This window comes from Hesperophylax consimilis, chromosome 21 (genome assembly GCF_061612785.1).
Source record: "Hesperophylax consimilis isolate HC1 chromosome 21, BYU_Hcon_1.0, whole genome shotgun sequence".
NCBI classification, from domain to species: Eukaryota; Metazoa; Arthropoda; class Insecta; order Trichoptera; family Limnephilidae; genus Hesperophylax; species Hesperophylax consimilis.
The window spans coordinates 31,548,670-31,610,693 of record NC_142856.1 but is presented as its reverse complement, the minus strand read 5'-3'; the positions used below and the strand labels follow the sequence as shown (position 1 = coordinate 31,610,693).

The 62,024-nt window shown below is 36.6% G+C and overlaps 1 protein-coding gene across 1 annotated transcript; it reads right to left on the bottom strand.

The window, feature by feature from the left end:
- Nucleotides 1-31,339: 31,339 nt before the first annotated feature.
- On the bottom strand, nucleotides 31,340-42,273 carry LOC149413843 (uncharacterized). Its single transcript, XM_089644663.1, has 4 exons — nucleotides 42,039-42,273; nucleotides 39,408-39,583; nucleotides 33,441-33,659; nucleotides 31,340-32,572 (listed from the first exon to the last, which is right to left on the bottom strand). Exons 2-4 carry the CDS (start codon nucleotides 39,580-39,582, stop codon nucleotides 32,112-32,114), a joined length of 855 nt encoding a protein of 284 aa, XP_089500789.1. The 5' UTR covers nucleotide 39,583; nucleotides 42,039-42,273; the 3' UTR covers nucleotides 31,340-32,111.
- Between the last annotated feature and the right edge of the window lie 19,751 nt (nucleotides 42,274-62,024).

The following is a 62,024-nucleotide window of genomic DNA, read 5'->3' as shown; positions in this document are numbered from 1 at the left end:
CGAAACCAAAAACGAAAATGTGTACGACATTCTCTCCAAAATTAGTGCTACCGCTGGTTGCAATATCACCCGACAAGAAGTGGATTTCGCCAGCAGAATTGCTCCCAGAAAAAATCATGATGCAAATAATGGTAAACCAAGGAACATTGTCGTCAAATTAACACGCAGGTACCTCAAGGATGAACTTATAGCTGCAATAAGGAAGAGGAAAGGGATGCTAGCTTCTGAATTACAGCTCCCTGGTGCCGGTAAAATATACATCAACGACCATCTAACCCCAAAAAACCAACATCTGCTGAAACAATGTCGCGACATAAAAATAGCCGGTAAAATTCGCTATTGTTGGGTAAGAAACTGCAAAATATTTACTCGTATAAGCGATTCAACCCCCATAATCCTAATTGCTGACCAATAGGATGTCAACAGGCTATCAACATTGAAGTCAACACAAGATGCACAGATCTCTACCAGATCAACCGGGCCTTTTGGAAATATATAAATCTAAGATTATTTAATTACTGTACAAAGTCACTAAAAAACACGATTCACACGATCTGTCACTACTCTCATGAATTATTACAACCTGCTAAGTACAAAAAACTATTACACACCATTGCAAGTAATTGTGTTATTACTACACAAATGTTATGTTTACAATCAATTAACCTAATCATAAATGAACTTCTTAACCTAGTTCTGTCAAAATCTGATACCATAGACAAAATCATTTACCAAAAACAAACAAAAAATTCTCATGTTCAAAATTGCCCCTTTTCAAAGCATAATAACACATAAATTAATTTCACAAAGACATATTTAATAATGCTTAATATATACTTTCAAAATGCATTCTAGCAAAACGGCAATAACATTTTACTATCAAAATGTTCGTGGTTTGAAAAGAAAACTAAATGATTTGCACTGCGAAGTGCTCAGTTGCAATTATGATTTAATTTGTCTTACATAAACATGGTTAGACTCCTCAATCTATGACCATGAAATAGTGGATGATCGATATAATATTTACAGACGAGATAGGGACACATCGAGTTCGTTTAAAAAATCAGGTGGTGAAGTTCTAATAGCCATAAAGAAAGAAATGACATCTATCACAGTCCCAACACACAGCTCAAAATTTACATAAGATTTATGGATTAAATTTAAATTGCATGAAACATCTAGGCAAACCATCAACTTATGTTTGACGTATTTGCCTCCAGATATATCAATCGAAAATCTCACAGATTTTTTCGAAAAGGTTCAAACAACATATAATAATTTATCATCAGAGGATGTAACAATAATAATGGGTGATTTTAATGTACCATCCATTCAATGCCCACTAAATGTCAACGAAATTCACACCAGACCAGTCATATATAATAGCCAAAAATCAAAATCCCTACTAGACTTTCAAAATTTGACTGGACTTAATCAGTTCAATCACGTCTCTAATAATATAGATCGAATTTTAGATTTAGTGTTTTCCAACCATCACCTTGAAATTCAAATTGCTTCACATGTGCTATCTAAAGTTGACTCCTATCATCCTCCCATTGAATTCGATTTTCTAATGTCTAAATACAGACCCCTACCCACCAACCCAGATCACATCAAATATAACTTCAAAAAAACGGACTACACTAAATGCAAGGAAATGCTATCACTAAATAACTGGAACGATCTTAATACTCTGAATTGTAATGACTCCCTGCTACATTTTTATAACTTATTATGTCTATCAATTGAAAAACACACCCCGCGCTTAAGAAACAGCAACAAAAGGTTTCCAATTTGGTTCAGCAGTGCTTTGATCCACCAACTTAGAGAAAAAGAAAAGTTTAGAAAGAAGTGGAAAAAATACAAAAATCAATGTGACTATGACAGTTTTTCCATCTTGAGGGCTAGAGTAAAATTATCCATACGTACCTGCCTTAAAGCCTATGTAGATTCAATAGAAAATTCTCTCCCTAACAGTATCAAAAATCTGTCAACCCTCATTGAATCGAAAAGAGTTTCTAATTCTCTCCCAAAAATCATGCATCTCCACGAAAAATCAGCAACAAATGGCAAAGAAACATGCGAACTCTTTTCTACTTACTTCTCTTCTGTATTTAGCTCACCATCTAATTCTATAAGTGACTCTAAACTTTCTTTCCCACTCTATAATTATCCACTATCTCATATCAAAATAACCCTAGACGAGGTCAAGGTGAAGTTGAACACTCTCGATATCAATAAGGGCCCGTTCCCACTTCCGTTTTCAAATCGGAGGCGGGTCCCGTTTTAAAAACGGGTGGCCAATGGCCCTGTTCACACCACCGTTTTAAAAACGGATCCGTTTTAAAAACGGACCATACTCTACGAAAAAAAATAATTGTCGATTCAACAAAAACATGTTATTTGCTCATTCTTCAGTAATGGTGCGCAATGGACGACGATGAAGCTCTTGTTGTCATGTTGTACTTATTAAAAAAAAAGGAAAAAAGTGAAAAGAAAATTTTGGGTACACCCAATCATAGCCAAATGATTTTCTGTAGGAATTTTCCAAGTGTTCATTGGTGAGTTGAGAAGTGATGAACTAAAGTTCTTTTAGAATAATAATGATTGGATTATTTATATAGCGCCGTTTTCACCATGAAAAATCACCTCAAGGGCGCTTAATGGCTTAAGAGAATGTCTATCACTTCCTTTAACCATCTACTGGAATGAGTTTCAGAGAGCTTAACATATCAAAATACAAAATTGAGAAAGTGCATTTGTCCTGAAGAAAGGCTATCGATATTTTAAAGTAAGAAAACAATAACAACTCAAATATTTTTTATTATGTGTTTATTAAACTAATACGCTCTTCCGTGCATCTCATTAAAGCTTTAAAATTTAAAAAAAGTAAACTTAAAAAAATAAAAATAAAAATTTTGATGTACAAAAGTTGTGTACACCAAGTGTTTTGTTTTTATTTAGTTAAAGATAAAATATTACCATACTCTTTCTTCGACCAGTGGTATTAAATTTTCGGGATTTATTTCCTTATCCATTATTGTAGTTTTGATTTATTTACTTAACAAAATAACCAAATACAAGCACGCAGCGTGCCTGCTTTTTGCGACAGGGAGCGGGCGGGGAGGGGTCGGGGTGTGGCGGGGACTCTGCCGGAACGACTGGGCGACAAGTGTGAACAGCTCCATACAACACTATGAGCGAGCGTGTTCCGACACGATTTGAAAACGGACGCGCTGCGTAGGCGAGCCATCCGACAAAAAATGTCGGATCCGTTTTCAAATCGTGTCGGACAAGTGTGAACAGCTCCATACATCCACTACAGCCACTAGGGCATCCGTTTTTAAAACGGGACCCGCCTCCGATTTGAAAACGGAAGTGGGAACGGGCCCTAAGGGCCCGTTCCCACTTCCGTTTTCAAATCGGAGGCGGGTCCCGTTTTAAAAACGGACGGCCAATGGCCCTGTTCACACTACCGTTTTAAAAACGGATCCGTTTTAAAAACGGACCATACTCTACGAAAAAAAATAATTGTCGATTCAACAAAAACATGTTATTTGCTCATTATTCAGTAATGGTGCGCAATGGACGACGATGAAGCTCTTGTTGTCATGTGGTACTTATTAAATAGAAGGAAAAAAGTGAAAAGAAAATTTTGAGTACACCCAATCATAGCCGAATGATTTTCTGTAGGAATTTTCCAAGTGTTAATTGGTGAGTTAAGAAGTGATGAACTAAAGTTCTTTAATTATTTTAGAATAATAATGAATGGATTATTTATATAGCGCCGTTTTCACCATGAAAAATCACCTCAAGGGCGCTTAATGGCTTAAGAGAATGTCTATCACTTCCTTTAACCATCTACTGGAATGAGTTTCAGAGAGCTTAACATATCAAAATACAAAAGTGCATTTGTCCTGAAGAAAGGCTATCGATATTTTAAAGTAAGAAAACAATAAACACTCAAATATTTTTTATTATGTGTTTATTTAACTAATACGCTCTTCCGTGCATCTCATTAAAGCTTTAAAATTTAAAAAAAAGTAAACTTAAATAAAATAAAATAAAAATTTTGATGTACAAAAGTTGTGTACACCAAGTGTTTTGTTTTTATTTAGTTAAAGATAAAATATTACCATACTCTTTCTTCGACCAGTGGTATTAAATTTTCGGGATTTATTTCCTTATCCATTATTGTAGTTTTGATTTATTTACTTAACAAAATAACCAAATACAAGCACGCAACGTGCCTGCTTCCTTGCGACAGGGAGCGGGCGGGGAGGGGTCGGGGTTTGGCGGGGACTCTGCCGGAACGACTGGACGACAAGTGTGAACAGCTCCATACAACACTATGAGCGAGCGTGTGCCGACACGATTTGAAAACGGACGCGCTGCGTAGGCGAGCCATCCGACAAAAAATGTCGGATCCGTTTTCAAATCGTGTCGGACAAGTGTGAACAGCTCCATACATCCACTACAGCCACTAGGGCATCCGATTTTAAAACGGGACCCGCCCCCGATTTGAAAACGGAAGTGGGAACGGGCCCTAAGGGCCCGTTCCCACTTCCGTTTTCAAATCGGAGGCGGGTCCCGTTTTAAAAACGGATGGCCAATGGCCCTGTTCACACTACCGTTTTAAAAACGGACCATACTCTACAAAAAAAAATGTCGATTCAACAAAAACATGTTATTTGCTCATTCTTCAGTAATGGTGCGCAATGGACGACGATGAAGCTCTTGTTGTCATGTTGTACTTATTAAAAAGAAGGAAAAAAGTGAAAAGAAAATTTTGGGTACACCCAATCATAGCCGAATGATTTTCTGTAGGAATTTTCCAAGTGTTAATTGGTGAGTTGAGAAGTGATGAACTAAAGTTCTTTAATTATTTTAGAATAATAATGATTGGATTATTTATATAGCGCCGTTTTCACCATGAAAAATCACCTCAAGGGCGCTTAATGGCTTAAGAGAATGTCTATCGCTTCCTTTAACCATCTACTGGAATGAGTTTCAGAGAACTTAACATATCAAAATACAAAATTGAGAAAGTGCATTTGTCCTGAAGAAAGGCTATCGATATTTTAAAGTAAGAAAACAATAACAACTCAAATATTTTTTATTATGTGTTTATTAAAATAATAAGCTCTTCCGTGCATCTCATTAAAGCTTTAAAATTTAAAAAAAGTAAACTTAAAAAAATAAAAATAAAAATTTTGATGTACAAAAGTTGTGTACACCAAGTGTTTTGTTTTTATTTGGTTAAAGATAAAATATTACCATACTCTTTCTTCGACCAGTGGTATTAAATTTTCGGGATTTATTTCCTTATCCATTATTGTAGTTTTGATTTATTTACTTAACAAAATAACCAAATACAAGCACGCAGCGTGCCTGCTTCCTTGCGACAGGGAGCGGGCGGGGAGGGGTCGGGGTTTGGCGGGGACTCTGCCGGAACGACTGGACGACAAGTGTGAACAGCTCCATACAACACTATGAGCGAGCGTGTTCCGACACGATTTGAAAACGGACGCGCTGCGTAGGCGAGCCATCCGACAAAAAATGTCGGATCCGTTTTCAAATCGTGTCGGACAAGTGTGAACAGCTCCATACATCCACTACAGCCACTAGGGCATCCGTTTTGAAAACGGGACCCGCCCCCGATTTGAAAACGGAAGTGGGAACGGGCCCTTAGTGTTCCGGTCCAGATGGTATTCCTCCACTATTCATTCGAAATTGTGCAGATCAACTTGCAGCACCTTTACACAAATTATTCGTCAAAAGTCTGAACGAAGGGGTATTTCCAGATCTGTGGAAAGTTGCCCACGTCATTCCGATCCATAAGTCTGGCAGTAAAAACGATGTAAAGAACTACCGTCCTATCAGCCTTTTATCTTGTTTCGGAAAAAATATTTGGTCCATTGTATATAAAGACATATTTAATCACGTAACACACATACTTAGCCCTTTCCAACATGGCTTTGTAGCTAAACGATCCACAAACACTAACTTAATCGAGTATATGGACTTTCTGTGTAAATCAATGAATAAAAAAACACAAGCAGATGCCGTATGCACCGATTTCAGTAAGGCTTTCGACAAAGTTAGTCATCTTATCTTAATGAATAAACTGGATAAAATCGGCATACACGGAAATCTGCTTTGTTGGTTAGAATCATATTTATCAAATAGAAGTCAATTAGTTACTGTTAACGGTTTTAACTCTTCCCCAATATTGGTTGCGTCGGGCGTTCCACAAGGATCACACATTGGACCCTTGCTTTTCTTAATCTTCATCAACGACCTTACATGTAAACTCCACTGTAATTTTTCTCTATACGCTGACGACCTCAAAATATATAAAGCAATTAAATCTATGGAAGATCGTGAACTCTTACAACAAGACCTTAACACATTATCTGCCTGGTGTATTGACAATGAAATGGAATTGAATATAGCTAAGTGCAAAGTTATAAATTTCACCAAGAACACCAACAAAACTCTATACTCATATAGCATATGTGGTCACAATCTGGAAACAGTTGAATCGATCAAAGATTTAGGAATTATATTCGACAACAAACTAACGTTCAACCAACACATAGAATACATTGTAAATAAATCAAATAAAGTACTAGGTTTTATTGTAAGATCAACTAAACTGTTAAAGAACTCTAATAGCCTAATAATTCTATTCAATTCTTTAATCCGTAGTGTTATTGAGTACGGGTCAACAGTCTGGAATCCACATTACATTACACAAGTATCCAGACTTGAATCTGTCCAAAGAAAATTTACACGGATTTTGTCTTATCGATCAGGTGTCTACCATCTTCTAAATGGGTATGAACAAAGACTTACATATTTCAAATTAGAGAGTTTAGTTAAAAGACGAAATATAAATGACCTCTTAATGCTTTACAAAATTGTGAATAATCGTGTTAATAGTAACTTCAGTAACGCCAGGCCCAAATATACTAGAAATATGAACATATTTTGGACCGAAATTTTTGCCAATAACACTGGATATTTTAATCCTATGTCTAGAATGTCTCGATCATACAATGATCTTGCTAAAATACACACTGTCATAGATATTTTTGCAAATAATATAACGTGTTTCAAGAAATATCTCCACGATTTCTGTACTTAAAAAAAGAAAAATAAATAATTAAAAAAATTGTTTAGTGGTTTAGAATTTTTTTTAATATGTACTCTTTAAATTTTTCTACTTATTATGTGCCTCAATCTTTGTAATTAAGTTTTAAGTTTTGTATAAAAATACTGTCATTGTTTTACATGTTTGCTTATGTGAATGTGCAAATGTGATTGCTGCAGACACATTAGTCTAGGGATATTTATAATTGTACTTTTTTTATTTTGTAATCCATAATTAATGTTTTTATAAATATCCTGTTTGTGTCTCGAATAAATAAATAAAATAAAAAATTACGCTTGCTCGCTTGGACTTTCAAAATACTCTAGCCACAACATATGGCAGTCAGGTTTTTTGTGTTTGGTCTTTTCATTCATGTTTTTTGAGAATAATTTACAAAAACAATAATAAATGGATATAGGACCGCTGACCTTCTGTCTCTTGATATGGCCCATAAATAAACCAATCACTAGATTGATAACTCCGAGCTTTTGTAGGGGGAAATTTTGTCCACTATTTTTTAACCGATGACGTCAGGCTGAAAATCAAAGGCTGTAAAGCCTTTGATTTCAAAGACAAGGTAGCCGAAACAATAAAAAAAAGGCGCGGCCATAGACAATATGATATTTCCTAGGTAGGCACCTCCTAGGAAAGATCATATTGTGCCATTCATCAGCCTAAAATATTATTTTAAAAATAAATGTTAGAAATTCTAACAAATTCTCTCAGGACGACAAGGTTCCAACTCACAAAGTGCGGTCCTGCGAAAATGAGCTATAAGGTATCTTTCCTGATGTCAGCAGCGCACGTTCTAGGTTAGACTGGAACACCTTAATTGGAAATGAAAACCACTTACCAAGCTCCTACCCGCTAAATAGCAAACATCCAGGTGGGATCTACACAACCGTTGCCCTTGGGTGGAGCGCCCGCATAACCACTAGATCAATTTTTGTATAGCTTCAATCTTATTTCCCTAATTTTGATTGTGTTACCCTCGCTATTCGCCGTTATGAATGTAATTCGATCTTCCCTCCCTAACCTAGTAATTATTGAAAATTTTTTCGTTGTAACACGGCTTCGATCGAGCCTAACACTCGCGATATCAAGACACTTAGGTATATAGATTTTCAATTATAAATTTAATTTTAGTCCGAGACTTCATCAAAATCCCAACGAGAGATCTTAACACTTGCGTTTTATTTTATTCGAGATAGAATTTTTGAGTTTATTATTATTTTTTTGATTACAATTTTTTGTTTATAATCCGTGACTTTATTTAAATCCATAACAATCGCGTTTAATTTTATTCGAAAAGGAATTTCAGGGTTTATTACTTTTTTGATTACAATTTTTGTTTAAAATCCGCGACTTTGTTTAAATCCATAACAATCGCGTTTAATTTTATTCGAGAAGGAATTTCAGGGTTTATTATTTCTTCAAACACTGAATTTAACTGTATGTTTTTGACCAGAAAAATTTCAAGAGAGTAAAGTACCACGTGATTAGGTCGTAGCGTGACGCGTATATTTTCTTTGAACGGTTCCCGGCGTTTTGTGACGAACTCCCTCAAAATTCACGAAAAGACTCTCCAAGTCTGAATTAAATTACCGCGACGTAATTACCCTGCAAGTAACTCCCCAAAATTCACGAAAAGACTGTCCCGTTTTTTCTAAGTTCAGCCTATTTATAATCGTGTTTCCTCATTAATCACGTTAAATATATGCTATTCTAACCTTTATCGACTCGTATGTTCTTTTCTATTTAGGTCATAGTTGCATCATGCTAATAAGGCCATTCTGATTATTTCAAAAAGGTTAACACCCTGGCGTTCGTTTCATGTGACCAAATGATCAGACGTGGACTGGGGAGCGGTTCCGGATTCCCATACGGCGTCTTTTATATAATGCTCTAGTGAAAGCTGTCTTTTTGATGTGTGAATTCCGGACCTTTTATTTTAAAATGCTATTGTGTCCGCAAAATTGCTTTAATGACTGTCGTTTGCTTCCCTGATAGACGAATATCTTTTTATACTAACCAGTCTAAAGCCGAAAAATGCCCAGTGCAATCTCCCTTGACTGAGGTCACAACCTAACGTACACTTGCAGCAGTATCCCCTACCGTCTACAGTTGTTTATGATGTGGTACGCTTTGTTTTTAACGCTTTCACGAGCTTAGCTTTGATCATCTTCACTTTGCCTCTGACAATTAAATGGTGTACACGTCCGTTCCCCCCTCTACCTTCAGAACCAATTACTTCCGACAATCATTCCCATTCTACCGTATGCTAAATCCCTTGCGTAAGGTCGTCTCCTACATTGCACATTTAGTTTCCTTTTTCCTTGGTTTAGTATAACTATTTCATTTTTCACCGATTATTTCAATCTCCTAAGGTTCCCTTGGTACTTGTTCTAGTTGAAATGTCCCAGTACTCATTATGTCACCTATTTTTTTGTCCTCCGCCCGAGACCGCTTCGATTTGATATTCTGTTTATTCCTCCGGCCAGTTTTATTTCAAGAATTATTACTGAATTTTCACGATTCCTCTCTGCAATTACGGGTGTTAACCCTAAGGATACTGCCACACGCCCATTTTTTGTCTTTGTCTCTCATCTCATTTCACATTAATCAGAGGCCTCAAGCCCCCGTCACAACAAAACCGAACGTACTTGCTCATAATTCCACTGTTAATGGTTAACCCATTAATTTTAATGTATTTTCTTCTTCCATAAGCCCTGTGTTAATTTTATTACTTTCGTGAATGATTATTAGTGTCTAAATGGTGCAAAACCATGTTCGAATTTTTTCCAAAATTAACCCGTTCGAGTGCCAGAAATCGCCAACCTTTCTCCTTCTTTTAACCTCGAGTAACAGATCTGTTGCCACCACATCTCGCTCCGCCCCAGTGATGCTACGCCTCTAAAAAGGGTTTTGAACCCCTAAAAATGTCAAGTTGTTCAGCCTTGAATCCAGCTAGTGCGTTCACCTAATCATTTGGTGGGAATATTTCCAAGGTCGATGCCATATAAATCAAAGCTTAAACACACCCCCTCTCTTAAATATTCTTTGTCCTGTCAGAAAGTCGCGCCCCCTTTTTTCTGTAATCATGATTGGGCAATCCAGTCCTCCCGTTGCGACCCTTTTTTTTATTTTTTTTATTTTTTATATTTACTCCACACAGGAGGCCCTGAAGAAAATAATTTCCCTCAGGGCCTATGTCATCTTTGGGGATGCTGTGTGGAGGGTCTTTTTGTGGAGAGGAAGGAGTGAACATGGGTCTTGAAGAGTCCCATGTTGTAGGAGGGAGGAAACACAGAGGCCGGCAGATCGTTCCACAGCCGAGCTGTTGAACTTAAGAACGAATCGTAGAAGCGACCCGTTCTCATGTGACAAGTGTCAACTGTGTACAAATGTTGGGCGCGCGTTTGGCGTGTATCCCGACTACGCACCGGTGCCGAAGGGATCAATGACGCTAGTTCCTCAGAGCATCTTCCATTGTAATACCGATAGAACGAGGACAGCATACCTACCTGACGCCTGTGCTCTAAAGATTGCAGTCCGTTTGTTAAGATTGGGGAATCTATCAAACGGACCGCCCGTTTCTGCACAGAGTCAAGGGTTTTTTTCAGGTATTTTGGGGCTCCAGACCAGAGATGGCTGCCAAATTCGACAGTAGGGCGCACTTGCGATTTGTACAGGGTGAGCAGTTGTGTACTATTAAAGTATCTGCGGGCCCTGTACAGTACGCCCAGCTTCTGAGAGGCCAACTTTACTCTGGCTTCGATGGAGCCCCCGTACCTGAGCTGGTCATTTATAGTTAACTAACTAACTAACTAACTAACCATCACGCCGTTTCCCCGCAGGGGTAGGCAGAGAGGACGGACCGCCAAACAACTCTGTCTTGGCACACACTCCTTGCCTCATTCACATTCATACATCGTCTCATACATACTCTTCTATTGTTCTGACTCTTGACATGGCCCGACTCAAGTATCTGATTCACTTGGTCGTGCCATGTCTTCCTCGGGCGCCCCCGACTTCTGCTACCATTCACATTTGCATCGTATATTCTCCTTACACTCCTTTCTTCGCTCATTCGCTCTACATGCCCAAACCATCTAAGCGTCCCTTTCTTGATCTTACTCATTACGCTTACATCAGCCTTGCACTCTTTGCGGATATCCACATTCCTCACACGATCATACATGGTTTTACCACACATACGCCTCAGGGATCTCATTTCAACAGCATTCAATCTACTTTCATCCTTTCTTTGCCAGTTCCATGCCTCACTTCCATACATCAGGGTAGGTACCAGCACTCCATTGTGGACTGCTAACTTCGCTTCTTTGGACAATTTTTTGTTAGCGCCAACTGCGTTCAGTCCTCCATTAATGGAGTTACCTGCATTTACTCTTCTTTCAATATCTCTGTCAGCCTTCCCATCACTCGTAAACATGCTTCCTAAATACACAAATTCATCCACCTGCTCCAAGTATTCCTCATTCACAGCTATATTACACACTGTTTTCGTACTTTCTCTTTCAAACACCATTACTTTAGACTTACTTACATTCATCATTAACTCATTCTTCACGCATACTTCGTTCATCCTAGACACGAGAGACTGCAGATCATCCATACTATTAGCAATCAGCACCGCATCATCAGCATACAACAGGCAACATACTTTCAGATTACTCAAATTCGCGCCCAATCCCACATCTTTCAATTCTTGCATACAATTATCCATGTATAGATTGAATAACCACGGTGACATTACGCAGCCTTGTTTAACACCTTTTGTGATATCAAACCACTCCGTAAAACCACCGTTCACCCTAACACATGCAACGCTTCCCTCATATAGAGACGCAATTGCCTGAGTCAGATTCGCATTCACTCCATACTTGGACAACACCTTCCATAGCTTTTTCCTGTCGACTCGGTCGTATGCTTTTTGTAGATCTACAAAGGCACAGAAAAGTTTCTGGTTTTTTGCCAGAAACTTCTCGGTGAGCATACGCAATGAGAAGATCTGGTCCATGCACCCCCTTCCACTCATAAAAGCACCTTGCACATCCCATATTTTATCCTTTGTTTCCTTTCTTACCCTTTCAATCAAAATTCTACCATACAGCTTGCCAACTGAACTTAGCAGGCTAATAGCCCTATGATTCCCACATTCCATACGTGACCCTTTACCTTTGTATAATGGCATGATCACTGCTCTTCTCCAATCTAAAGGCGTGTAACCTTCCTTTAAACATTGGTTAAAAAGATTGCACAACCATGTGAGAATTATACGGCTACCTCCTTTAAAATATTCAGCAGCAATTTATAGTTACACCAAGCATATCAATGGAAGGCCTGTTCGGAAGATTGCTTCCGTTGAAGGAGACTAGATTATCATTTGGATCCCTTTTAGACGTAATCAGACAGGATTGGGTCTTTGAAACATTAAATTCGACGAGATTATTTTTACCCCAGGAGGAAATACTCTCGAGATAACCGTCCATTCTCTGCTTCAAAGCCCTCCGAGCCGTTGGAGTTTGTGTGCCCTTTGGGGGCTTGTCAAACAAAAAGCTATCATGAACTGTACTGTCATCCGCGTAACAATGAATCGGTGCACATGTCAAAAGGTCATTGATGTGCAACAAAAACAAAGTCGGAGACAGAACCGATCCCTGTGGGACGCCAGCATTTATGGAGTGCATTTATGGAGTGAAACCGTCAGCAACCGCCTGAATCGACCTATCCCTTAAAAAGTCAGCAATCCACGTACACAGGGATGCGGGAAGTCCGTAAGAATGCAATTTGTTGACAAGTCCTCGGTGCCAGACCCGGTCAAAGGCCTTGGATATGTCTAGTGCGACCGTTTGGGTCTCACCGTGACGTTCCAGGCACCGCCCCCAAACATGCGTCACATACGCGAGAAGATCACCGCACGAGCGGTTCCGCCGGAATCCGTATTGACGGTCGTTGATAATTTTGTTCTTCTCGAGGTATGTGAGCAGTTTGTCGTTGATCACACGTTCCATCACTTTGGACAGAACTGATGTGATCGCTATGGGGCGGTAGTTGGCCGGGTTGGAGCGGTCACCTTTCTTGGGAATAGGGTGAATGACCGCTTTTTTCCAACCAGAGGGCACAGTGCCACACTTCAGGGACATTTTGAAGAGCTTTGTCAAAACTGGAACTATTTCCGCAGCACACCTCTGCAATACCAGGGCAGGTATTCCATCAGGTCCACTAGCTTTGTTAACATCGAGCCCCCGTATGACGTGGAGTACATCCCGATGCCGGATCCTCAGCTTTTTCATATAGAAGCCGCAGTGAGGAACCGACGGCGGAACAGCACCCCCGTCGTCGAGGGTCGAGTTTTCCGCAAACATTTTCCCTAATAGGTTAGCCTTTTCGGTGGCGGTGTTTGCTAGTGAGCCGTCAGGTCTGGTAAGAGGTGGCAAACTGGGTTTGCAAAACTTTTGACCTATTGAGCCCGCAAGCGACCAGAATGCTCTGCTGCCATGCGGGCAGGCAGCCAGCTTTTTGCTGATCTGCAGGTCGTGTTCGAATTTTGACCTATTGATGATTCTCTTGCATTCCTTTGCCGATTTGTTGTATGCTGATCTGCTTTCGGGTGTTCGAGATGTGTTGTAGGCTCGGTAAGCCGCGTTTTTTCGTCAAACTGCTTCGGAGCATTGTCGACTGAACCACGGCTTTGAGCCCACACCAGTTTCTTTAGTAGTCGATTGTATGAAGCCATCCATCGCCGATTTGATGACTTCACCAATCTCCTGGGCACATCTTGAAGGGTCCGAAGTCCGAAAACAAACAGCTGACCACGGAAAAGCGTTGAAATGGGCCCGCATACCGAACCAATCTGCTGACCTATAGTGCCACACTTTTCTCCTCAGCCTCTCATTGGTTGGTCTGAAGCTAACGGGGATTGATGTCGTCACTAGGCAGTGGTCAGATGATCCCAGAGGCGCTGTGACGTCAATCTTATAACCGTGTGGCACAGTAGTTAAGAATAGGTCTAACAGATTGGAGCGGTGAGTCTGGACATCAGGAACCCTTGTAGGCTCCTGAACCAATTGCTCTAATCCGTAGCAAATGGCAAAGGATTCCGCCTGTCCGCCAGCCGAGTCCGTTGGGCCTGAGAACTTCAACCATGGTTCGTTATGAACGTTGAAGTCCCCCAAAACAACAAACTCGGCTGAAGGGTAGCGGGGCAAGAGATCATCAATAGTATCGCTCAAATGTTTGAAGAGCTCGGAAGTGTCTGATTCGCTATGGTTCGGTGAGCGGTATAGACATGCGTAGAATCTTGCCGTACTGGCAAGATTGACGCGCACCCACATTACGTCGAATCTGGAGTTTTCCAGACTCAATAGTCGCACACAGTTCACGTCAGCTCGACTATAGAGGCTGAAAATTCTCTGAAATTCTCTGGCCATATATCGCAGCTCACTCAGTCTTGCTACAAACTTCTTGGGTTCGTCATTAGGACATGCAAGCAGTTCAATAACCAAGATGCTATGTTAGCATTGTTCGATGGCATACTGAGAAGCAAGCTGGAGTATGCGAGCGATGTTTGGGCACCGTACCACCAGAAGTACATTGAAATGATAGAGCAAATCCAGAAGAAATTCCTCAGGTATGTCTATATGCGGACGCATGGAACCTATCCCAGGTTCATGCACCATATCGACTTACTTGAGGAAACCAATTCTGTGAGTCTGGAAACTAGGCGGAAAGCAAGCCTAGCCACTATATCTTTCAAAATTTGGAACAATTTTATTGATAGCCCATTCCTCTTGGGATGCTATGATTTATATGTACCAGACCACTACAGCCGAAGTCGATACCATGACTTATTTAGAGTACCAAAAGGCAAAACCGACGTCCTGGCAAAGCATAGCATGACGAGGGGAATGGTGCTGTTGAACGAACTAGCAAAGAATTTGGATGTAAATGACTGTTCTTTAAACGACCTAAAACAATTATTGAAGAGTCACTTACCCAAATGCTGATATGTTGTAAAATTATACTGTTTGTAAAATTGTACTGTAACTGGAACGAATGTTCTGTTGTACAATAAAAAAAATAAAAAAAAAAAAAAAAAAAAAAAAAAAAAGACTCCTCCTTTCAGTCGGAATTTGCTTGCGAGGGTAAAGCCCGGGCAGTCCAGATAGGAGGAGTCTGGCGGCTCGGCTATCTGAGTTTCGGATAGGAAAAGAAGGTTGGGACGTTGGGACAAAAGATGGTGATGGACGGAATTTAAATTTGTGTGCAGGCCGCGAATGTTGGCAAAATTTACCAACAGTTTTGGCCCGCACCGGGGATGCCTACTACTCGCCGCTGTAACGATGTTAAAATTGTTGTGTTGTATGTTCATGAATTCAATTTTTTTTTTTTGTAAGGGTAGGAGGTGAAAGGAAAGGTCTGGAAAGGAAAGGTATGAGGGGTGGGTAGGAATCTGGGGTTCAGGCTGTCCAGGAGTGATGAGCGTTTGGTTCCAGCCCACCCACTGCGGTGCTAGGCGATAGGCTGGGAGAGTCCGGCTGGAGAGGGCATCCAATGCGCCCCAAACGCTGCTGCTGGGTCCCCTCCGGTCACGAACCGGCACAACAGCAGTGGCGGGGTTTTTTCACTCGCTGATGGGGCAGCCCACCCTTAGTTGTGAGCCTGAGGGTCGGGCCCCTGTACTATCGAGCGGCCCGGACAGCGGTAACCGGTTGTAAAGGGTCTCCCTCAACCAGCATCTCCCAACCGGCCCGCCACGCAGAAGGTGGGCCGACGCACCCGCCACCAAGACCTGGGCAAACCTTAACCCATGAACCCGGGCACCCCTGCTAAGTCACCAAACATAGCGAACCACTTGGGGTGACCTGTGGCAGAGGTGTTGGTAATCCAATAAATGGTTCCCAGGGCGGCGGTACCCATTCCCGCCTACCAAATTGAAAAAAGGAAACCCTAAAGGAAACCTCCCACACATGTATGCAGTTCCCTGTAATTCATATGTGTCTGTTCCGATAGATGGCTCTACTATGACGGTTTATATCATTTACCTTGGGAAAGACCTTGGTCCATCACACAGTATTGAATGTTAACATTTCTCTGTTTATCAGAAAAATGGAAAACTTTGTTACATGTGAAGTATTTTTATTTTATTTCACTAATATGACAGAAACAAGAAACACAAATAAATTTATAAGCACAAAACACATTTTAAATGTAAACCAAGTCTGCGACTGAATCTTTTAATGGTTTAAATATTCATTTGAGTCGCTAATATTGTTCTAAATGATTAAATATTTCAATTTGAGGTTTTAGTCATAAAGTTATTCAAAAAATAATATGAATACAGCATTCATGAGCACAAAACATATTTTAAGTGTGTACCAAGTCTACGACCGAATCTATTTCTGGTTTAAATATTCATTCGAGTCGCTAATATTGTTTTAAATGGTTAAATATTTCAATTTGAGGTTTTAGTCATAAAGTTATTAAAAAAATAATATGAAAACAGCATTCATGAGCACAAAACACATTTTAAGTGTGTACCAAGTCTACGACCGAATCTATTTCTGGTTTAAATATTCATTCGAGTCGCTAATATTGTTTTAAATGGTTAAATATTTCAATTTGAGGTTTTAGTCATAAAGTTATTAAAAAAATAATATGAAAACAGCATTCATGAGCACAAAACACATTTTAAGTGTGTACCAAGTCTACGACCGAATCTATTTCTGGTTTAAATATTCATTCGAGTCGCTAATATTGTTTTAAATGATTAAATATTTCAATTTGAGGTTTTAGTCAATAAGTTAATCAAAAAATAATGTGGATATCACAGAAACAGGAAATGCTGGGATATATGAGCACAAAACACATTTAAAATGTGTGCCAATACAATATAGAACACAGAACAAGAAATACAATAATATTGAAGAACAAAATACATTTTAAAGAAGGCGTTGAAAGACATTCATTAAGACGTTGAGTAATTAATAAAAAAAAACAATAATAACATAGCATTTATATAGCGCAGTTTAGTGTCATTTCACTTCAAGTGCGCTTAACTACTCGTATAATAAACTAAAAAAAATGGTAATTCAGTATTAGTGGTTCTTAAAATTATTCCTACAGTGTGCCTTACCCAAATACAGATCTAATATTATAACATTAAATACACTGTTTATACAAAGTGATGACAAAACTTAGAATAGCAATAACAGCAGGACAGGATAAATCACGAATATTAAAACTAAAACATAATATAAAACAGGAGGCAGTTTATGCTCAGAAATGAGAATTTTCTGAGCACACTTATAGACACTTGCAGATTATTATAATTATGTCAAACAAAATAATTAAGACAGCCATTTCTTTATATATTTAGAGTATTTTAAATGACGTAGAATGGCCACTATCCTCATTGAGTCCGGTCCATTATACGGTCTTGTGTTTTTGCCACATTTTTTTTTATTGATATCTACACAACAAGAATTACTGATGACGGGCACAGTGAATTTAATAACTGCATCGACCAATTTTTGTTTTGTGTTCTACAATTAATCCAATAAAAACACACATATTTGGCAATAGTTTCGCTAAGCGGACAAGATTTAGTTTTTCACAATTATACTCAACAACATAATGAATTTCCAGAGCATTGATAGAAAAGTTTTTAGTCAGGTAATTAAGGTAGTCTCTCTGTAATGTAACACTGTATTCAAGCGATAAAATTTAAGAATTCATGGGATCATATGGATCACCAATGCAAGATGATTTACAATATTTCAAGCCAATGATTACATTATTCAAAACAAATGAAAAAAATAATGATTATCAAACAAGAAACTATAAATATTCTTACAAAAGGGAGCATCGTTTTTTCGTGTGGCGACTGAATTACTACCGCTTGGTCCTACAGGAACACTTGAATCTGAAAAAAAAAATATCTTTTAGGTCGAGGAAAGGAATTAAAAGATCTGCATAATGGATGAAGACATTTTCGAATATTTTCAAGTAACATAGAACAGATGTTTACCTTCATAATCTTCCTTAATCCTTTTGGAAGAAGGATTCATATCTCGCAAGACGTAATATGGTCTTTGGTGACATCACGCGGTCCTGTAATGTAGGGTCCTGGCGGAACACGATTTGCACCTGTATTTTCGTCACAACGGGTCCGATATTGTCGTAAATCCAGATAACTACCAATGCCGGGAAGATTTAAAGTCGGCAGTGCGGAACTTCGAAGTGATCCATTCGGCTTTTTGTTTGTGATGGAGAAATGGCAGCCACAAACGAATATAGGTTAAGATACGAATTCGATTCTGTCGATTCTACAGGCCCATTCGCCGAAACTGCGCTCCTCAAAGCTTCCGTGTTTTGGATATTTATGTCGAGTAGATTGTCTGTCAGTACAGCCCTTCACACAACACTGCTTGATAACTTTACCTTCAGACATTTTCACATAATAAACAACAACTCAAAACAACAATATGAACTGTCAAGATGGCGTCACATCGTCACATGTGGTCACGTGGTTTGCGAGGGAGGTGGAGCAATGGTGGAGCGTAGCCTCTCTTTCTGTGACACGGGTCTTATGCTAGAGAGAGTGAGAAATCAAACCACGACGGTTTTTCATTGGTTGGGCTGTAGTCATCAAAAACCAAAAAAAGTATCGGAGTTATACCCCCCTGATATGGCCCGACTCAACAGGATGACGACCTCCGTGACGTCGCGGGTTACAATCTTGGCGTGCACGAGTACCAACCTACATTTAGGAAATGAGTTCAAAAGAATTTGGCATTCTCAGACTATAAAAATATTACCATTTGTAATTTCGGCTACTGGCATTATACCTAGCTCTCTTATAAAAAATTTAGGCGTATTAGATCTATCAAAAAATTTATATATAAAAATGCAAAAGTCAGTCATTTTAAATACATGTAGGATTACAAAATATAATCATATTATTAATATTTATTTTTTAAAAATATGGTATAATATCATATAATTTAATAATAATAATATTTTAATTATAATATATATTTTAATAATTATCATGTAGGATAACAAAAGATTTTTTAAATATTTATGTTGAGGGATCAGGAGGATTTATAGGCCCTGTTAGAAGTTCTACCGAGCCGAACCCTCTGATATGAAAATATCTGGAGTCGGTGAATTATTTTCCCATTTGATCTCTGGTGAATTGACGTGTTGTTCTTGTATTGTTTTGTATTTATTTTGCTTATATAATGCACTTACATAATGTTGATTGACTAGATGATCATTTGTGGAAAAGTGAGTGGAAGGGTTAAGTTTTTCCTTTGGGGAAGATTTAACCCGGACAGCTAAATCGGAAGTTAAAAAAAAAAAAAAAAATCATATAATTTAATACTTAATAATATAATCGGTTTGAAAAATAAACAATACCCAAGACTCCCACCATGATAGCGCCATCTGTTGGGATATTTAAAAGAAGCTTTTAGTTCGATGTTGTACCGTATTAAAAATTTCAAATAGGCGCCATCGGACGGCCTATATTAATAGTAATTTAAAAATCTAAGTGTTCTTTCTTAAATTGTAGTATAAAAAATATTAAATTAACTTTAAAAAATGGAAAAATATAATACCAATAATTTATCGTTTAGTTCTGTTAAATAAACGTATCCAAAGTTTTATAATCTGCATTTTAAAAACAAGTACAATTAGTGTTTATGAAAAAATTAAACTACGAACCTATTTTATTTATTTTTTAGTTTTTTTTTCGTACGTTTAAAGAAAACCCCTTCAGGTATTTTTTGACGATATTTAGCCTTTAATAGTATTTTTTAAAACGCACGTATAATGGTCTGAAAAAGGTCATATTTTCGATTTGATTTTGATAATTACTAAGCCTATGTTAATTTTAAAAATGTATAAAAAAAATTAACTTGTTGAAAACACTATCATTATCGATTTGCTTAATAATATTATCATTATTTTAAATTAATAAAAAACTACACTCGGCCTTAAACCCGCGGGTGAACCAAAGGCATCGCTGCCCTTTGGGGCGCGAGCGAACCAGCACGAGTCATCATCATCATCATACTTGGCGCACAGTAAGCATTTCAGAATAATTCCCACTGTAATTGTGTTCACAACCGTAAATTCATTTTAAATACCGTTTCACCCAGTCGAGGGAGAGAGAGAATCGATATTGTGTTTCTTTAGAGTTAATTTGTGTCCTAGTGTACCCTACTCGAATAAACCTTTGTCATCATGTATTTTCGTGTGTTAATTGAAATGACCTTTCCCAAATTCTGACCGAGGAACGTGAAAGTGAACACGGGAGTTCCCCACCCCTGAAGAAATAGACTTACCTGTTCTACTTTGTACTGAGCTAGCATATTTTAATACACCTTGGTTCAATTCCAAGAAGGGGCCTCTTCCCTGTACTTAACACTGACTTCCAAGATGGGTTTTAACCCATTCTTAGCACTACATATATATATATATATACATGGTATACATATGTATATATGTATACCATGTTACACAAAAAGCCGCTAAACTATTTGAAAACTGGGATGTTTTTCTAGCCTTGACGTGAGCAGGCGGTATAAAAGGGACACTTTCTTTTGAATCACAAACCATGTTACACATTTTCAAACCATTTTCCACCGCCCCGAATGCAAAAAGTTTTGTCGTACAGTAATTAAGGTGAATCTAAAAAATATTCATAATAAGCGAGGCCAGCGTGATCGAAATTTTACCAATATGTCATATTTATTTTGAGTGTAAAAATGAAACGAAGTGAAATTTGTTCTAAGTGAAAGCTTTGCACCTGAGAACAATACCACGGGCACAGTTTGAGATCGTCAGGAATTAGTAATTATGTCGGGAAAGTGTTAAATTTTATTGGGCACTCGTAGTCAGCGTATACCTTATTATCTGCCAATGATACAATTTGACTGAGCAAAAATGTTTGAGATCGACATGTACTTATGTAAATATGATAAATAATGACACTTGATACGCTAAAAAATGTATAAATAGCATATGGTCTACAAGAAATAACTATTTATGTCATGGGAGATGGTAAAAGATGCAAAAGTTCCATTTTTCTCAATCAATGTAAAGTTTGGAAATATTTAATTTATTAAAATAACCCTAAAAACTTATTTTGTGGATGTTTATTTAAACCCCCGACATTAATAGTCATCTCCATTAGATTTTTATTTTGAAAACAAAGGGTTATTTTTTTAAAGAGCCTTTGCATGCAGCGGAATTCGCCAAGTTTATCAAATACATGTTTATCTAAAAAAAACTATTCGGCGTACCCATCTTTTCATTTTTCTAATGTATATTTTATTGGTATATGACATTGTGTGTTGCATTAGTTGATGGTATAAATTATATGCAGTAAACATCAGTATTAAGAATATGGGCAACAACTTGGGTCTAATTGGCAACATAGAGATAACAAAAGCTTCTATCGGTTACAAGCGCTTGCCGAATACTAGTCTCAAAACGATCACTGCATAATGCCTACATGTACGCTAAGATACTTTACAAATCATTCTGGTAAAGTTAGACAAATTGATGGTATCACCTACCATCGGTAAATAGAGTTTTGCCATAATCAATATTTGTGACTTGGCTTTTGTTAAAATACACAACTGTAACTCACCTATCACAGGGCATAATTTTAATACTTACTTTAAACCAGTGTTTCCCAGCCTTTTTATGCCATGCCCCACCGTAGTCTTTTCAAAAGTCAGATGCCCCACCGGCATCTGACTTTAATTAAACAGCAGGTTAATTTTCAAATCATATTGTAAAATGTTTGTAAACATACGAACCAATCATGAAATTAAAGAAAACCTATTCTAATACATATATTATAACTGAAATTACGTTTACATATATTACATAATAATCAGAGATGTGTTTTATTTCAAATAAATCCATTTCAAATGAAAATGCAAAATGGGTATTTTCCATTTCGCATTTTAAATGCTTTTCTAAAAACCATTTTGCATTTTAAATGCTTTTCTCAATGCATTTTCCATTTTAAATGCTTTTTTGAAACATTCTTCTTACTATCTCCACTCATCTTTTTTTTCATAAGCCCCAAATATCAGTCGGTCCTCAACCTCGCTATGAGAGATAATTTACATTTGTCAAGTTGCTCCCAGGTAGGAGCCCTGGCAATTGAGTGATTCTGTTTCTTCGCAAATCCTTAGTGTAAGTTTCTTGCACTCACACTGACCAAAAACCGTTCTCATGTTCTTACTGTAACTATTCATGTTCACAAAAGACAAATTTAATGACTCACATTCGCATTCACACAAAGGATAAACCATTTCATGTTCTTACTGAGATAATTCATGTTCACAGAAGTCACGTTTGATGATACACAATAGCACTCATACTTAAGAAAAACCATTCTTTCTGTAATTATTCATGTTTATGGAAGTCAAATTTAAACATACACATTATCACTCATATTTAGGATAAACCAATCTCATATTCTTAGTGTAACTGTTCATGTTCACAAAATTCAAGCTTAAGAAGGCACATTCGCACTCATACTAAGCAAAATCCATTCTCATGTTCTTACTGTGATCATTCATGTTCACGGATATCCAGCTGAATGTTACAAATTCGCACTCATGCTCAGGAAAAATTATTTATCATGTTCTTATTGTAATTCTATATTTTACTTTACGAAAATTAACAGTTACTTGGTTGGTTTATACATGTGCAATTTACTTAACTGAGAAACCAATTATAGATTTCCTCATTATAATTATACATTATGTCTAAAGCTGTAGATGTTGTATTGTACCATAGAGATGGCAAAATTTAGCATTAATTTTCAGATTTTTTAGCATTAACAATTGGAAATTTAGCGTTTTATAGCATTTTGAGGCATAATTTAGCGTTTTGTAGCAAAATAGAAAAAAATGTATTTCCTGAATGTTTTTAGCGCATATTTTAAGTATTTTTGGTAAAATATATGTTTAACCTTCATTTGCAAGTATTTCCATGTGAAAGATTATAAATAATTAATTTTAATATTAAATTAATAAGGAACGAAACTCTAAGTACGGGTCGAACACAAACACAACAAATGCAGATTGCGATTAACATCAATAGGCGTCATTTATTTCGCACAATTTGTGTAATGTCAAAAAGCAATTTTAGCCTACAGTACAAAAATATTAAATATTTACACATAAAATAGTAACAAAATTATAAAAAATCGTAATGTAAATATCGATTTTTTGAAATTCTCACATATTATTTTAATACCCGGTATTTTCGGGAAATTCGCGCCTATTTCGCTAAATAGAATAATTTAGCTGAAATACGGCCAAAATCACGTTATTCGCGTTAATTCGCGAAATAGAAATCACTGGAAACACTTTCAAATGCCTTGAAACGCAAAGAAAACTTATAAATGCCCTATTTTCGAAACATAAATATTTTTTCGCGTTTTTATTTAAAACGAAATTTTGCCATCTCTACCAATACAACATCTACATCCTGCACAGTTTTTGTGTTTTTAGATAATTATTGAAATTGTAACGGGTTTCATTCTATTTTAAGTACAATTTGGCGTATATTTCAATTTTGTACATCTCAGGCATTTTTTTTGTATGACCGATGAGTATTCCCCTTTATTTTTATTTTTATTTTTTTTATTTTATTTTATTTTATTTTTTTTTTTAATTGTACAACAGAACATTCGTTCCAGTTACAGTACAATTTTACAAACAGTATAATTTTACATCATATCAGCATTTGGGTAAGTGACTCTTCAATAATTGTTTTAGGTCGTTTAAAGAACAGTCATTTACATCCAAATTCTTTGCTAGTTCGTTCAACAGTTATATGTGGAATGCCTACGTGTCTCATCTCTGAAGCGTGGTGCCCCACCTCTGAGGCGTTGTGCCCCACCGGTGGGGCGTACGCCCTGCTTTAAACTAACCCTGCTTCAAATAAATGCGTTGAAATAAACGCAAATGTAAAATGACAAAGGCTTAAATTGATTAGAATTAATTCAATATGAAGCTATTTAATATTATGCAAACTTTAACAATTATAGTTTTGACTATAGAAAAGATAACATATAAAAAATGTCAGGGCAAAGAAATACTAGAAATACTAGATTTGACGGCCGGCATAGTCCAGTGGTAACGCATTGGACTGCCATTCCGAAGGTCGCGGGTTCGAACCCGGCGTGCGCAAATAAATTTTATTTGATTAATTTGTGTTATTTCACAATAAATTAATTAAAATAAAATATAGTATATTTGCGGCACGTTCCAGAGTGGAAGATACTACCAGTATCGCCCTGGTGTAAGACCACCATTCAGAATTGAAACGTTGCTCCAAATGGCTTTAGCCGTGTTTAGTGACTAGATCTGAATAGCCAGGTACTTCCCCACCTTCCTCTTTCCCTTCCCCACTTACCTTCAGCCTCACAACATCCCCCAATTGGGAATGCCATAGTCTCACTGGCTCCAGACGGGAGCAGTTGGGACTCTTGTGAGGTATTCACTATAAAAAAAAAAAAAATAAAAAAAAACTAGATAGTTATTCAATTACTAAAAAATCACTATAGTTCATTGTAAATCTAAGTAGTTAGGTGAATTATTTGTAGATGGAATTGGAATTGAAAGAAGATAAACCAAATATAATAAAGACATGATGATTGTTGAATTGAACTCAGCTCGCTTTCCGTTGGATTCAATTCCCCAAGATCTGCGAGATTTATAAAACTTTAGTACATTTTTTGTGAATATCGGTGGATTTTAACTGATATCGTTAAATTTTCAAAAATTTCTTAGATTTTCAAAAAAAATCTGTTGATTTTCACAAATTCCCAAATTTCAGTAGATTTTTGCCGAACGTCGGTAGATCTACCGAAATTTCGGTAGGAATGGCATCACTGTACTAAACTGACGAAAGTAGATTCTTGAAGTTCCGATACTCAACAAGCGGCTAGGAACATCTCAGCCCCGTACTGTCCTCGCCATGAAGTATGTAACCGGGGTATGAAGTTTAAAGGATCACTTCAAATTGGCGCACCGGTAATTCAGGCTGTGCTACTTCCAGTGCAGGATCAATGTTTTACATTCATTTTGCAATGAATGTGGCCTTTACTTATTGTAACTCAATGGTTGCATTAAATATTGGATATTTTATTTTATTCTATTTCTTCTCTTTGTTATTCATATTCATAAAAAATATGTTAGTAGGCTAAGGCACCAGTTAAAAGTACATATACCTATTATTTCATTATTATTTTAAAACTATACTTATCAAAATGTTAATATTCATCCTAATTTGACTGTCCTAAAACGGGAATCTTCCTAGTTGGGCAGTCAAAACATTTCTTAAATAATGTAAATAATATAATCTTTTACTAAAAAAAAAAAAAATACAACATAAAACATATATCTAAAATGTTGAAATAATATAAGTACCTAGTTGATTGAATGAGTAATAACAAATTACAGGTCAATAGGTAACTAATAAAATTATATCAATGCTATTGTTCTTATAATCAATTTTGTGCATTTTACAACAAACAGCCGATAAAAAAATGGTTTAAATGTGTGTAAATCCAATTAAAAAAATCAAATGCAAAATCGTCACAAATCTATAAAAAATGCATCTTATGATAAATTGTATTTCAAAATGGAATAATATTATGTAGCTAAAGTAATGTCTAAATTTTAGATTTGGTCCACACAAAACCTGCACAATGCGCTGAGCTGCTGCCCACTAGCAAATGGGCAAAATAACGTGTACAGGCCTTCCATCAAGGTTCAAGTATTTATTAACTTACTTGTGCTTCAGTGCATTGTACGGGTGTCGTGTGGACGAAACCAATGACTTGTCAGTTGAAGAACACCTTTAATGCTCAGCGTTTCAAAATCTCAAGTAAAAATTACCATTACTTTGTCTTACTTCCGACAGGATATGACCATTCTAAAAAAATTATAATTTGAAGGAAATATGCATTTTTTTTCATTCATTTCATCAATGAGTATTTTATTTTACACAAGATTCGGAGCATCGATTCCCCACAAGAAGTTCAAGTGATTAAACTCCTCCACGGGAACCTTATGATACTCAATGGGATTTGCAAGCTGATTATACAAAAGCATGGAATCATTAAGACTATTCAGCCAATGATTGAATGATTAAAGGTTATCTTGCTAACTTAGTATTACGGAGGAGTAGTCGATTGTAAATGAGATTTTTTGCACCATATTCAAATTGCTGGAACTTCCCTATGTCTCAGATCTTTTACACTAAATGAAGAACAGTCTTCGTAGAAATCCCCGCAGGAGTGTGATTCAATATTAATGGTAATTTATATTGTTGAACACTTTGAGATCATAATCTGTCTTGAGGAATAATGAATTATGAGACATCTTTTAGCTGTAACGGTTGTCTTTGCGGCTGGTGTGCTTATATCACCCCTTGCGGTGTAAACTCCCATCTGCTCCGAGGTTTTTGGTGATCCACCCAATGCTGTTAGAGTACGGGGCTAGCATTTTAATAGAATTCATTCAACTACTATTTATTCAACTTTATCGATTACATTACATCGGTGATGTACTGTGCCTGTCTCACTAGGAATTTGTGTCCAGAGCAGGTGCAGTTTATAACATAAATAGTTTACAACAAATAATAACAACATTGTATAATAACACAAACATTATGGTGGTGCCCATTGAGTGGTGACGTAAAGCAAGCCATTTGTTCCTTTTCCCTCGTTGATGTAGTCTTATCACTCATTCCACGTGAAGTTCCAGATAGCGGTGTCTTTTATCGACATAGATATGAGAGAACGAGAGTATGTGTTGCCCATAACACATGGTAGCTGGCTTTAGAACCTTCCCAACTCTGCTGTTAGAGTCAGAAGAGCTGGCCACAAACCCGTTTTGAAGAAGAAAGGCTTGGCAGTTGAATCAACCAACTGGCGACCCCCTGGCTTGAGGAATCTGATGATTCGTCAGAGGATGTCTATCATCGTGACATCAGCAGTGACTTCTGTGTCAATTTTATCAAAACTAATGTGTAACAGACTAATAATCTACAATATAAATGTTTAATTCTTATCTGTTAGAACAGCTTGCGTTTCAGTTGGATAACCATTTATAGAAATCAATTGAACGGTGTCTAAATATAGTACATATAATAAATAAATGTCGAGTTACAGATGTAAATGTTTATATTTAGTTATTACTTTTGTGCTCAAAACTTATGGGTGATGTTTTGAGTCCTTTCAAATTTTTCTAACCGCCGACCTAATTCGCCAATTACCAAAGAAATGCTTTTGATGAAGTGTGATAGGCCTTTTAGGATTTCTTGCCCTTTACTTGAAGTTTTCGGATTTGATGGTGCGCATGGTCAGATAATTACTTGGTTTTATCAGTCAGGGTTTTTTCTAGTTGTTTTGGATGCTGTCAGGTACATTCTCCATCCCTGTCGGCAGCCCCGAGGACTGTTCTAATCCAACCTGTAATTACTACCCTAGAGGCAGCTTTCACTGTCCCACCAGTTATACTAAATAAACTTACTTAATTACAGCCTGTGGTCTTTCTACTTTGACAGTTCTATGAGCTTCTCCATTTGATAGACTATGGTCTACAAACAGGGTCTATGTTTTTAGACTCCGAGCGAGCCAGTGTCCACCCTGATTGCTGCCAGTCTGCCGAATCCGTCTTGGCATCGAACTGACCAATGCCCCTGCTGTTAACTGACAATCTTTCCGCTGTTCAATGGAGCAGTGTGAGTTTGTAGACTCCGAGCGAGCCAGTGTCCACCCTGATTGCTGCCATTCTGCCAAATCTGTCTTGGCATCGAACTGACTAATGCCCTCACTGTTCAATGGAGCAGTGTGAGTTTGTAGACTCCGAGCGAGCCAGTGTCCACCCTGATTGCTGCCATTCTGCCAAATCTGTCTTGGCATCGAACTGACTAATGCCCTCACTGTTCAATGGAGCAGTGTGAGTTTGTAGACTCCGAGCGAGCCAGTGTCCACCCTGATTGCTGCCATTCTGCCAAATCTGTCTTGGCATCGAACTGACTAATGCCCTCACTGTTCAATGGAGCAGTGTGAGTTTGTAGACTCCGAGCGAGCCAGTGTCCACCCTGATTGCTGCCATTCTGCCAAATCTGTCTTGGCATCGAACTGACTAATGCCCTCACTGTTCAATGGAGCAGTGTGAGTTTGTAGACTCAAAAGCAGGATTGTAGCTGATCACCTTGATATGTTAATGCAAAATTTTCTCCAGCCATGATGATACAATCTCCAGGTCCCAAATGGGGGGCTTTAGTATAGCTAATGATATCCATTTTACGTAATTGTAAAAAGCATTCACTTTGTGGCTCATCATAATTTACAATAAAAACACATAAATTTGTTTTTGACCACTATAGTTTTATTTACACTCTACCGGTTTCGGAAGAACCCTTCCTTCGTCAGGAGAATATTAAAAACTGATCTACTACACCAAATATTGACATATATACACAAAAATGTTAAGTGTTTGAGGGAGGGTTGGACAAAGTGGAAGGGGTAATTACGGGAATTCCAGGAAGAACAGAGCGGTTAACTGGAAATATGTCTAGAATAGGACTATAAGACAGATTAATTTGGTTATTTATTATACTGGAGTTATTATTGAGGGATTTTCTGATTTCAAGTGCTTCTAAATTATCTAATTTTTTGCCTTTATTACTACGGTGAAGAATTTTAACCCCTGTATCTTTACTAAAAGTATGATCGGTGGAAATGAGATGATTGGCAAACTCTGAAAAATTATTGTTATTTAAACATCTTAAATGTTCCGTGATTCTAATATTTATATTTCTAGTTGTCTTACCTATGTAGAACGATGGACAATCATTGCAACATAGTTGGTAAATGCCTGAGTGGCTAAATTTGTGATCTTTATCTTTAGTATTTTTAAGTAATTTTCCCAAGTTGTTATCAGTATAGAACGCGGGTTTAATGTGGGTAGGCAAATTTTTTGTACAAAGTGAAGAAAAATTGGATGTGTATAAGATTTTACGCCATTGAAAGGGATTTATGATTTTATTATTAGTTTCAGGTGTACCAAATAAAAATGTATTCGTCGAAATGAGTTTAAGTTTCTTATTCAGGATTTTATCAATTAAGTGTGTCGAGTAACCATTATTTAGAGCAATTTGTTTTATTTTTGACAGTTCAATTTCGAAATTAACAGCTGATAGTGGGATTTTTACTAAGCGGTGTACCATTGAATGATAGGCAGAATGTTTATGTGATATCGGGTGGTTTGACGTGTTATGTATAGTTATATCCGTGAATGTCGGTTCACGATAGATGTTAAATTCAATTCTATTATTTATTGAAGTTAGTGTTAAATCCAGAAAATTAATCGATGCATTACTGCCTACCTCTACAGTGAATTGAATTTTTTTATGAAATGAATTTATAAGAAAAAGGAATTTAGTTAGTTGCCGCTCTGTTCCCGTTCAGATACAAAAAATATCGTCTACATATCGATTCCAAGTGAGAACATTATTTAAAAGTGATGACTTACAATTAAATATCTTATTTTCTAAGTTATTCATAAAAATATCTGCCAACAGTGGGCTAGTAGAAGCTCCCATGGGTAGCCCTTGGCTCTGTTGGAAGACGCAGTTGTTGTACTGGAAATAATTTTGATTAAGGCACATATTGAATAAACGAGACAGGTCATCAATGATATCTTTATCTGAATTAGAGGATTTTAACATATCTACAATTATTTCTTTGCAATCAGTAGTTGGAACATTTGGAAATAAGTTAATTACATCAAACGAAATTAGCTTAGCATTATTGGGAATAAACAAGTCCTTAACTGAATTTATTAAATCAAATGAGTTTTTAATGGTATATTTGGGGGAAAACACATTAAAATTGTTGAAGACATTAGTGATATGAGAGGCTATTATGAAATTCGGGAAGCACAGCATGACACGACAGGACGAATAGGTTCATTGATTTTATGTATTTTTAAGAACCCACACAACTTGGGAATTTTAGGATTAGACTGCAAGAATTTATTCTGGTTAGGTTAATCATCTTTAAAGATTTGGGATTTGCAGCGTGCATTTATTAAATTTTTTATATCTATGTATTTGAAATTTATTGGTTGGATCTTTTTTTATAATAACGAAGTCGTCACTTTATACGAAGTCTTCCATTTTTTCTTGGTAGGCCATTTTGTTCATTATGATCACAGTGTTTCCTTTGTCTGCCCTAGTAAGCACTAAATCCTTTTCAGCCAACGTTTTGCGAATTTTATTGGTGCATAAAATTTCTGGATGGATGACCTTTTTAATTTTATCTTTTGTTATTAGATTTTTAATTGTCTCAGCACTTTTGTACAGAAACGGTCTAGATTGGTACGATAGAGCCGTTTCAATGTCCACTGCCACATTTTCAATAGCACTTTGAAACATGTTTCCTTTGTAAACGTTATTTTAAATTAATTATAGTACATGATATAGATTGACTACATACTATGAATTCTTTGCATAATACGGAAGAATTAAATCGCACCTCTATGAAATCAAAAGTACCGACTGCAATTCGAGAAAAATTTATGAAACTTTGTGATTTTTTTATAAATTATTTTTATATTCAATTTCAAAAAAGTGATGTGACAGTAATATTTATAATACATTTCTCTTACAAAATGGTTTTTTTTTCCGTTATCCGTAATTTTAGTTTGGTGTTTAGATGGAAAAAACTAAGGTGAGCAATTATAAAATTTTTATGTTTTCATTAAAAAAAAATTTATGTTCGAAAATTATGTTTATTTCTGACAATAAAATTTCAAAATTTCATCACCTTTCGAAAAAAGTTTTTAGTGTTCGGATGAGTAAAGAAATATTCTATTTATTTGGTTTTTATTGGAAAGCCGAAATACACTAGAATTTTCCGACCTTCTGACAGCTTTTTTAAGAAAAATTATGGTCAATATGCCAGAGGCCTGAAGGGGTTAATACTCACGTGATTCACATTTAGACATCTTTTCGACATGAATATACTTCATTTACTGTGTACCTAATCTTTATCTTAATTTAGTTACATATATTTCTTTATACATAGGTATATATGTACATATTTTTGGCATTCCGATATTGTATTACTTAAACAGGATCTCATTTTCCTTTTTTATTTACACATTATGTTCTATACTTTTATTTACCATCCATTGCTGTTTTACACGCACATAAGGGCTCCTTATTACCTACGCAATTCTAATTTCATGTAAAATCCGAAAGACTTATTAGAAATACATAGTTCTATATAATGTCGGAACAATCTGATAGGAGATGTGCATTCGGGTTTAAGAAGAGTTCCGAGTAAAGCCGAATACTTAGAACGCGGCTCCCTCGACTTGTGAACAGTCTGAACACGATCAGACAACTTCTATCCTCGGAACGGGTCAGCGGCCTGTGGCTAGTAGATATTCACTCTTGCATCGATAAACTAAATAAATAGTAAATACTTCAGATTTAACCTATTTTACATCTGAAGACAATCCCCATGCACTCACTGAGAAGTACAGTACATCCTATACACCACTTTTTGTCTGTTTGCCATTTTGGGTTAAAGATTAACAAAGTTTTATATTATTTCTCACGCACACGGTTATCAGTTCATAAATTTACAACACTTTTCTCACAATTAAACTAATTAAATAATGTCCACTTCACGTAATTCACAAGTCTCAGTTGCATTTCATTAGCAGCAATTTAAAATGTTGAACATAATGGCCGTTTGACGGTTGATATTGGTATATTTGTCATTTGTGATCAAGACTCTACTTGTAAAATAAACAGACTAGAGGTAAAACGGCATTTGATTTCAATTAAACTCCATTATTCATTTTTATTCTTGCAACTTTTTTAATTTCAATTTTAGGTATTCATCTTCTAGTTTCCTCAATCTCCTCTTATCGTTGTATTCCTCAACTATAAAGGTCTTCTGCAGATTCAAGAATTCCCTCCGTTCTTCATTGAGTTTCCTTTTATTGGTGTATTCCTCAAGCATGAGGGCTCTATGGAGACTGAGGAGTTCTCTCCTCTCTTCTGTGAGACGGCAGCTTGCTTCAGACACTGCCCGCTGCCTAACACCAGACACTCCTTGCCCTACACCAGACACCGACTGCCGGTCTGAGGAAGGGTCTTCTGGAGCGAGGTCTTCTAGAGCAGGGACCTCTGTAGCGGAGACTGTGTGTTCAGTAGCTGTGGAGGTGAACGGCTGGCTATCGAGACACAGGTCATCTTCCTGTTTTATCAACACTTCCAAGTACTCATCTTCCGTGCTCAGTGTGATCTCATTCGAGTTATCTATGAGTAATAATAACAAGGGATGAAACATTGCTGCATAATATTAATGAACTTTTAATGTTCAGAATAACAGAAGAGTATGTATCAGGCAAGGAAAGTGTGCCAAGACTTAGGCATTTTAACGTGAACTTATGATAATAATAATTATACGCGATCATGTGCGAACACAAAACACAAGAAGCCGTTATGGGTAATTAACTAATTAATGTATGTATTGTGTTAGCATTTCTTGGTTTTTATTATTGTTACAGACAATTTGAAAAAGATATTGTGTTAGCCCTCGATATATGTATTGGTTGACGGTATAAGGTCACACACTGTCATGACATCATGATCGATATTGGTGGGTTCACTGGTGGGTGGGTCATTCATGACGTCAGAAACATTGCTTGAAATAAATGTATCTCGTTGAATTTTTCACATTTGTTAATATAACGTTCTCAAGCTATCTGTAAGGTATATATTTATATTTTTGATTATGACATATAGCTGATTAAATTTTCAAAAATAAAATTAGCAATAGATACCCTCTAAAATATTTAGAAATGGGTTATTTTTGTGATAGAAAAAAAAATGAACCTGCTTAGCTTGACTGGGAGACTAATTGGCTATACTCTATTCCAACAAAAGGCAAAACCCAATGGACAGTGCCCTCTTCGCATTGCGACATAATCAAAATTGATTTGGGGATATTTCGATGTCAATAGGCCGTGTCTAGTCTTATTGAGTCAATGATTACAAGATATAAAATTGAATATAGGATATAAAATACGTAAAAATTAAAATATATTTAATACTAATTGTATTACAGTGGCTTCATGGAAATTCTCTATCTACTAACGATAGGGACAAAGTATGATAATCTTACCTAGTGTTGAAGCATCGTTGCCAAAGTTGTTAGTGGTTCCTTGGGTGCTCAGGCAGATTATATCTTTTATCATGACCTCTGTGGCGTCCAAGGGAACGGCGCTGCTAGGCCCCACATCGGTCTGGTGCAGGTCCTTCCAGATGAGGTCCATCTTCTGCCTGACTGACCTCTTCAGCCCGTCAAACTTGTATTTAAGGGTCTTGGAAGGCCTGAAGGCTGCTGATTAATGAAAAATTAATGTTAAAAAACTTCAAAGATTTAACAGTTGAAAACCATAGACATATAATAGCAATACAACCCTCGATGCCTCACTTAGCCTTCGAGAGCCTACATATAACTACGTCAGATACTAAAGACGTAAAAATGAATTTTGATTTGAACGAAATTGCAATATTTTCCATCTCAGACAACTTAAAGAGTTCTTTCTCATTGTAATTATGTCGAATCAAAGTATAACAAATAATTATAAGCAATAATTAGTCTCCTGAAATACCAATACAAATTGAAAATATCTCCCACAATACAATATGAAGATATCTTCATGTCTCGACGCCATCTAGTGAGAAATTTAGCACTAACAAAGCCTTTCCTACAAAAATAAAGTTGGTTGTTGGTGGAAAAAATATAATAAGCGGTAATTTTTGATTGAGGTACTAGTACATATTGAGTCATTTGGCGGGTTGGAAATAAGCCGACATAGCTCAGTGGATACAGAGCACCTGACCGGACATCAGAAGGCACGGGTTCAATTCCCGTTATCGGCATTTATTTATACTCGGGAGTTATTTTCAATTTGTATTGGTATTTGAGGCGACTTATTATTGCTTATAATTATTTGTTATCCTTTGTGCTATGCATAAAACCTTGTCTTATTAACATTAGTTTATCATTAAAAAATAATTGAACCAAAGTGTTTAGAACAATAATGCCAATCAATAATGGTAGTTGCAGGTTTAATTTTACCCGATAACCTACGGTAAATTAATGCTAAAAGCCACATCTGATGATGGACACTGTAATGCCATATGAAATGTTGGCTAAAGAAGGAGGAAACGCAACACGGCATATTTCAAAAATAAATCACGATAATACTTTTTTTGGTTGTGATAATCTCAAATCATATCTACTTTATTTATTAATTAAACCCAAACAATGAACATATTTTGAAAAATCTGTTTTTAGGTTCTAGGTTTGGGTTGCGGTAAATACACAGAAAAGTGAGATACAGTTACAGGTTAATTTTTTTTTAAATACCTTGAATCAGTTAGATAAAATTGAGAAATAACTATTTCAGTAACTGGAAATGGAAAATAATTATGTATTATTATTTTTATTTATTTAAGTTTTAATCCAGCAGGACTGGGAGGATAGTGCAATCCCAGTCTGCCATATTACATGAAATAAAACAGGGAAACAATAAAATACAGTAAAAACAAAATTATAAAAATGGAAATAAGATAAAACAAACAGAAAATAAAAAAATAAAAATATTAGGCAGGTACCTAAATATAAAATTAAAATATAAATCAAAAATAAAATAGTCATATAAATACAATAAAAAACAATTAGCTTAAGTTTAATTAAACCGTCCATCAGGGAGGTCGCCGCATCATCTGCATCCATCGCTCATTGAGTGGGGAACTGAGCCACTCGGATGCAGCCACAACGATGATGTTGGTTGACTCCTACCCCAGAAGAAATGAGTGCACCCTCCCTTCAGTAAACACTGTGGAGGCACTGCAAAACCTCGGTAGTTGCATGAGCTGCCTGTATGCATTATTGTAGCACACCCTCAGCTTGTCCCATTGCGCTGCTGGGTATTAGCTCAGATGTGTCACCACAGTGCAGTGCAGAATGCCTTGAAAAGTAGTTTTCTGACATCATCGCTACAGTGGTAGAACCGCCTTGAGAGCATTCCGGCCCGTATATTGATTGCTCTTCTTTGTCGTTCCATGTCTTCTATATCTTTCATATCTTCGGTTAGGATATGTCCCAGATATTTAACCTGCGAGGCTACAAGTAGTTCTTTTCCGTCTAACCAGATTGGAGGAATATTTATTGGCTCCTTGTTGTATTTAAATACCACGATTACTGACTTTTTTGCATTGTACAGCAGGTTATGTGAGATTGTATACTCTTCGTATATTTGAACAAGTCGTCTCATCGCTTTAATCGAAGGCGCCAACAGCACCATGTCATCCGCGTAATTAATGTTGTTACTGCCTTGACCGCAGATATGACAACCAATTCGTGTATCATTCAGTTCTTGTAAGAGGTCATTAATGTATCCATTAAATAGAATAGGAGACATATTACCCCCTTGCCTGACTCCGCTTTTTAGGAATAAGGGTCTTGAAGAAGCTCCTGCCCATTGAACGTAATTTTTCTGCTGTCCGTACCAAATAGCCAACATATTAACCACTGCTGCTGGCACATCTCGTTTTATGAGTTTTTCCCATAATAATTTATGAGAAACACGGTCAAAGGCCTTGCTTAGGTCGAGAAAGCATCCATAAACGGTGGTTTTTCTTTATTTGTAGTATTCTATTGTTTGTTTAACTCCATAGATGGCCATATCGGTTGATGAGGCGCTTTTGAAGCCGAATTGGTTATCTAGGGTAAATAGCTTGTCTTTTACTAGCGTGAATAGAATTTTTTCAAATAGATTATTATCAAATATTATCAAATATTATCAAATATTGACCTCCCAGGCCTTTGGCATATTCTGTCAGAAGGTAGGAGTATTTCCACTTCGCAATGAAGTGTGAATAAATGGAATATTTCTGAATGTTTCTTAACCTGTCCGGTGGTGAGTTTCTGGAAAGAAAACGGTCCTGCTGGAGGGAGTTTTTTCAACAATCAAAATATAGAAAAAAATAAATGCCACCTCGTAGAGTATAAAAAAATAAAAATAAAATCCTTAGAAACTAGCACGAAAAAACAAATACTAAGCTATTTAGAAGGAAAAAATAAAAACAATTTTGCAGAAATCGCCAACCATCGAAATCGGAGCAGATTTTTGTTTTTACTTAATAAAAATCAGATTCACTTACCACAATTTTAATGAAGCCAAGGGGGGAAGAACGACTTTTTATACACACTAACATATACGTATTATTATTTACACTTATACTATTGTATTTTCATTATAAAAATTAAACATAGGTATACAATGTATATGCAGTCAATAATTACGATAAAAATAACACTATTCTAATTATTATGTACACTATCTTAGGAATAAAATTGTCTTCACTAACTAATACTGCTTTTTCGTATGGTAGTCTTCGAAACATGGATATACGTAAAATGCAAGATTGCAGTCGGTGCACATATATTTCGTGTCACTTCTTTTTTGAGCTCGAACTGCTGTATGTCTACACACATGGCATTGTCGTTGAGTTCAGTTTCTAACGGGAATATTTGCTCTTATACCTGAGTTAGTTGAATCGAATTCATGAATAATGGGCGTAAACTTACCCTGATCCCATTTACGATGATCAACTTTTCTCTTTTTGGATGTTGAACAACTAGGGAAAGTTTCATCCCCATCAGATTCGTCGGATGAGCTATCTGAATGTATTGGCAAATCATAAAGATCCTCGTAAACATCTTCATCTTCACTTTCGATTAAAATGTCAGCAATGTCTTGTTCATTCAAAGGGTTAACCATTTTTTTATAAAAGTAAAATATATAAATTGAACTAGTTATCAATACGAATCACAAAGTCAAATCACAGTAAAACACTGTCCAAATTATGAATAACCTAAAATAATAAAATGTCAATGATAATAACACTTTGTAGTCGGACGTTTCAAACAATAGACTCTAGCCTATAGCGGATGTTTTTCGCGATTAGCACAAAAATATATCCTCATCCCTTTCGTTAGTATCTGAAGAAATTTTTGAAGGGTAAAAGAAAATATCAATTAAATAAATTCCACTAAAAACACGTCTGTTTTGTAACTCTGTATATCATAACTAAAGCACGTGTATATTAGCGCCACTCTATCTTCACAAGTAACGAGTACCGGGAATACATCCAATTGCTAAACAATTTTTGTGTTATCTCTCATTCAGGAAATGATTATTGTCATAACATCCTCGGGATTATCTCATAAAAGTAAAGGTCCAATGAATTTATAAGACGCCATAAAAATATAATAGGTACTCATATTCCCAGTTCAACTAACAAACAATCTTTGAAATTTAACACGATAAAATTGCCTAATTATTACGCGCAATCTCTCATTGAGCTGCGCAAAAGTATGTGTGTATATAAAAGAAACAACGGCTTATCTTTTTTTTGTTACATGTGTGTGTAGTTTGTAATGTCTTCAAGCGTTTAGATTAAATAGTCACGGGAAATAATGGGGTAACTTTACCTTCCTCGCCTTTGAAGTGGAGCCGGCGTAAAGGATATTTTTACCCGTCCCGCCGATAAGCACCAGTCGGCCGCGAGGAAAAATACCATTCCCGCTCATAGTGTGTATACAGTATAACGAATAATATTTCAAATAGTTCATAACACTAAGATTCACTATTGAATTTTGTTCAAACTGTCAAAAACTGTATTCAAACTGAAAACAAACACTGTCGGTACAATATATGTAATAAATATTCACATTCAAACACGTGAGGTAATTTTTAATGCAAGATGATTAGGTTATTCAGTGTAAAAACAAACAAAAACCACAAATTTCACTTCACAAAAGACGTCACTCGCAATAAAAATGTTGTTTACCACCAACTGCCAGACGGTGACGTCACGGAATATTTTAATTGTGAATAACTCCGTTGGTAATGTACCTAAATCGATAAAAACTTTTGCAAGTTATGACAAATTGTCCCTAGATAGCAGTAACTATCGGTTTTCCGGAAGAAATTCAATAGTTAATTAATTTTAGGCGCAACCGTACGGGTACGGTCATACTCCTTACGAGGATTTTTTTTCTCACCGTACCTGTACGGTCATACCACCGGACAGGTTAAAAGTAAAAACTTTTTTCGAAAGGAGATAAAATAAGCTTTCAAATGGTATTACTATGTATATAAATAAAAATTTAAATGTTTGTTTGTTCAAAATCTTGAGTCTGTTTTTCACCGATTGCTTTGAAATTTTGACACAACGTTGCATTCCATTACGCATGTATTATTATATGTTTACCTATCTTATATGGATGTCACCTGTTATAGGTAAAAACATGCATTTTACAATTTTACAAACAGCGCCATCTGTTGGATGTAAAAGCAACACGCACTATTGTTACTCCATCTGCACAGACAGGCGGGGTACAGATAGTTAGATATAAACATAAAATTTTCTATCGAAACAAAAAAAGTTCAAGTTATGTTTTTTTGTCCAAACACTGAACAAAAATTAACGATAATGATAAACTCACCTTTTATTAGACAAATTTATTATAGGCATTATTGTTGCGTCTTTATTATTTGTTTGACATGAAATTTATCTCAAATTGCAACCTTTAGATTCACAGAGGTGGACATTTGAATTCTTTTGTGGTTAAATAGATTTGAATATAAAGCGTGGTGTTTTTTCTATTTCTAACACAGTTTAAATCATATTCTCACCATGACAACGATTTTTATGAGCTGTTCCCAAGAGCGAATAAATTAGCCAGAGGGGTAATAGTTATTGTTACTGATGTAAAACTTTGTTTTAGATTTCTTTCTTCTCATATTTAACCCAAACTAGAATCTAAGAACCTAAAATAGGTTTGTTAACGAAATGGCTATTTAAATGAATTATTTTCCATTTTCGGTTACTGAAAAGTTGTTTCTCATTGTTATTTAACTGATACAAAGTATTTTAAAAATAAAATCTGTCTTTTAGCCGTGTCCCACTATACTGTATATTTACTTAAAAAACGACCAAACCGGGTGCATGGGGGAGGTTTCTCCAGGTCTTAGCGGCGGATAAATATAAATAATTTGTAATGTAATACCTGTCGACGAAGAATTGAATTTAGTTTCGATATCCTTCCAGGCCGCCTCCTTCTCCTTCCATATCTCAGCGTCACTCTTTTTATTTTCTAGGATGTGCTTATACTGGTGAACAATGTTCACTAGCTTGTCGCATTCATTCCTAGTAAAGTTTATTCCGCGCTCTCGTTTACTCATCCTGAAAAATTAAACAAATCTATAAATTCGAATCAAATGAAAAAAAAACACAATAATCAACAAGATACACGCAAAAACTATCGACTTACTTTCAATAGTTTTAAAAACAAAAATTACACACCGTCCCACAGTGGGCCAGCGCTCAAGGGAGGGGGTTATAGCATGTTGATGTTGTGATAAACATTCAAATCATGATATTGTATTTTAAAATGTGTTTTGTTGATAAATACGTAATAAAAATATAATATAAAAACAATTAGTTTGTTAACTACATATATATATATATGGCTTTATTTATTATTTAAAACTTTAAAATGTGGGTTAAATTGATTGTGGTTGATTTTACAAAGAGTTTATATATTTTGAATGGTTGGTGAATGCTAATAATACATTTTTTTAAATAAAATAAACACTTTGTATTTAACCACGAATATTTATTATTTTACACATCGACCGGTTTCACTTTAACCAAGCTTCATCAGGATATACATAATAATAACTCCAGTTATTATTATATCCTGATGAAGCTTGGTTAAAGCGAAACCGGTCGATGTGTAAAATAATAAATATTTGTGGTTATTTATACAAAGTGTTTATTATATTTTTAAAAATATAATGTCTAACCACAAAGTAATTGCTTCTTATTGCTTTATGATTATGTGTATATTTTAGGACTTTTTATTTAAAAATATTACATAATCACAATAAACTGCTAGACAGCTGTTTTTCCCAAGGGTTTTTCCACATTAATTGCTCAAGGACTTAAGGTTAAACGCAACGCTCGTTGTATTCTACGTGTTCACAGATGGCGTTAATCAATTAATTTTGTTTAAATACGCTTTTGCAAGGTATTGCTTTACAATATTAAGACAAATCATTTTTTGCGCCCGTATATACGCAATATGAATATGAATCAATAGTTTTGTTCGTTAAAAGACTTAATTCTTTCGAGAAAGGCACACAAATACAATATTTTACCGATGATTCAATCCAATATTGTATTTGTATGCCTTTCTCGATAGAATTGAGTTTTTATATGGACAAAACTATTTATTCATATTTATATTGCGTATATGAGGGCGCAAACAAATAATTTGTCTTAATACTGTAAAGCAATACCTTGCAAAAGCGTATTTAAACAAAATTAATTAATTAACGCCATCTGTGAACACGTAGAATACAACGTGCGTTGCGTTTAACCTTAAATTTCAAATTGTTTGGTACTAGCATTATTATCTATTTTCAATGACTTGTTAAAATTTCGATTTATTTTACTGATTACTATTGGGAATAACAAACATTATTAGTATGTTGTGTTTTTCCCTTAATAATTTACATTGATTCAATGTTACTCCAGGTATTAATTTATATTAATAATGTGATATTTGCCAATCCAGTAGGTGATACTTATTGTCTAATTTCTCAAGTAATGGTTTATTGATATTTTTGGAATTATTCAGTACGTAAACTAATTCAAGTTCTATGGGGTGTATGATGGTAAAGCATTAGCAGATATTTTGGAATTTACAATTTTTTTAAATACTGATGTTTAGTTAACTTTGGCTTCTACAATGAGAGATACTACTTCGTCGGTACTAACTTTTGAAATAGAGCAGTTTGATTGATCGGAGTAACAGCAGAATCATCTAAATTTTATAAGCATGCTAACCTTCTAAGTTTTGATCGTCTGCTACACTCCTCAAAGTTCTTCCTGTGTCGAATACTGGAAGAGGGCACCTCCTGTCGCTGTTCTTGGACACCCTCTACCTCTGTACGTTGCGTTGCTTTCGAAAGTTCGCATTCTTCTGTCACATTCAACCAATCAGAATATTTAGCGACTAGTTTCGTTTTCGAGCGGATACTCTTCTTCCAAAATACAACAAACCTCTTGCATATGTAAGTAATACGCTGTTGCAAGCCAGAAATGTTGATATTTTCGATATCGGGCAAGGTTCCAGTCACCACTTGTAAAACGTGGCGAGCTTTTTCTGCATCACTTCCAGCATTGGTTAACCAAATGTCAAACAAGTGCATCCGCGTAAAGAAGCACTTCTTGTAAAAGGGGCCTAAAATAAAATTTTAAAAAGTTATCACAAAACTATATGTATATATGATTTTTACGTAGAACGTCGTACATAAACCGATTACCAACCATACGTATGTTTTTTTGTAGACCGTAACTTCTACGACGGTTTATGAACGGCGTAGATGACCCATAATTAAGAACAGAGCACGAATGTGCGGTAAAAAAAAAGTATCTCATAAACTGCTAATTCTAAAGAACATTTTTCATTAAATAACACTAGTGGAATCGTTTAGTAAAGTATTTAAAAGTTTATGGAAACACAAATACAAATTTAAATATAACCAATAAATTTATACGCGCGTAGCAGGCGTACAATTCAAAAGCCTACATATTTATAAATTAAAAAAATTATAAAAATAATTTAACATACCTTCAACATGAAATTCCATTGTAAAACAACACTCACAAATAAAAAAGGTAAATATTCGGAATCGCTGGACACGGATTATACGAAATATTTTTAAATAAAACCTTCTGATTTACCTTAATTACTATAAAAGGAATCTGACTGCATTTGGGATATCTTTAATTTTGGCATTTAAATTTTTAATTACGTAAATCGAAAATTCACTTTCGTTGTATTGGATGACAGCTGGAATCATAAATGAACCACTGGCTGGAATGATTTCTGTTGATGACATTTTCTCTGGTTGGTATTTCTGATACGAGTGGCTAGAATTTGAATCATTTCTGAATGCAAATTCTAGTTAGGTACTGTTTTGGCCAAACTCAAAAAATAATATATTTTTATGTTTCTTAAAAAACTTAAATTATTTATATTTACGTATTATTATAATTATTGTTTTATTTAACCTAAATTATAGTAACCTAACTTATAATAATCAAACCTAAACTAACCTAACCTAAATCCTAACCTAACCTATTTTTTTTTTTTTTTTTAAAGAAAGACAAACATTCCCGGGTTACGAATAACCCAACAATGTTTGAAAATCTCCTACTACCAACACAGAAAGCCGAAAATGTTGCTTGTGTTGTGATGGAGGACTTAGCCAGCCGAGGAATCGAACACGCGACGCTCGGGTGAGACCCAAGCGCTATGCCCACTCAACCACTGACCGGTCAAAATATATCCTAACCTAACCTATAATAATCCAACCTAACCTAACCTAACCTAACCCAACACACCTAACTTAACCGATAATAATCCAACCTAACCTAACCTATAATAATCCAACCTTACCTAACCTATATCCTAATAATAATCCAACCTAACCTGTAATAATCCAACCTAACCTAACCTAACCTATATCGTAATAATAATCCTACATAACCTATAATAATCGAACCTAACCTATAATAATCCAACCTAACCTATAATAATCCAACCTAACCTATAATAATCCAACCTAACCTATAATAATCCAACCTAACCTAACCTATAATATCCAATCTATCCTAACCTAACCTAAATCCTAATAATAAACCAACCTAACCTATAATAAACTAAACTTTTTAATTTTTTTATTTTATTTAACATACCTAAATATCTTTATTTTATTTTTCGAGTTTGGCTAAAATAGTACCTACCTAGTATTTGATCATGGTAAAAAATCTAGCCACTCGTATCAGGAATACCAACAAAAGAAAATTTTATCAACAGAATTTAACAGAAACCATTCCAGCCATTGCAGCTGTCATCCCAGGGGCGTACAACTCCCGTCTGACCTTGTAACCCTGAAGGGAGGAGTTATTCCTAACCCAAATTCTTGTAGACAAAGCTGTTGTGGCTGAAAGCACAGATCCCATTGGCTCAGAGCAAAAATTGTAGTTTGATCTCTCGCTCTCTACCATAGCGACTTATGTAACAGAAAGAGAAGCTAAGCATGGGTTATGCTGCGATAAAAATTTACGGTAATTTCCAAGACGTCATTTCGAAAGTTGAAGCATGAAGTCAGTTGAAGTTTTTAGCGTAAATATTTTGAATTTTCTTTCAACCATCTAAAAATAATGTTGCGTGCTAGAATTCTTCAAGGTGATATATTAATGCTGTGTTGTGTTAAAGTGTGTTATCCGGTCTATCTCCACCAATTGAAAGAAGGACCCGAACCCGTTGTTAAATACAGGTACTAACCTTTCGTTCTTTGTTACAATGTTCCTGATTCCTGAATGTACTTCATTGGCTAATAATTTAATTAATTTTCCTTTTCAGACCTATCCGTATTCCGACGCGATACTATACCACGTATTAGGATGCTAAAACTGCTAAACAAAGCCACGATTACATCAAACAAGGTCATTTAAACCTTTTATTATGTATACGATTTTTATTTCTTATATTATGGTTTATGTATTATGATTTAAATTATACCATGTAAAAGTCAAAAGGCGTTACTATTACTTGACATAATGAATATCTTTCAACACGTTGAATATGTATTTTGTGTATATATTCTTGTATTTTTGTACAAGGTCAAATTAAATCCTATTAAGTTGTTTCAGTAAGACAGAAATCCTGGGTTCGATTCCTAGTTGAGACCGTTACTTTTTATTTTTCTGTGTCTTGTTCTGTTTCATGTTTTGTTTAGATATATTGGTATTATCTTCTACTTCAATGATAAATCAATGCTCAATACATCGGTTGTACTGACCCTGTTTTGTATTACTGTCCATTGTCTTTTTGAAAATAAAAATTATTTTTATGTGTGCATAGCTGTGGGTTTTTTTTATTTTCCTTTTCCTGCATTCCAATATTTTTTATTTTTAAAATATATTTTTTTTGGGCTAGTGAATGTACGACGTTAGCTGGGTGCAGTTATATTGTCTATGTATGCACTTTTTTAAATGGCCTTGAGATTTCTTTATGGTCCACGATATATTTACCTGTCTGGACCAAACGACCGTTTTATCTGTGGTCGTCTGTGGTTAAGGGGGTGACAAAATGGGGCCATACAAAAAGCCCGAAGATATCGATCTAGAGAGTGGTTTATTCAGGGGCATTTCTCTCAGCTTTGGCCTTGAAACTCATTTGAAACCGCCACGCCCACCTCAAAATTCTTATAGAAAACGAATAATATGGCTAAAAGCTCAGATCTCATTGGTGAGAGCAGAAGGATTGGTTTGATCTCTCGCTCTCTACCATAATGACTCGTGTAACAGAAAGAGATGACGGAATTTTGCCGTTAGACTTTTTTCAAATCATTCAAACAAAATGAGAGTGGTTTATTTATTCACGCGGGTTGTCATTTGCTGCCGAAATACTATCATTTCGCGTCGAAAATATTGCGTGTTAAAGTTGTTCGTGATAAAAAATACAATATAAGCCAGTATAGTGTTAGCGAGTTACAAACATATATTCAACCTACCTACGTAAGTTCAAGTTTAAAGTGAATTGACAGTTTTTACGTTATTCGTTCGGTTTTTTGTTAAACAATGCTTCATAATCGGCTTTTATTTGCGGCACGTTCCAGAGTGGAAGATACTACCAGTATCGCCCTGGTGTAAGACCACCATTCAGAATTGAAACGTTGCTCCAAATGGCTTTAGCCGTGTTTAGTGACTAGATCTGAATAGCCAGGTACTTCCCCACCTTCCTCTTTCCCTTCCCCACTTACCTTCAGCCTCACAACATCCCCCAATTGGGGATGCCATAGTCTCACTGGCTCCAGACGGGAGCAGTTGGGACTCTTGTGAGGTATTCACTATAAAAAAAAAAAAATAAAAAAAAATATGTCCTCCTCCACAACGTATAAATGTTATTTATTATATCGACCAACTTATTTGTGTAATTGATTAGTGTTATCCTGTATTATCTTATTGTTTTGGTGAAATTAAAGATTTTTAAACATATGTAACCATGAGTTCAAAATAGGCAGAAAAATGTCGAAATTCTTCGTCGTACTGTCGGACAATCATGTTTTGGAAATTTTCTTCAGTCTTTTTGCAAATTTCTTGTCATTTAGGATTTCTTCTTCTCAGATTAACAAGTTTCATCTTAAGGAAATGCACTGTAAAAGTTTATTTTCTTAGTCAGATGATCCTTGCCCTTGGAAGACATTTCGACATTTTTCTGCTTCAAGGACATTTTTATTTTTAAAATATTTTTTGGGCTAGTGAATGAATGGAGTAGGCCGAGAGCAATTATATATATATATTTTTTTTATTAAAAGTATACAATACAGAATATAGTATATTATAAAAAGCATTGTACTCCCAGGAGTTAATAAACTCATTGCGGGAATGATACGCATGACATGAAACATATAGCTGTATGTATTAAATGGACATATGATGGGACATACACAACATTATTATTTCAGATAGTCATTATTGTCTATGGTTGCATCTTATTTTTAGATGACCTTGAATTTTTTCTACCTTGTCTACTGCTCTTTTCCGCACGGTAAGTACTGCTTGTATATCTGTGGTTAAGTTTTTTTAAAAAAAAATTTATTGAATATACAAACACATTACAATAATTTATAAATGTAGATATTTCGAGGCTGATTGCGAAAAAAATAGAATTTTTTAACGAAAACTGCCCAACTCAATTGAGAAATTATTTCTCGTGTTTGAGTTGGGAAGTGTTGAGAGTCATTATGGTTTAAAGGTTGTAAAAATTCACTAGTTGATGAAGCTAAAAATTAACAAATAGTTATAAAACTAGATGATAAATTTGATAACACAATATAATTAAGAAAATAAGAAATTTAATTACAAACTAAAAAATATAACTTAAATAATATAATAGTTATTAAACTTAGAAAAAATAAGATTATAAAAATAAAAATGTACTTATTAGGTACGAAATAATAGAAGGTAGGTACAGTACTAGTTGTAAATTTTTCTAAGACCGAGCTGGCAATCTTGTATGAAATGGGTACTTAATAAAATGCAACAACAATAAACGCATATTAGGAAGCGCATAATATAACTTTAGAGGATATGTAAAAAAATATATGTATTTTTTTTTTTTTTAAATATTAAATCTTGTTTATATATATTTTTTTTAGTACTGTATAATTCTGTTCGATATAAAAAGCCCGAAGATATCGATCTAGAGAGCGGTATATTTATGCCCCCCTGGTTAGTAATATTTGATAACAGGGATTTGTTTATTTACGGTTAGATCATGGATCTCCATATAATACCCATTTCCGCACACAACGGATTGCCGCTGCGATAAAATGCATAATTTTGTCAAACAAAAACGTAAGGGCCGCAGAGTGTGTTGGATTAGGAGTTGGCTTCAAAGAAGAAATAGATTTCTGAGGCGTATGTGTTAACACCATGTTACGATCGTGTGAGAAATGCGGAGATCCGCAAAGAGTACAAGGCTGATGTAAGCGTAATGAGTAAGATCAAGAAAGGGACGCTTAGATGGTTTGGGTATGTAGAGCGAATGAGCGAAGAAAGGAATGTAAGTAGAATATACGATGCAAATGTGAATGGTAGCAGAAGTCGGGGACGCCCGAGGAAGACATGGCACGAGAAGTGAGTCGGGCCATGTCAAGAGTCAGAATAGTATGTATCAGACGATGTATGAATGTGAATGAGGCAAGAAGTGTGTGCCAAGACCGAGTTGTTTGGCGGTCCGTCCTCTCTGCCTACCCCTGCGGGGAAACGGCCTGATGGTTAGTTAGTTAGTTAGAAAAATGGTAAATATTCGGAATCGCTGGACAAGGATTATACTAAATATTTTTTAATAAAACCTTCCGATTTACCTTAGTTACGATAAAAGGAACCTGACTGCATTTGGGATATTTTTAATTTTGGCATTTTAATTTTTAATTGCGTAAATCGAAAATTCACTTTCGTTGTATGGGATGACCAAGAGATGGAAGAGATTTAAAAAAATAACAAAGGAGGAATTAAAAGTTATTCTGAAACAAATGAAATCAAAACCCAGTCCTGATGGAATTTTTTTAATTTTTTTATTCTTTATATTGGCTTTCACCCATTAAGAGTGATCTTGGCCATACATTACAACATTTTTCTTATTAATAAATACAACAAATTACAGGATAAAATTGATTACACAATATGACATAACATAACGTAACATAAATAAACAAAACATAACATAAACATAACATTAACATAACATACTTAACATAAACGGTACAGAGCTGGTAACAGTAGATTATCACAAAATTATAAAAATAGGAACCTGTGTACAATATAAGTGGGCGCTTTTCGTTATTTAACCAAAGATTTTTCTAAATTTAGTAGCGTTTTTTTTTAAACAGAATTATGAAATTGGCAATCTTATAAACAAACACAGCATATGGGAATAAACAAATGTGATTATAAAACATAAAGATAAACATAACCAGAGATGTGCTAAATGGGTACCCAAAACCATTTGAAATGCAAAATGGAAATGGGTCAAAACTTTTCCATTTGAAAATGCAAAATGCAAAATGGTTTTTAGAAAAGCATTTCAAATGCAAAATGCAAAATACCTATTTTCAAAATGCATTGAAAATGCAAAATGGTTTCTCAGGTCAAACAATTAAAATAATTATAGAATTTTTAAACAACTTGGTCATTTAATAATGGACATCAATGTAGAACAAACATATTACATGATGGTAAATACAAAAAAACCACGACTACAGATTATGAAACCACAAAAAATTTGCGCGGGACTAATGTTGCCTACGTAAAAACATATAAACTGCTATCTAACATTTAATTTTACAGCGTCACACAGTGGGCTGAAAATCGCCTTTCATAGACATAGAGACTTGAATTTTCAAGGGTATTTTTTTTTTGCTAGAAATGGATTCTGCTGATCATTACTATTCTATAAAATTTTGCATGAAGCAATTGCGTGTACAAATGAAGGAGTTATCATTTTTTAAAGAAAAAATTGTATGGCACAGACATTAAAAATGAGGCTATCTCTGGAATCATAAGGTTGGCCATTATATCCTTACACAGAGATATACAACTATTTATTTGTATTTTTTGACATACTTCGTATTGTGGCGCAACTTGCGATTTTTTTCTCCTTCGTACACGCAATTGCTTCATAAGAAATTATATATCATAGTAATGATCAGCAGAATCCATTTCTAGTAAAAAAATACCCTTGAAAATTCAAGTCTCTATATCTATGAAAGGCGATTTTCAGCCCACTGTGTGTCATGGCCCCATGTTCAGTATTTGAATCAGTATTTTTTGTAATGGTATCACTCAATTGCCAGGGCTCCTACCAGGGAGCAACTTGACAAATGTAAATTATCTCTCATAGCGAGGTTGAGGACCGACTGATATTTGGGGCTTATGAAAAAAAAGATGAGTGGAGATAGTAGGAAGAATGTTGCAAAAAGCATTTAAAATGGAAAATGCATCGAGAAAAGCATTTAAAATGCAAAATGCAAAATGCTTTTTAGAAAAGCATTTAAAATGCAAAATGGAAAATACCCATTTTGCATTTTGCATTTCCATTTGAAATGGATTTATTTGAAATAAAGCACATCTCTGAACATAACACAAACATACCATGAACATAACATAAACATATCATAACATAACATGAACATAACATATCATAAACATGAACCTACCATAAACATAACATGGGTGTAACATAAACATAACTTAACAAAAACAATACAGAGCTGGTAATAGGTGATTTTACAAAATTATAAAAATAGGAACCTGTGCACAATAGTAGTGGGCATTTTTTGTTATTTAAAAGAACAGATTTTTCCAAAATTAGAAGCATTATTTAAAAAAAAAAACAGTACTATGAAATGAATATAAACAAATACAATAAAAGAATCAAGAAAAATATACAAATGCTGTCGCGCGTCGGACCTGGGGGGGGCCCTGACTTTCCCTCGGCCAGCTCAGATGCGGGGGCATGAGACGTCTCTCTCATAGTCAGGGTTCGGGGTCAGCGCGAGGCTCAAGAATCCATATCCCACCGTCTACACAAAACACTCCCATACAACCGCTATCCCCAAATGAAAGAGGTTAGGTTTTTATAAATCAACATTGTATTTGAGCGGCAAAATGGACATTACATGGGTGAATGACAATAGAATACAGGTTGTTACATCCTAACTAGAATTATCATCAAAGGGTTCCCTAATCTCTCTCTGGGAAATAATTAACAGCTCTCTCTAGACCGACAGGCAGCGTGGACGAATTTAGGTTATTAGCGGACACATTCAAGGGTAATAGGAAATGTAAGAGACTCACAGCATGGTGTTGTCGGGGTATCCTGTTGATTGCAGGACTGTGCGCCGTGTTTCAAACAAACGGTGCCAGCCTGTCGATGTTCAAAGCGCGACATTGTCGTACATTTGGCTTCTCGACCGAGCGGTGCGAATTGGAACGCGGGCGCCGAAACGAACACACGTCCAGCTAGGTCAGAGGTCGGCGCGTAAGAAGGAGGAACGAGGAGCTCGGTCGCCGGGGGTGGGGGGAACTGTAGCGGATCTTTTGCGCGTTACGTTTGACCCAGCAACTAACCTGATAATTCCCGCTACTCAAGTTGGCAACTGTAGGATCTTTGCGCCTAAAATCTGTTATATGACACCTCCCCCCGCGCTCGTAAAAAGGGCGACGTGGTAATGGAGCATCAGGGTTAAAAGATCCTCTATGTGCCTCCCTTGGGGTTTTTTTGACAAAACAAGAGTTGCCCTTAGTTTGAGAGACTTGGATGGCCAGAGAGATGCCTAGCTAAAACATAATGACTAGCTTATGCCATAGGCTAGGTAACAATATTTGTGGGGAGAAATGAGGAAGGGTACATAGCATGTTTGGAGCAAATAATTTTGGGGAGAGAGCAGGTGTGGAAACAACAAGTAGAATTATGCAATTAGAAAACAAAAGACATGGTTATGCAATTGAAAGACAAAAGACAAAATTATGCAATTGAAAGACAAAAGGGCATGGTTATGCAATTGAAAAAACAATAGACAACATTATACAATTGAAAAAAAAACAAAAGACGGAATGTTAAGGTGTGATTCTAGGGTTTCATTGGTCTGGAAGCTAAGTTTGCGTTGCGTTGGTTTTTTGGTTTCGAAGAGTTGCGAAGGAAACGAGATTTCACTGACTCTAAAAGATTACATTATCACTGTAATCTGACCCATTGAGATAACACTCAGGAGTACACTTAGGCCTTGGAAAGAACACTTTGCTTCGTTGTGGGCGTTGATGTTTGCGAAGTGGGGCTGTGGTTTGCGGGGCTGCGGCTATGGTTACAGTGGTCAATGGAGAGAGTAGTCCAGGTTTCGTAGTTATGCCAGTACGAGTCCTATGTGCTATTATGGTGGGCACGGATCGTATGTGTTGGTTATCGGAGCATAATGTAGCTCAGGATAACTTTTTAGAGATGCGCAGTTTGTGTTTACTGGAGGGGCAAAGGGTAATTATGTTTCACCCATGACCTGGTATGTGTCACTGCATGACAGAGCAAGAGACGGTATAACTGGCATTGGCATTGAGGGCAAGAAATTTGAACTCCGGGACTAGCGTGTCCGAAAGGTAGTTCAGAGTGTCATAAAGTATAGTGGGACAACTCGGCTTGCAGTGGTGTGACAAACGTCATACATATGAGTGGTATTGTCTGTGCTTTCAGGAACAAGATGGAACAAGTGTGTAGCGAGTAGTAGTCGAGGGGCCTTTGTAACCACAGCGCAGGCTGCTAGGAGGTGAGGCTCAGTTTGGCTGCTGGAGATGGCATCCGCCTGGGCTTCTTTTTAAATCCGGGGGGAATTATTATTAAAGCAAATTTCTTGAAGTTTACCTGCCTAGGGACCAATGAAGAAAAGTTTGGAGAGAAACAAAATGTGTCCAGAAAAAATAAACAAACGAGGTTTAGCTGCCGGTCCAGAGAGTGACGAAGAGTGTGAGAGAGAGGTAGAGAGATTCCTAACTAGTTTTGATTACATAAACATTATCCTTTATTAGGATGACTTGGCGTTTGCCGAATGACAAACTGTCTTGGTTGAAAAAACAACCGGCCTTCTTTGGCCTATGTTAACATACAGGTGGTAACATTTTCGTAGGATTTCAAAGAACAAGACAAAAAATTCGTGAACGAGTCACGGCGACAGCAGGGAAACTAATTCATGAATAAAGGTTGTCAGAAAAGACAGACGATACGCCAAGTGCGTATCATACATATTCAAAATTCATGAATGTGTTTCGTTGAGGAGAGAAAAAAAAAAACAACATACGTGAAAGGTGAGGTAGGAAGCCTGTTGGTGACCGGAACAATTACCGATTCGAACTTGAAGTGAGGGCGAAATATGGTCGACAACAGATTTTCCACTTCATACATATGCCTGAGGGCATGGGGGTAGGGAGTGGGAGGAAAAAGGACGGGAATTGAGTTACGAAATTTGCTAGAGACTGGACTAATTTCCAATTCAACCTCTATGTGAGAGTGAAACATATTCAACCAGCAGATTTCCTGACTCTTTACATTTTAATAAAGTGGATTAATTTTAAACAGCATTTGAATACACATTGTACTAAAGAGGCTAATCTTTTGCGTGTATTTGGCAAAAGATTAGGGGTCGTTTTAAACTTCTACATGATTGTGAGAAAAGACAGACCCTAGTTCCAATTTCACAAACCTGGGATTCTTCTTATTCGTTTCCCAGACGACGAGTTTAGTGGTTTTGTGCCCATCGATTAACTCCTGCGGCACTATGCCCCATAATTGACAGTGAAGCTGAAAACTAGTCCTTTTGGGATAGTAGATATTCCTGGGCTTCTTTTCTTTTTGGAAAGCAGCAAAAACAGGAAGTCCACGGGCATTGGCGTTGAACAAAGAGGTTTCTGTGAAATACTTACGTAGTTCACATATAAAGGTTTGATATTATTTCGTTCGCACGATTCATGGTGAGTATTGTAACGTCTTCACGTATAGTGTACGAGTATGCAGTATATGCAAGGTACAACTCAATTATAGACAGAAGTCAAAGAGTGTAAAAACAGTTCCTTAAAGGAGATGACGATGTCGATATTATGTCGTTCACACGAATCACGGTAAGTATTATTATTACGTCTCCACGTCTCGTGTACAGGGTTGTACACAATTATACACAAAAGCGGTTCTCATGACATGTTAATGACACACGACCAGATTATACACAAAGGCGGTACTCATGGCAAGTTAATGTCACACGACCAAATTATACACAAAGGCGGTACTCATGGCAAATTAATGTCACACGACCAAATTATACACAAAGGCGGTACTCATGGCAAATTAATGTCACACGACCAAATTATAACACATGGTTATAAGTATTAAGTAATTGTAACGAACTTCTCGTGTAGTGGTGGATTTTGTAAGGATCTCTCCTATCGCGTGACAAATTTTACATTTAAATATAATTCAACAAAAGCTAGCAGTATCATTTGATACTGTTTGCAAAGATTTGTTAGATTGACTAACTCCGTAGCCTGGAGAGGCGTACGATGGAACAATAGGGAAGATAAACAATTTCAATGTTACTTCATTTGTTACAAGGTGCAAGATGATGGTAGGAGGTATTTCTACTTACATCGTGCGATGGGTGAGAACAGGCCCATAATGGCTTTACATACTGTTCATTGTAGCGTGCAATTGGGTTGCAAACACTTGGTTAAATGGTGAGACAAAGGTTGGGTGTTTATATTATGCAACGATGATCGAACAAAGTCCTGTTGATTTACGTTGTGATATAATTATTTGCGTTCGAAAATCAGGATAACCGTAAGGTTTTACTAACCTGTCCCGTAGGGTTGAAACGTGAGGTACGAGACATACGTGACGTAACAGTAGAGAAAAGAAATCGAGATCTCGTCATACAATAAAAGACCTTAATGGGTTTTACATACTTTTAGTTGAAGCGAGTCCAGTTATGGTATGTGGTTTTATAGGACCGACATTTGGTTTTCTTTTATAAATACAATTTCCCAAAATGGATGTGTCAAAATCCGATTTTTGGTAAATGTGAGCTTGGGTAGGACGCCATCAATTTTTGAAAGGAAAAAATTGAAAAAAAATGAAAAAAAGTTATATACATACAAAGAAGACAATTATGTGATTAATTGCTACTTGGTTTTTGCCTTTGAGACCACTATAGGGTTTTACATACTCAAGGTAACGTTGAATTGGACAAGAAAGAATTAATGGCTGTACTTGACAGGTTTTCTTTTTTTTTAAAAAAGGGTCGGTATTTAACACTTTGGAATTTACAAAATCCGAACTCTTTTGGATGGCACTCTTATGAGTGATTACCAATCGTTATTTTACAAGGACAAAAACAAAAGTGGGGTGGTTCTTTCTAACACGACGAAGGGAACAAAAATGAAACGAAAATGGGGTGACATGACATAAACATTGCATAGTGTAGGAGTTGAGAAGCAAAAGCGGGTTCGCGACTTCCCGGCGATTGTAACTCGAAAACGTGTCTCTATTCTAAAATGATCAGTTTCAGAACAGGTGAGAAAATAAAACGTAAAAAGAGAGAAAACGATTGTCGTGATGGAAAGAACGTTATTACAGGAATAATATTTCATGGTCATAATATGTTAATATACATTTATTTACAAAGGTAGGTTAAACTCGTTTTTGACGAATAGGTTGACATGTAGTTGACACTTTACACGCCTAATTATGGTAAGACTTCATAAGCTTACAATAGTTTGTGATAATACACAATGGGTTAGTTTAAAGTTGCTGGGGTGGTGGGGCAGTTTCAACTGTCTCCTCACTTCCAGACTTTACAATGTCCTTAATATGGTAATTACCAGTATGTTTGCCAGAGGAGTCGGACAGGTAGTAAACTAAGTCCGATATTTTTCTTACAACCTTGGCCTTGACAAAACGGGGTGCCAGCTTGGCAGAGAAGTACAGGGCTCCTTGAGAGAGGGTGTTATTCCTTCTCCAGACAACATCGCCTACATTAAAAGTGATGTGTTTCCTACGTAGGTTATATCTGTCCGCACTTTTTTGGTGGGCCAGCAATAGGGCATCAGTAACTTCACTATAAATGGCAGTAAGTTCTTCCAAACGATGAGCGTAATCAACGGCAGGATTGCTTGTGGAGGTGGTTGACGTGGGGAAATTCGTGTTCCAGTGCAATGAACCATGTACCACCTGTTCCATACCGTGTTTTAAAAAGAAGGGGGTGTAACCAGTGGATAGGTTAACAGTGTTATTCATGGCAGCTTGAATTTTATCTAAATTCTTACACCAATTACGTTGGTCTTTGTCAACCAAAATGGCCAGAGCTGTGTTAATAGTCTGGTTATACCTTTCGACAGTGTTATTTTGGGGAGTGTACAAGGTATTATAATAAATATCTTTAATCCCGTATTTAGCAAGGAAATCTTTAAATTCTTGTGCTATAAACTGTTTTCCGTTGTCAACTATTACGGTTTTGGGTGTTCCGTAGGGTATGAAAATGTGTTTTTCCACAAGTTTGACAATGGCGGCGGCGTTGGCTCTTTTTAAGGGGAAGATCCAACAAAATTTGGTAAAGATATCCACAATGCTGAGTATATGCGTGTGTCCAGAATAACTCCTGGGAAAAGGTCCGACGAGGTCCATAGATAACGATTGGAGGGGTCTATCAGCACGTTTGGGTTTTCCCATTAGGCCGGCAGGGGGTGCCGTACTATGTTTGTAAGCTTTACATGTTTCACATTTGGAGATGTAGTTGCGAACTTGCTTGAAAAGACCAGGCCAGTAATACTTCAAGGAAATCTTTTTATACGTCTTGAAGGTTCCTGGGTGTATAGAGTCGGGGGCACTATGATTGTTGATGATTACTTGTTTTCTCTTTTCGAGGGGCACAACGAGTTTCCAAGAGTAATCTTCAAGGATGGACAGTGGGGCCTTACAATTGCGATATAGTTGTCCTTCTTTTATAATAAAATTGGGAAACTTTTGTTGATTGTTTTTGCATCCTTCATAGATTTTGAGATACCATTCATCTTTTGTGGATGGGGTAGAGGCAATTGTATCGATGTTTAATGTGGCAAGTTCAATTCTTGACAGGGCATCTGGGACAATATTGTCCGCACCTTTACGGTGGATGACATCGAAAGTGTATTGGGACAAGCGAGAAGCCCAGCGAGCGAGTCTGCCGGAGGGATTACTTAGAGAGATCAACCATTTCAAACTACTATGGTCTGTGACTACAGTAAATTTGCTACCGTCTATGTAACCGCGAAAATGGTGAACAGAATCCAATACTGCCAGTAACTCTTTTTCGGTGATTCCGTAATTTTTCTCGTGTTTATTCAAGGTGCGGGAAAAATAGGCTACCGGGTGTTCGCCATCGGGGAATTCCTGAGTTAGGACTCCACCGATCCCTACGTTAGAAGCATCCGTATGGAGGGTAAAAGGTAGTTCAAAATTAGGACAATTCAGGACAGGGGCTGTTTGAAGAGCATTTTTTAAAGTCGTAAAAGCTTCTTCGGCTTCAGTAGACCAACGAAAGTTGCTGATACCTTTACGGATACCAGTAATTTTGTTTAATGGGGCCGAAATAGTGGAAAAGTCTTTAATGAATCTCCTATAGTAACCTGTAAGTCCAAGGAAACCTTTGACTTCTTTCGCGTTTTTGGGTCGGGGGAAATTTGCCATTGCTTCCACCTTAGTAGGATCTGTTCTCAGACCTTTTTCGTCGACAATGAATCCCAAATAACGCAGGCGAGACTTACAAAATTCAGACTTCTTTAAATTGATGGTTAAACCAGCAAATTTAAGTTGTTGAAAAACTTTTTCCAGCATTAACAGGTGTTTTTCGAAGGTGTCACTAACGATGATGAGATCATCAAGGTAGCAGAATAGGTTGTTGTCAACTTCAGGGCCGAATAGTTTGTCCATCAGCCTCTGTAGTTCGGCGGGGCTATTTTTTAGACCAAAAGGTAGCCTTTTAAAGTGGAACATTCCCCTACCAGGTACAACAAAAGCAGTTTTTTCGCAGGATTCCGCATCTAAAGGTATTTGCCAGAAAGCTTTGCTTAGATCAATGGAAGAAATGAATTTGGCATTGCGTAATTTGTCTAAAGTTGCGTGAACGAAAGGCAGTGGGTACGCGTCGGCTTCAGTGCAAGAGTTCAATCGTCTACTGTCGAGGCAAAAGCGTGCAGAGCCGTCTTTTTTTGAAACCAAAAGGGTTGGGTTGGTCCAAGCACTTCTGCTGGGAACTACCACTCCCATTTTCAACATTTCATCAAGTTCATTTTCTAAAAGTTTCAATTTTTGGGGGGCTAAATTGTAGTAGCGTTGCTTGATTGGTGGGCCGTTGGTTTTGATGTGGTGTTTTACCAAATTAGTTAAACCCAGTCCGCATTTTTCGAAAGATATTGATTCAAATTTGTTGATCATTTCCTTTAATTGGAGAGCCTGGTCAGTGCTTAGGTTTTCGTGAGGAATTATAGTGCGAATCTCACCAACTTGAGCGACCGGAGGTTTTTGGCCAAGAGTATTAAATACTTGTGGAGCAACGTTAAAAGCCTTCCAGAAGTCAACGCCAAGGATGAAATTCTGGGATATAGAGGGTACTATTAGAAAGTTAATTGTAACTGTGTTATTGTTACATTTAATTGGTAATTGCAGAGTACCGATGACTGTCTGGGGAGTATTGTCCGCAGTTGTCACGAGTGTAGGTTTGGAAAAAAACTTTAAAACCGTTGTTAACAAAAGGCAGGTGGGCATTGTTGCCAAGGCAACTAACAGATGCACCACTATCTAGTAGTCCAGAGAAGGGGACATTGTTAACGGAGAAAAGGGCATAAGGTCTTCCATCTTTAGCTTGTTTGCAACAAACCGAAGAAACATTTAAGGTCTGGTTAAAATATTTAATGTGTGATAACCAATCAGTCCATTCCTTAGACCTTGGTACAGAATGAATACCTGAGAGGTTATTATTTAGTTTTTTGGTTTTCTTGCGTGAAAATTCGGTGGGGGTTTAGAGAAATCCACTTGAGGTTTAACAAAGTGAGGGTTTTGCAACCTTTCCATGTTATTTCTTGATTTTTTGAAAATTTCACGCAGTTCGTCGCGTGGAGGAGAACGATCCCTGGAGCGATGTCTCTTTAAGGTTCTGGGTTCTTTAGCTTCCAGAAATTTGGCCTGCTTGAAACAAGTGGTTGCTAGGTGACCTACTTTTTTGCAAAAGGAGCAAACTTTTTTGTTGTCAAATTCTGGTTTTAATCCAGAAGGACGGCTTGGTACAGTGATATTGTCCGTGGTGGTTTTGTTGTTTTTCCTGTCTTGGTGGGATTCCAAAATGAGGCAAACTTCGTTTAAATGGGCCAACGACACAATTTTCTGTGAGGTGATAATGTTTTCATATCTTTGTAGGAGGCCATCAGTTATAACTGGTAGTAATTCGGCTTCCGGGACAGGGTGGGAAAGTTTGATGTTGATGGATTCGGCCCTCTCTATGAATGTTGCCACAGTTTCGTTTACTAATTGTTTAATGGATAGTAACGATAATTTAATTCTGTGTTGGGCCTCTGATTTGCCGAAGCTAGTGATCAGGGCTGATCTGAGTTTATTCCAGTCCTTGCATTTTGATTTTTGTATTCGGTGCCACGGGATTAATTCTGGAGATATTAGTTCTATAAAGTTTTTCTGCAGCACGTCAAATGGAACATTTTTAATTGAGGCCGTTTCTTCGATTCGGTCAATGAAATCCAGTACATCAGAAACACCGTTATATTTGATCTTCCAAGGAGTGAGATCGTATGTTTTTTCTTGTGCCGTGATGGGTGCATTGTCTTGTTTTACTGTAACATGTGTCCTGGTTTCTTTGTTAGAAACGGGGATTTCCAAAACTGGGGTATTGGGTGCCTTGTCTTCACTTGCAACGGATAGGTTTATTTTCCTGATGAACTTCTTGTTGAATAACAAAGCGTATGCTTTCAATGCTGACTTTGATTTGTTTAGTGGTGATATTCCTCTGTCTTTTAAGACGGCTTGTAGGTGTACTTTGGATAAGTTGTGTACATTGGGAATGACACCCATGTCCAAAGATGTAGCCATTTGATTGGAATTCATTGTTAAAAATGGTTTAAAAAAGGAAAAAAAAACTCCGAAATTTTTCTAAGTCTTTTTGAAGAAAATTTGGCCAGGGGGACACTTTAGGATTTGCATTATTTAATTTTGTGGGCACTATTCGCACTTATATTCACTGCACTCGAGGAAAGGCACGAAAAAGGCACAAAAAACAGCACTTTAGAAGCGAAAAAACACTTTTGATGGAAAGATTTTATATTTGCTTCATTTACTGGCACTAAATCGTGAGATTGAACACACGTTCTTATTATTGCGTCGAGAAAGCACTTCTTTGCAAAAAAAACACTGCACTTCTGAAGTTAATTTGAAACAATTCACTTAAAATCACTTTTATAACAGTCAATGCTGAAAAAAGAATATGGACAAACACCGTACCTATATAATTAATCGGGATAAAGAATTATTTGTGTTTTACAGGTTGTAGCTGATATACTTTTAGAAATCAGCTTCGATGGGCCGTTGGGTGTATTGTGCTTTTTTTAAAAAAAATCACTTCCGGTGTAAAAATTGGCTTCACAGTTCTAAATCCTGACTGTTATTATTACGGTGCAAATTATGCCGAAATTAAAACAGTGGGTTTGTTTTGTTTAAACAAAGAACACAGAATCTATGTTATTGAAGAAACATTATGTTCAAACTTTCGTTATCACAGCGTTTTGGCGGGAATTTCGTGCGTCTCTTTTATTCGTTCGAGAGGATTCCTACCGTTATTTTTTCGCGGCAAAATGCGCTTGACAACAAACAAAAGTTCTCGCGGCGAAAATGCGCTTGGCAACAAAATTGCATAGTACATGTTTTCAAATTGGGGGCAATCGTAAAGGCAATTTTGTGCAGTCGGGAAGGATATGTTTAAAAAAAAATTCTGCCCTAAGTTGGTCGCCAGTGTCGCGCGTCGGACCTGGGGGGGGCCCTGACTTTCCCTCGGCCAGCTCAGATGCGGGGGCATGAGACGTCTCTCTCATAGTCAGGGTTCGGGGTCAGCGCGAGGCTCAAGAATCCATATCCCACCGTCTACACAAAACACTCCCATACAACCGCTATCCCCAAATGAAAGAGGTTAGGTTTTTATAAATCAACATTGTATTTGAGCGGCAAAATGGACATTACATGGGTGAATGACAATAGAATACAGGTTGTTACATCCTAACTAGAATTATCATCAAAGGGTTCCCTAATCTCTCTCTGGGAAATAATTAACAGCTCTCTCTAGACCGACAGGCAGCGTGGACGAATTTAGGTTATTAGCGGACACATTCAAGGGTAATAGGAAATGTAAGAGACTCACAGCATGGTGTTGTCGGGGTATCCTGTTGATTGCAGGACTGTGCGCCGTGTTTCAAACAAACGGTGCCAGCCTGTCGATGTTCAAAGCGCGACATTGTCGTACATTTGGCTTCTCGACCGAGCGGTGCGAATTGGAACGCGGGCGCCGAAACGAACACACGTCCAGCTAGGTCAGAGGTCAGCGCGTAAGAAGGAGGAACGAGGAGCTCGGTCGCCGGGGGTGGGGGGAACTGTAGCGGATCTTTTGCGCGTTACGTTTGACCCAGCAACTAACCTGATAATTCCCGCTACTCAAGTTGGCAACTGTAGGATCTTTGCGCCTAAAATCTGTTATATGACAATGCATAAAGAATAGTGTTTTAACTCAGTCAAAATATGCAGAGTTGGGATTAGTAAAAATAGATGAAAATAGGAACCTGAACAAATGAATACAAATGAAAGTGAAAGAAATTTGGTTTATATTTATTATTATGGTCAGATATTAAGGCCATTTTTATAAATAAATTTTGCCAACAAATGGTAAATTTCAGTAGTGTTTAGACTGAGAAGGCAGGGTATACTGGTAGGCAATTTAATATCAAGTTTTACCAATTCATGCATGAAGTTTGGAAATTGGTCATTGATAGGACACTCAAAAAAATTATGGTCCAGAGTATCCTCTAGCCCACAATCACAGTACGGCGAACTGACTATGTGGAACCTGGCAAGATGGCTAAGACAACAAGTGTGACCCAGCCGCATTCGGGTTAAGGAAGAAATATATTTTTAGGCATGGTAGTGTATTTGTGAAACCAGGGCTTAACAGGAATAGAAGGTTGAATTAATGAGTACTGGTGACCTTTTATCAGAGAAGATTTTTTCCATTCAGAAGACCATTGGAGTTGGTACTTAGTTTTTAGAATAGGGAAATGGTCTCTAACCGGAATAGGGATATCTCTTAACGGACCATGGGAAGTGGCTTCCTTAGCAATATGATCAGCCATGTCATTCCCAGTAATACCGAGGTGTCCCGGTATCCAGGCTAGGACCACTGATGCATGAACCAGTGACATGGAATGCAGTAGGTCCCTGATTGAGCAGATTAGAGAGTCGCTACTGGAATTGAGTGGGGATGCGCTTATTTTTTGTAGTGAGCTAAGCGAGTCTGAAAGGATGAGTGCGTTTTTAATATTTAATGATTTGACGAGTTGAAGAGCTTCTATGATAGCTATGCATTCAGCAGAGAAAATGGAGCATTCTTTGGGAAGTTTGTGTGGGAAACACAATTTTCTGTGAGGAACATAGACACTGGCCCCGCAATGGGAGTCCTGACTGAGTTTAGAGCCATCTGTGAAAAATTTTATGTAATTTGGCCAGTTGTTTTCAATAATTGTGTTAAATTCTGCATTATTTAATTGAGTTGAGTTTTTAATGTTTTTTTTACTTCTTCTTCTTCTTTATGTGCCGTATCAGGTCCCCCCGACGTTGGCGATCACTCTAGAAAATGTCTCTTTGTCTTGCGCTGCCCGGAATAGCTCCTCCACACTTCTAATGCCGGTCCACTCTCGTATATTTCGCAGCCAAGACATTTGTCTCCTACCAGGCCCTCTGCGACCCTCTATCTTGCCTTTCAATATTAACTGGAGCAAGTGATACTTCTCCCCTCGAATTACATGACCCAGATATGAAATTTTCCTGATTTTTATTAATCTAAGCAGTTCTCTCTCTGCTCTAACCCGCCTGAGAATTTCTGTGTTGGTGATCATGTCGGTCCATGGGACTTTGAGTATTCTCCGGTGAAGCCACATTTCAAAAGCCTCTAACCTGTTCATGGTATTTACTTTCAAGGTTCACATCCATACAACAAGACCGACCACACATAACATTTTAGCATTATTTTTTTACTTATTCCGATAAATTGATGGACCTTCGGATAGAAAGTAAGGCTTTCATAGGGGTATGAGTATAATGGAAGAGATTCATTAAGATAGGTGTTTGTAGATAAATCCAGGAAAGAGTTGTAGCAATCATAAAAAAGTGGAGGGGAATGATTTTTCCAAAAGTAATTTGAATTAACCT

Excerpts from the sequence above, each read along its gene's own strand:
- LOC149413843 (XM_089644663.1), bottom strand. The coding sequence starts at position 39,582 with ATGAGTAAACGAGAGCGCGGAATAAACTTTACTAGGAATGAATGCGAC. Across the intron at positions 33,660-39,407 it reads ATTCAATTCTTCGTCGACAG|CAGCCTTCAGGCCTTCCAAG; the intron begins GTATTACATTAC and ends TTCATTAATCAG. Across the intron at positions 32,573-33,440 it reads CAACGATGCTTCAACACTAG|ATAACTCGAATGAGATCACA; the intron begins GTAAGATTATCA and ends TATTACTCATAG.